The 69,806-nt window shown below is 59.2% G+C and overlaps 2 protein-coding genes and 2 pseudogenes across 2 annotated transcripts; 3 read left to right on the forward strand and 1 right to left on the reverse strand.

Annotated features, from left to right (window-relative positions):
* Nucleotides 1-814: 814 nt before the first annotated feature.
* On the reverse strand, nucleotides 815-13,360 carry LOC139604554 (Fc receptor-like protein 3; annotated as a pseudogene).
* A 2,712-nt stretch (nucleotides 13,361-16,072) lies between these two features.
* On the forward strand, nucleotides 16,073-27,706 carry LOC139604555 (Fc receptor-like protein 2; annotated as a pseudogene).
* Nucleotides 27,707-30,684: 2,978 nt separating this feature from the next.
* LOC139604556 (Fc receptor-like protein 3) lies at nucleotides 30,685-33,888 on the forward strand. The gene is made up of 8 exons (XM_071455682.1): nucleotides 30,685-30,715; nucleotides 31,259-31,489; nucleotides 31,729-31,983; nucleotides 32,485-32,754; nucleotides 32,844-33,146; nucleotides 33,230-33,313; nucleotides 33,673-33,694; nucleotides 33,783-33,888. The coding sequence occupies exons 1-8, from the start codon at nucleotides 30,685-30,687 to the stop codon at nucleotides 33,886-33,888; spliced, it is 1,302 nt and encodes a 433-aa protein (XP_071311783.1).
* Nucleotides 33,889-50,117: 16,229 nt separating this feature from the next.
* Nucleotides 50,118-54,673, forward strand: LOC139604557 (Fc receptor-like protein 2). The gene is given in 10 exon segments (XM_071455684.1): nucleotides 50,118-50,132; nucleotides 50,712-50,793; nucleotides 51,488-51,508; nucleotides 51,597-51,827; nucleotides 52,050-52,304; nucleotides 52,405-52,683; nucleotides 53,264-53,533; nucleotides 53,623-53,925; nucleotides 54,009-54,095; nucleotides 54,648-54,673. Coding segments are annotated over 10 exon segments (1,569 nt in total).
* The last annotated feature ends 15,133 nt before the right edge of the window (nucleotides 54,674-69,806 follow it).

Raw genomic sequence — 69,806 nt, forward strand, 5'->3', positions numbered from 1 at the left:
GGGGTGTGTGATCCAAAGTGCAGAAGGTTGTATTGCTGAGACCTGGGAAGTGAAAAGTTGTACAGAGAGGTTAATAACAGAAAAAGAACTTTGTTAGAGACTTCCTTCAGGAATGAGTGCTGAATTCTCTCAATGATTCCTGTACCATAAAGAGAATCACAAACAATGTTAATACAGCCCGGGGACATCGCAGGGACAGCCCAGGGCATTCCCGGTGTCTTCCTGGGAGTCATTCCCAGGGATATCCCTGGGACAGCCCGCGGACATTTTGGGGACATCCCTGGAACATCCCGAGGCGTTCCCGGGGACATTCCCATGACCATTCTTGGCAACATTCCCAGGGACATCCCGGGGCATTCCCTGGATCAGTAAAATCAGGATCAGGAACAACAGGATCCAGAAAATCAGGATCAGGAAAAGTGGGATTGGGAAAATCGGGATTGAGAAAATTGGGATCAGAAAGGTGGGATCAGGGAGAGTGGGGTCAGGAAAAGCAGGATCAGGAAAAGTGGGATTGGGAAAATAGGGATTGGGAGAAAGTTGGGATCAGAAAAGTGGGATCAGGGAAAATGGGGTCAGGAAAAGCAGGATCAGGAAAAGCGAAAAGCGGGATCAGAAAATTTATGATTGGGAAGATCGAGATTGGGAAATTTGGGATAGGGAAAATTGGGCTCAGGAAATTTGGGACCAGGAATAGCGGGATCGGGAAAATCAGGATCAGGAGAAGTGGGATTGGGAAATTTGGGATTGGGAAATTTGGGATAAGGAAAGGGGGATCAGGAAATTTAGGATTGGGAAATTGGGGCTCAGGGAATCAGGAGATGCCCTCAAAAGCCGTGTCCTGGTGGGATTTGAGGATCCACAGCCGATCCGCGAGCTGCCACGGAGGCTGAGCCTCCTCCTGGATCCGCTGAAATTCATCGTTGCCGATGATGAGCGAGGCCAGGGGTCGATCCCTGGGAATTCTGGGGGACATGGGCCAAGATCAGTGACAGGGGAAAAATATCCCAGATTTTGGGGGGAAAAAACACCAGATTTTCAGCCAAAAAAATCCGGGTTTTTTTAATATCCTGAATTTTGGAGGAAAAAACCCCTGACTTTTCAATGAAAAAATCCTGAATTTTGGGCAAAAAATTCCTAAATTTTGGGGCAAAATATCCTGAAATTTCAGTGAAAAAATCCTGACTTTTCAGTGAAAGAATCACGAATTTTGGGGCAAAAAATCCCAGATTTTGGCGGGGGAGGGGGGAAATAGCAGATGTTGGGGGGAAAATGTTGGATTTTGGGAGCCTCACATGAGCTCCTGGATCAGGTCCCTGATGATGACTCGGATACTTTTGGGTTTGTCCCAGAGCGAGGGCAGTGCTCTGGGGGCGGCGGTGACATTGGTGACATCATGGAGCAGCACGATGGGGCTGGAGCGGCCCTTGGGCTGCGGGAAAGGATGGGGTGAGACTCCAAAATCCCCCCCAAATTCTCCAAAATCCCACAAAAAACTCCCATAAAAATTGCCCCCAAAATACCATAAAAATCCCCTGAAAATCCACCAAAATCAACCCAAAATCACCCCCAAACTCCTCAAAATCCCTACAACCCAAATTGCCCCAAAATCCTCCAAATCACCCCAACATCCTCCAAATTCTGCACAAAATATCCAAATATCCCCTAAATCCCCCAAATCACCCCAAACTCTCCAAAATCTGCCCAAAAATCACCCCAAATCTCACCTGACTTCCCAAAAATCACCTCTGAATCACCCCCAAAATCCCTTAAAATCACCCCCAAACCCCTCCTAATCCCCCAAATGGCCCCCAAAATAATCCCAAATCACCTGAAAATGCCCTCCATATCCCCCAAATCACCCTAAAATCTGCCCAGATCCTCCCAAAATCGCTCCGGTGCCCAGATCCCCCCTCCCCAGCCCTGCCCGGTTCCCCTCCCGGTGCCCCCTCGGTGCCCGACCCCGCACCCGGCACTTCCCGGGTGGGCTCCGAGCCCCGGAGCTTCTGCGGAGCCTCCGCCGAGCCCGGGAGGGACCGAGGGGGGGAGGGGGGCCCGAGGTGTCCCCAGGAGGGTTTTGGGGGACCCGGGACCCCGGGGTGTCCTCGGCATGGAGGGAGGCGGATCCCAGGCAGGGGCGGCTGTCGCGTGTCGCCATTGGGGGATGCGGATGTCGCGATTGTCGCCAGGCCCGGCCGTGGGCAGCGGCAGCGGCTGTCGCGAGATGTCCCCAACGGCCCCCGGCACGAGCGGCGCTGTCCCCAACGTCCCCAACAGCCCCGGAGCCACGGGGGGATGGGGGATCGGGGGGTCCCGGAAAGGACGGGGTGAGACCCCAAAATCCCCCCTCGGGACACAGCGACACCGTCGGTCCCCGCAGCCCGGGACAGTCCCGGCTCCCGCAGTGCGATGGCAGCCGCGACCGGCGACAGTGACCCGAGGCCGGGACTCCGCTCCCGCAGCGCCGGGGGCTCCTCCCCGGGGTCCCCGGTCCCCTCCGCCCTCCCAGTGCCCCCGGCCGGGGCTCCGCAGCAGCTCCGGGGCTCAGACGCCGCTCGGGGAGCGCCGGGTGCGGGCTTTGGGCACCAGGCGGGGATGGGCTGAGCTGGGGTGGGCCCAAGGGGCTCGGCAGCTGCCGGATCGGTGCCCGAGGTAACGGGGCAGCACCGCCACAGCTGCCCGAGCCCTTGGTCGGTGTCACCCCGAGAGGGGACAAACAGGGAGCGGCAGCTCCTTCCCCGCTGCGGGGCAGGGGTGAGGGAACCAGTTCGGAAATGCAGCAATTGATCATTTTGTTCCTGTTCCCAATGGACTGAGGGAGCCCCAAAAATCCTACGAATCCTATAAGGATCTGCTCAACAACCTGACTGGGACCCTCCTCAATCCCGAGCTCGTCAGGCAGAGCTGAACAAACAAAAACCATTTCTCCCAGTATAATCAAAAAGCTGCATTTTGGGTCCAATAAGAGGGACAGGGGTGCTGTGCCCCCTGGCACTGCGGGAGGGAATGGGGAGCCCCTGGGGGTACTGGGAGCACTGGAACGAGGAGCTCTGGGCAGCCCCACATGGGAGCCCCCCACTTGTGGGCAACCCCTGAGTATGGGAACGCAGGATCTGCGGGGGAACACATGGGGAGTGCCCTGGGGCAGGGACCCGAGTGCCCCCAGTGCCCCCAGTGCGCCCAGTGTCACAGCACGCTCTCGTAGTCACAGGGGTCCCACTGTCCCTTGTGGGGTCCCGACAGCTCCGCGTTGGTCACTTGTGGATCCCAAGGTGGGGCAGGGCTGGGGGACACCTGTAGGGGCTGTGAGAGTGACTCCGGTTGTGGGGACCTGGGTGAGGGTGACACCCATGGGTGACGTGTCCCTGTCCCCCCCGAATTCGTCCCACTGCCCACTCGGTGCCCATGATGTGGGTGTTGAGCACAGCCCTCTCCTCCAGTGGGGGGTCCTGTGGGGATAAGGGGGGGTCTCAGTAGTCTGGGGAAGGGAAAAGGGGAGTCCCAGCCCAAGCCCCGACTCACCTGTCCTGGAGCTTCCTGGGTTCTGCAAGGGAAAGGGGAGGGGGTGACCGAGGGGACACCGGGACCCCTGAACCTTCCTGGGACCTTGCAGCTCCAACTACCCAGGGGTCCTCCAAATCCCCACTGCAGCCCTGATTCCCACCAGATCCCTGATTCTCCCCAGACACTCTGAGCACCACTGAACCCTCTGGAACTTCTGCACCACCACAGGGCCCCCAACACCCCCGGTGTCTGCAACCCTCTGAGCCCCCAGAACCCCAAGCCTAGCAGGGAGGAGCACCCCAAAACTCCCCCAGGACGCCAGAAAGATCCCCCAACATCCCTGCACAGACATCCAGGAGCTCCCCAAATCCTTCAGGAGCTCCCAGTGCCACCCCAATGTGCCACAAAGCCCACCCAGCGATGACCCTGGAGCCCAACCAAGACCCTCCAAATTGCTCCCACATCCCCCAGGATCCCCAGCCGAGGTCACTGCAGGCTCAGTGTCCCCCAGCTCAGGGGCCCTGGTGCTGCCGATCTCTGCCACCATTCCGGGGCTTCCCCTCACTCCAGGACCCCCATCCCCCCCCATTGTCACCAACCTGGCGGTGCCACCAGTGACAGCCCCCGATGACAGCCAGGAGCAGGAGCAGGAACAGGAGGGTCCTGCTTACATTCACAGCCACTGCTGGGGACAGAGGGGACACATTGGGGTCACCTGGAAGTCCGGGGGTCCTGAAAACCCTGGTGACCCCGTGTGACCCCACCTGTGACCCAGGGTGTCACTCCCAGGGCCAGCTCTGGGCTGAGTGCCCGGAACACGCGGTGCCCGTCCTGTCCCAGCTGGTTGGTGGCCATGCACTGGTAGGTGCCCGAATGTCCCACATCGAAGTCCCTGAGCTCCAGGAGGGGACCCTGGGCCACCTCCTGCCTGTTGTGCAGCCAGGTGAAGGTGACAGGGGCTGAGCCCACCTGCACCGAGCAGTGCAGGGTCACGTTGTCACCTGCATGCACCTGGTGTGACAGGGGACCAGGGGTGATGGTGGCATTGGCCACGGGCACTGTGGGGACAGAGACAGGGCTGGCACAAAGAAAGGTGGGATGGGGGTGCCGTGGGTTGGGTCATCTCCAGCCCAAAGGTCCTGCTCACCCAGGACAGTGACATTCATGGGGTCACTCTTGGCCTCTCTGTCCCTGTCACTGACCTGGCACTGGTACTGGCCGCTGTCATTGTCCCCAATATGGTGCAGCTCCAGGCAGGGGGCAGGAGCCCAGAGGTGCCCATGAGCCCTGCTTGTGCCCGGAGAAGGACGGGAGGGGCTGTGCTGACAGGGACACCCCCAAGAGCAGAACCACTATGGGGGGACACAGGAGGCATTGGGGACCCAGGGGAGGTAGGAAACACGGGAGGGGAAAGAGGGGGATTGGAGGGGAGCAGAGAGGATCCCAGTGAGCAGAAGGGGACCCTAGGAGGCACGTTGGGACCTGGGGACAATGGCAAGACCCCATGGAAAGGGGGAGAGACCCAGGCAGGGATGGGGAACCAGACGAGAGACTGAGGAGCCTCAGGGAATGATTTGGGGTTTAGAGATGGGCGGGAGGACCCAGGGAAGGCACAGAGACCAGAGGGTGGAGCAGGGACCTTGGAAGGGGTGGGGAATCCAGGGAGGGCTGGGGAGGACAAAGAGAGGGATGAGGGATCTGCAGGGGGAACTGGGCAGTCATGGGGGAAACCAAGAGGGACTTGGGAAATTTGGGGTGACCCAGGGAGGAGTAAAGGGAGGGATGAAGGATTCAGGCAGTGGTGGGGAAACCCTCAGAGGATGTTGGGCTTCCCTGTCCCCATCCTTGCACTCACTGTGCACTGTCACTGTCACCTGCTCTGACTCTCTCCACTGTGACACCACCCGGCCCCCGCAGAGGTAGCGGCCGCTGTGGTGCAGGCGCAGGGGGGACAGGGAGAGCTCAGTCCCATCATGGAGCCCCTCCAGCTTCTTCCCATCATGGTAGAAGTACACATCTGTGAGTGGTTTGTTCTGCCAGCTCCGGCAGTGCAGTGTCACCGTGTCCCCCTCCAGCAGCGCCCGTGCTGGCACCTGCAGCACCAGCCAGTCTGGGGGACAGAGGGGTCCTGTCACACCAGGGCCATCAGGAGGGTCATGATGGCACCAGGAGGCACCAGGAGCCACCCATTGTGAGAGAGAAGTCTCCTTGCACAGGGATGGTCTGGGATGTCCCCAGAGCAGAGGACGGGCTCTGGTAACACAGGAGGTGACCCATGGAGCAGAGCCCACCCAGAGCCCTTGGGGTCCCCATAGGAGCCGGGCTGGGGACAACCAAACCCCCCTTACCATGTAAGACTGTCACCGTAGGGCTGTGCCCGGTGCCAGGTCTGTCACACGTGTAGGTGCCACCTTCAGTGACAATGAGGTGGCCACGTCCCTGCTGTCCCCAGCGCTGCCCGTCCTTTTACCAGGTGGTGGCACCGGCGGTCCCCGAGCCCTGGCAGGTCAGTGTCACCCGGTCCTACAGCACCACCGGCCTCCAGGGGGGCTCCACCAGGAGCTGGGTGGTCTGGGCACCTGTGGGTGACAGGGGACACCAGCCTGCCAGGGCCAGTGTGGGGCTGGGGACAGTGGGGTGGGGCCATGGCATCCCCCGAGGACTCACCAGCGAGGCCGAGGGTCTGGGCTGGAAGGGAGAAGGGATAGGGCTGGGTGGGGGTGCCACCATGGGGACAGAGGCACAGGGGCATGGGGTGTGGGGGATGTGCCCAAAGTGTCCTTGTGTGACATGGACCCCTTGGGGACAGGGACACTGCGGCCACCCCTTGCTCAGGAAGGACATGGGGACACTGTGGACACCCCTGAACTGGGGATGTCACAGCCACCCCGTGCTGGCACAGGTCACCCCCACCTGCCCCATGTTGCCTCCCCAAATCCCTGACCCCCTGTTATTGTCCCCACATTCCTGTCTCCCTTCCCCTGTCCCCAAAGCCGCCCCACGACCCCAGTCACCTCATGCACTGGTTCTGATGGCCTTAGGGACCTCTGGGGACCCCACAGCCCCCCTGTGCCCCCTCCCCTCCCTATCCCTGGGGTGTCAGGCCCATGCCCAGGGCACTCACCCCACAGGAGCAGCGCCACCTTCCCGGCCATCCCAGTGTCCCCAGCCATGTGCACTGGCTGTCACTCACTGCCGGGGGTGGCTGTCCCCTGGGTGCTGGCTCTTTGGATGAAGGGGAATGAAGCAACGTCAGGTCTTGTCCTCATGTGTTGGTGGCTCCTGGTGGGGACAGGGTGGCCACAAGCACAGGATCATGGGGATGTGGCTGTGGGGACAGGCTGTGGGCAGGTTGGGAACGGGATGGGGACAAGGCTGGGTGGGACACAGCGGGACATGGGGTTCCCACGAGTGGGGGATTTGGTGGGTTTGGGGACCCAGGTATGGGTGTCCAAGGGAATGGGGGGGTCCCAGGGATGGGAGGGCACTCAGGGATGGGAGTCCCAGGGGAACGTGGGCTCCAGGGATTTGGGGCCATGGGATGGGGACGCTGGGGGAATGGGGGTCCCTGTGGGAATGGGGGTCCTGGGAGAATCAAGGTCCTGGGGGAAGGAGGGTTTCAGGGGATGGAATGAACAGGAGAGGGTTCCTTGGGAATGGGGTCCTGGGCCATGGAGATCCTGGGGAATGGCATTACTGGGATGGGGGGCCCAGGCAAGGTGGGACATAAGGAATGGTGCTTCCATGTTTGATTTCAAGGGGAATGAGGGTGCCAGGGATGGGCAGTGGCTGGGTGAGCCCATGGGTTGCAGCTCCTTCCCTGGGTGCTTCAGATTTTTGGGTGACCCAGAGCCAGCACAGGCCCCACAAGGTGCCAGCAGCCTGGGGATCACCCCAGAAAGATTTCGAGGGGCTCTGGGTCTGTGCCCCCACAGCTCCCAGTGACTTTTCCTCTCTTTATTTCCATTTCCATCATTTTATCCCTCAATTTCACAAGACCTCAGTTCATGCCTTGATGATCCTAGGGGACACCTGAGCAGGGAATGGGCTGGGGAAGCCCAGGGTGGGGGAAGCAGGGGTGAGGGCTCTGCAGGGAGGGCTGGGGAGGCTGTGGGGGATGGGGAGGTCCAGTTTTTACCCCCCCCCCCCCCTCAAACCACATTCACCTTCTCTCTCCTGCAGAAGGAAGAGGCCGTTTGACACCTTTCTCACACGGGGGTGGGTTCTCTCCTGGGGGGCACATCCAGGGGGCTCCTGTCCTGTGCTGGGGGGGATCCTGTCCCAGGGGGGACATGGGCTGGACATGGGTGTCCTGTCCTGGGGCATGGCAGCTCTGGGGGACTCCAGACTTCTCCATTCTTGATCCTCCCCTGCAGGATCTGAAGAAGCACAAAACACAAAGAGAGCCCAAGCAGTGGCTCTGAGAGTGTGGAAGGATAGAATGTAAGAAAATAAAGATACTGCAGAAAGTAGCCTCACACCTGAAGAGTTGCAGCTGTACTAATCACCAAAGATTAAGAACAAGCCTGCCCTTAACAGGCCACAGCTCTGTCTAATGAGAAGACGAGTGCTACAAAAGAGTGACTTAGCTGGGTAAAGAGAGTTGGTGTTTTTTAGCTGTGTTGTGAAGATGAAAGATTCAGTGCTGCTAGGAGCTGCCCATAAGAAATCACCAAGAAGGTATGGAAACCTTTGCAATAAGATGACAACATGAGAGGGCTTTTGATGGTTTTTCAGAGTGGGGCTAGCTGGAAACGCCCCCTGCAGGGGCCGCTCTGAGGCAACCAGTCCATAAGGTGATCATGTGTTCCTCTTGGTAAGGGAATGAGAGACCCAAGAACTACTGCAAAGACAACAACAATCTGCAAGTTTGCAAAAGGAGCGATTTCCCCTCCTCCCTCCCGCCCGAGGCCGCCATGGCCCCTGAGGGGATGGAGCTGGAGCGGGGCGCCCCCTGCTGGCCGGGAGTGCTCCCTGCAGCGCCCCCTGCTGGCCGCGGTTATAACTGCCACAAAAACCAACAGCGCTGAGCAGGAGGGAAAGTTCTGGGTTTGTGTTGTTGGTTCTGTCCTGCTTTATAAATTTCCCAGTAAAGAGCTGTTATTCCTTTTCCTACACTTTTGCCTGGAAGCCCCATCAGTTTTGAAATTAAAAAGATTTTTAGACATGGGTCTTCCTTCCATTCCAGGAATGCTCCCATTTACCTTGGCAGATATTTCTCATTTAAACGAGTTGCCAACTCCAGCCAGGATGGGAAAGACAACCCAAGAGGAGAAACGGTCAGGGACTTGGCCACCTCATGCTCTGCCTTTTAAGCCAGTTGGGCCAGCAAGGGCCCTCTCAGTAGATGGCACTTCCTTTCACCCGGCTACTCAGGAGCTGGTTTTGGCAGAGCGTCACACTGTCCCCAATGTGCCAAGTCTGACAGACTGATGGACAGACGGGGCCCTGTCTCACCATAAGCAAGGCCTGACCCACCCCTGCCACATGGAGCTGTTCCAAAATACCTCCAGACATCAAACTTTTCCTGTCTCTGACACCCACCCTGTGCCATGGCCTGATCCTGACTGCCCTGGAAAAGAGGGAGACTCTGGAACCCCCACAGGGCCTTTCTGACATCCTCGTGGGGGGAACAGGGCAGAGGAGGATTGGGGACAGGGGACAAGAGAATCCAGAGCCTCCTGAACGCCACTTTGGCCATCAGAGCAAGGATGGTCCAGGGCTCTGCAAGATTCCTGTGGTGGACGAAATGTGCTGGGGGAAATGTCTGGGCTTTGTTCCTTATTGGGGGCTTTCCCTGGAAATTGCTCCTTCTGTGATCCTTTGGACTCTCAACCTTGTTGCTGTTTGTTTTATTCTCTCTCGTTGCTGTTTCAGCAAATTGTTCATCTTTTAGCTCTTTTGGGATCTTTGTGCCCCCACGGGGAGCAAGTGGGGCAGTTTTTAGTGGCAGCACAGACACGAGTGGGTGCCCATGGGTGGGGACCCCCAGTGCCCCCAGTTCCCCCCAGTGTCACAGCACATTCCCGTAGATGTCACCGGGTTCCCGCGGTCGCCCCTGGGGTCCCCGCAGCTCCACGTTGGTCACCTGGGGATCCTGGAGGGTGGTGGCACGGGGGGACGCTGCGAGAGACACGGGCTGTGGGATCTGGGTGGGGTGACACTGGTGGGTGACGTGTCCCTCTGCGTGTGTCCCCCCCGTACTCACCCCCTGCCCTCTTGGTGACCACGACATGGGTGTACAGCACCTCCCCCTCCTCTGGGGGGGCTGGGGGATCCGGGGGGGCCCTGAGGCAATAAAGGGGATGTGGGGGAGGGAATGGAGAGCTGTGAGGTGGGGGTAAAAGGGGACTCATGTCGGGAGCCCTTCACCAACCTTTCCTGCTGCTTCCTGGCAGCTGCAGAGGAAAGAGGGGAGATGTGACTGTGGGATCGCAGGGCCCTGAACCCTCCCAGGATTCCTGACCCCCCACGGGACGCTCAATTTACAACAGAACCCTCAAGCATCCCTGAAGCCTCCCAGAATTCAGGAACCTCCCCAGTGTCCCCAGCCAACTCAGCCTCAAGAACCCAAAGCCCAGCAGGACAGAGACCTCCTAACTGCCCCAAGGGCCTCTGAGAGAACCCCCAGCATCCCTGCAGGACCCTCCAGCACCTCCCCAAACCCTAAAGGACCCCCAGACAATGCCACAATTTTGGGGCTGTGGGTGCTGCCCAATTATTGTCCAACACTGGGTGCCTCTACAGCTCCCTGGGACGCCTGTGCCCCCATTGTCACCCACCCACACGGTGCCACTGGTGCCAGGCCACAATGACACCCACGAGCAGGAGCAGGAACAAAAGGGCCCCACTGACCCCTGCGGCCACTGCAAGAAACAGAGGGGGACACATCAGGGTCACCCATGACCCCAGGGGTCCTGCACTCCCTGGTGACCCTGTGGGACCCCACCTTTGTTGCAGTGTCCCCGTGGTGTCACCTCCAGGGCCAGCTCAGGGCTGAGTGCCTGGAACACGCGGTGCCCGTCCTGTCCCAGCTGGTTGGTGGCCACGCACTGGTAGGTGCCTGAATGTCCCACATTGATGTCTCCAAGCTCCGGGAGGGGACCCTGAGGCACCTCCAGCCTGTTCTGCAGCCAGGTGAAGGTGACAGGGGCTGATCCCACCTGCACTGAGCAGTGCAGGGTCACAGGGTCACCTGCAAGCACCTGGTGTGACAGGGGACCAGGGGTGATGGTGGCATTGGCCACGGGCACTGTGGGGACAAAGACAGGGCTGGCACCTCGTGAAGTGGGATGGGAGTGCCATAGGTGGAGTCACTCCCAGCCCGAGGGTCCTGCTCACCCAGGACGGTGACATTCATGGGGTCACTCTTGGCCACGCTGTCCCCGTCACTGACCCGGCACCGGTACTGGCCGCTGTCATTTTCCCCAGTGTGGCGCAGCTCCAGGCCGGGGCCGGTGCCCGGTGGTGCCCCCGAGCCCTCCTGGTGCCAGGAAAAGGACAGGGGACCTGTCCCCACGGCCACCATGCAGCTCAGAACCAGGCTGTCTCTGAGTGCCATCTGTCCCCTGGGGGCTGTGCTGACAGGGACACCCCGGAAGCAGGACCCCTGCAGGAGGGGAGGATAGCAAGGGACAGTGAGAGACCCGGGGGGGTGGTAGGGGAGGGGCAGGGAGACCCCAGTGAGGGAGAGGGGGCGCAGAGATTGGTGGGGCTTGGAAAAGAACCCCAAGGGACACCTGGAGGGGTGGGGGGATGACACCAGGGTGGGTATGGGGACTCAGGGAGGGAATGATGTGACCTCATAGAGGGATGGGGGGGATTCTGGGAGGGGTGAGGGGATTCAGAGAGGAATGGGGAGACACAAGCCAGGAATGGGGGGACCAGGGGACAGACCCTGGCAGGGATGGCAGGCAGGGATGGCAGGACAGGGAAAATGTGTAGGGGTAGGATGGGGGCAGCCCTCTAGGGGTGGGGGACCCTGAGAGGGACATGAGAAGGGAGCAGGGGAGCAAGGGTAGGATATGGGAAAAGTTGGGCTGACAGGGCAGGTGTCTGGAAGGACTGGGCATCCCCTGAAGGCCTGGGAGAGCTGAGGAGGCTGTGGGGGCTCCCCGTGCCCATCCCCGCACTCACTGCGCACTGTGACGCGGAGACGGGCGCTGATCCTTTGCACAGCACCCCCCTCGGAGTGCAGCTGGCAGCTGTAATTCCCCAAGTGGGAGACCCCCACGGCGGGCACCAGCAGCTGCAGGGACCCCTGCAGGCCCCCCACCACCTGCCCGTCCCGGTAGAATACGTGCAGGAGGGGGTCTCGGGGCCTCAGGGGGCTGGGGGTGCTGAGGCCGCTAAAAGTCAGGGGGACCCCTGGGTGGGCTCGGGGGGACCCTCCAGCACCGGCAACAAGAAGAGCTCTGGGAAGGAGAGGGGAGGGGGATTTGTGAGCCTGAATCCCTGGGGAGGGGCTGTGGGGGTGTCAGGGTGGCAGCTGTGGGGTGCTCACCGTGCCCTGTCACTGTCACCGGTGCTGAATTTCATGACCTCCCTGACCACCAGGATTTCACCAGACCCTGCATCTGTAGTGACTGCTGAGGTGCAGCTGCAGAGGGGACAGGGACAGCTCGGTGCCATCATGGAGCCCCCCTGGACCCTTCTCCTCACGGTAGAAGGACACCAAGGTGACCGTGCAGTTCCACCAGCCCTGGCAGTGCAGTGTCACCGTGTCCCCTCCAGCAGCGCCTGTGCCGGCACCTGCAGCACCAGCGGGCCTGGGGGACAGAGGGGTCCTGTCACACCCGATGGCACCGGGACCCCATCTGTGTTACACCCAGTGCACCAGGGGTCCCCAATTCCCACATGGTTTCCCTGACACTAGGATACTCTGGGATGTCCCCATAGCAGGGCACAGGCTCTGATTACACCAGGAGGTGAACCATGGAGTGGAGCCCACTGAGAGCCCTCGGGGTCCGCTGGGTGCCAGGCTGGGGACACCCAAACCCCCCTCACTGTCTGAGACAGTCACAGGGGGACTGAGACTGATGCCAGGTCTGTCACATATGTAGGTGCCACTCTCGGTGACAGTGAGGTGTTCAGGTCCATCCTGCCCCCAGCGCTGCCCATCCTTGTACCAGGTGGTGACACCGGCAGTCCCCGAGCCCTGGCAGGTCAGTGTCACCCGGTCCCACAGCACCGCCGGCCTCCAGGGGGGCTCCACCAGGAGCTGGGTGGTCTGGGCACCTGTGGGTGACAGGGGACACCAGCCTGCCAGGGCCAGTGTGGGGCTGGGGACAGCGGGGTGGGGCCATGGCATCCCTGAGGACTCACCAGCGAGGCCGAGGGTCTGGGCTGGAAGGGAGAAGGGACAGGGCTGGGTGGGGGTCATGGGGACACTGTGGACACCCCATGTTTGCACACGTCACCTCCACCAGCCCAACAGCACCAGTCCCCACAGCCATAAATCCATGGCCCTGTGCCCATCATCCCATTCCAATGGCACCTGTTCTCCTGGCCCATCCCCATGCAATGTGGCCCTTGTCCCTGTCCCTGCATCCCTGTTCCCCTGCAGCCCTGTCCCCACAGCTACCCAAGCCCCAAGGCTCCTTCTGCCACATCCTTGTTCCCACATCTCTATCCCCCTGTTCCTATCCCCACATCCCAGTTCTCCAGTTCCTGTCCCTAAAGCCACCCCACAACTCTGGTCACACTGGGCTCCATGCCCTGCTCTGGCTCTGCTGGCCTTGGGGACCTCAGGGGACCCCACAGCCCCCCTGTGCCCCCTTCCCCTCCCTATCCCTGGGGTGTCAGGCCCGTGCCCGGGGCACTCACCCCACAGGAGCAGCGCCACCTTCCCGGCCATCCCAGTGTCCCCAGCCATGTGCACTGGCTCTCACTCGCTGCTGTGGCCACCGCTCCCCTGGCTGGCGGCTCTTGGGATGAAGGGGAAGGAAGCGAGGTCACGTCCGTCCCCATGTGTAGGTGGCCCTTGGTGGGGGCAGGGTGGGGAGGCTGTGGGACATGGGAGGCATGGTGGGACATGGTGGGGACATGGTCTTGCCAGAATCTCAGTCTAAGTCTGTGTTGGGAGCCAGGGATGGGTGTCCAGGGGAATTGGGTGCCCAGGGATGGGGTCCCAGGGAAATGGGCTTCCCAAGGGTTGGGTGGACTCAGGCTTGGGAATGAGGGTCCCAGAACAACGTGGCCTCCTGGGATTTGTGATCATGGGATGGGGGCCATGGCATGGGGATGCCAGGGGCAAGGGGGTCCGCGTGAGAATGGGGGCCCTGGGGAAATCAATGTCCCCAAGGGAAGGGGTGTCCCAGGGACTGGAATTACTGGGATGGGGTTCCTTGGGGTTGGAGATCCTGGGAAATTGCAGTCCACGGATGGGGGTCTCAGGGGAGGGAAGACAGAAGGAAATTGGGTCCCAAGGTTGGGGTCGCAGGGAAATGGGGGTGCCAGGGATGGGCGGTGGCTGGGGGGGCCTGGGGGTCACAGCTCCTTCCCTGGATGCCTCAGATTTTGGGGTGACCCAGGGCACTGCAAAATCACCCCTGGAATGCTTGTGTCCTGGTCAGGCATTGCATGGGGGTCTTGGGTAGTTCAGCCTCTGTGTCCTCCCCTGCCCCTGACTTCTTTCTCTCTTTATTTCTCTTTTTTTCCTTATTCTCCTTACTTTTTGCCATGTCCCTCACCCACGGTTCCTGGCTCAGCAATCCCAGGGAGCACCTGAGCAGGGAATGGGTTGGGGGGACCCAGGGGAGGGGGAAAATGGGGAGAAGGAGGTGCAGGGAATGGTGGGGAGGCTGTGGGGGATGGAGGGGTTGGGCTGTGCCCCCTCAACACTTTCACTTTCCTTTTCCTGGACAAGAAGGAAGAGGCCGTTTGTGCTGAGAGTCAGATGGGAAAGGGGGGGTTCTGTCCTGGGGTGGCACATCCAGAGGCTCCTGTCCTGGGGGGATCCTGTCCCAGGGGGTGACACATCCTGGCATGGGGGGTCCTGTCCCAGGTGTGGCAGTTCCAGAAATGTCCCTGCACATTCCTGGCCGGGTGCCTGTCCCAGGGGTGGCACATCCTGGGGACCCCTGTCAATGCAAGGCTGGGGCCCAGCCATGGCCCAGCCCCACTGCACAGGGATGGCCATTGCCCAGCCCTGCTCTGCCCAGCCCCAGGTGGCAGCCAGCACCTGAGGGTCACCCCTGCCCCCTTGGCTTTGATTCTGGCAGCTTTAGAGCTGCTGCAGAGGTGAGAATTCTGTGGGGGAAAAAGGCCCTGCCTGTGGTTTGCTCAGCCCTGCAAGAAGCACAGAACCAAAAGGGAGCTCAAGCAGTGGCTCTGAGAGGGCCTTTGATGGTTTTCAGAGCAGGGCTGGCTGGAAACTGCCCCTGCAGGTTCAGCTGTGGGGGAACCAGTCCGGAAATGCAGGAATTGATCATTTTGTCCCTCTCAACAAGGGACTGAGAGAGCCCCAGTACTGCTGCAAATCCAACACTGATTTTCTCAACAAGCTGACCTGGACCCTCCTTCTGGAACAAAACCTGCAGCCCTTTGGAACCTCATGGAAAGAATGTTTGGGTTCCGGATCTGCACAGCAGAAGAGAGGGAAAAGTGTGGAAATATTGAGCAGGGGCTGCACACGAGGGGCTCGGGAACAGGGGTGTCACAGCAGGAGCAGGGAGTGCCCAGGCAGGGGAATTCAGGGCAGGCTGGAGTGGATTTACCAGGGAATCAGACCCTGAGGCACACAGGGGCATTTCCACAGATTCCTGTGCACTGACCCAAGCATGGACAGAGCTTGATCCCTTCCTCCATGGGAAGTCAATCAAGTTTCAGGGTGGGAACGAGCAAAATGGGAAGAGTTCCTTAATATGGCCCAAGAAAAGGCTTCCTTAGGGCTGGGTTGCTGCCCAGCAGGCAGGGAACAATCCCACGGAGCTGTTGGACACTCAGGGAGATTCCACCCTCTCTGTTATCCACAAGCAAACGCTGCTGTGGGATGGAGCAAAAGGAACCAAAAAGTCTCATTTCACTGTGATTTGTTTGTGGTTTTCTTGTGGTTTTTATATCCACTTATTTGGGAATAATAATTTCCCACTCTTGTTGGGAAAGCAATGATTAAAAGGATTCTATAAACCAGAGCATTTTATACCTTGTCAGTTTGATTTTTGAGGAGTTTGTTTTTTATTGGGAAAATAATGGTATAGGAAAAGATGTATGCCTTTTTTCTATGGCTGTATAATTTTGTCACAGTCAATTGGGCATCAAGTGTTTCCTGAGATTGCTAAGACAGGAAATTTGAGTGACAGGAAAAAGCCCAGGGGTGTGTGGGGCAGAGACCCAGAGCCTCCCAGGACAAGCCTGGGGTGCCCCAGGGTGGGCTCTGTGCTGGGCTCTGAGTCATCTCAAAATCTGAGACCAAAATATGACCCCAAAATTGTCCAAAGCAATTGGGCATTGGGGAATTCAACCAGCTTGATCCTGGGATTTACCATCATCAGGGCAAGGTCATAAAAGATGCCTCCTTAAGTTTGGGCACCCCAGAGGTCACAGGGCCCCACTGGGGACAGCAGGAATGCTCAAGGCCCACCCAGGACAGAGGACCCCAGGATGTGCCACCTCTGGGAAAGGAATCCCCAAGGATGTGGTACCCCCAGAACGAGGAGGAGCTCCCAGGGACAAGAGGCTGGGAAAAGACCTGGGTGTCAGCACAGCAGAGCTGCCCTTTTCCCTAAAGGCTGGACCCCTCTGGATGTGCCCCCTGGACAGAATTCATGTCCTTGCCTCAGCACAAACCGCTGCAGGAAAGAGAAAGAGTTGAGGGGTCACAGACAGGGAGCCCCATCCCCCACAGCCCTGAAACCACTGCCTGCACCCCCCAACCCCTTTTTTCCCTTCCTGGGATTCTCCCAGCTGTTCCCTGGGATGGTTCAACCAGGAAATGTGGGGAGACAGGAAGAAGCCCAGGGCTGTGTGGGGCAGGGACACAGAACCTCCCAGGAGAGCCATGGGGTGCCCAAGGGTGGGGAATGTGCTGGGCTCTGAGTCACCCCAAAATCTGAGGCACCCCATGAAGGAGCTGTGACCCCTGTTGCCACCCAGTCACTGCCCATCCCTGGCACTCCCATTCCCCTGTGGACCCAACCATAGGACCCCCATTGCCTTGGTCTCTCCTCCCTGGGGACCCCCATCCCAGGATTGACATTGCCCAGTACCACCAGTGCCTTGATCCCATCCCATGGGCTGCTTCTTCCCCCAGAACCCCTATTCCCAAGGGTCCCCTTCTTCCCCCTGCACCCCCAGCCCTGGCACCCACTTGCCATGACCCCAAATCCCTGGGGACCATGTTCCCACAGCACCCCCATCCCTGAATCCCCCCAGGCATGGAAACCCCAATTGCAGTGGACTCCCATTCTCCTGGACACCCATCCTTGGTTCCCCACATCCCTTGAGCCCCCCCACTCCTGGCAACAGCATCCCCCACCATGTCCCCAGGCTGTCCCCACCCTGCCCACAGCCTGTGCCCAGCTTGTGGCCACCCTGCCCCCACCAAGGGCCACCTACACATGGGGACGGACGTGACCTCGCTTGCTTCCCCTTCATCCAAAGAGCCGCCAACCAGGGGAGCGGTGGCCACAGCAGCGAGTGACAGCCAGTGCACATGGCTGGGGACACCGGGATGGCCGGGAAGGTGGCGCTGCTCCTGTGGGGTGAGTGCCCCGGGCTCAGGCCTGACACCCTGGGAATGGGGAGGGGAGGGGGCACAGGGGGGCTGTGAGGTCTCCTGGGGTCCTCAAGGCCAGCAGGACATGGAGCCCAGTGTGACCAGAGTTGTTGGGTGGCCATGGGGACAGGAACACGGGACACACACAGGGGAACTGGGATGTGGGGACAGGGACAGGAGGATGGAGTTGTGGGGACAAGGATGCTACAGAAGGAAACTTGGGGCTTGGGCAGCCGTGGGTACAGAGACGGGGGAAGAGGGACACAGGGATGCAGGGACAGGAACAAGGGGACAAGCACCATGTGCTTGAGCCATGGGGACAGGTGCCACCAAAATGGGACCATGGGCACAGGGTCATGGGAATGTGGCTATGGGTCTGGCAGGGATGACCTGTGCCAGCACAGGGGTCCCCATGCCTGACCATGAGTTGGCTGCTGTGTCCCTGTCCTCGAGACATCTGTGCCACACCAATGCCCCCACTGAGACCTTTTTCAGGGCAGCCCCCTCCCACCCTACCCCTGTGCCTCTGTCCCCACGGTGCCACCCCCACCCAGCCCTGTCCCTTCTCCCTTCCAGCCCAGACCCTTGGCCTCGCTGGTGAGTCCTCAGGGGATGCCATGGCCCCACCCCGCTGTCCCCAGCCCCACACTGGCCCTGGCAGGCTGGTGTCCCCTGTCACCCACAGGTGCCCAGACCACCCAGCTCCTGGTGGAGCCCCCCTGGAGGCCGGCGGTGCTGTGGGACCGGGTGACACTGACCTGCCAGGGCTTGGGGACTGCCGGTGCCACCACCTGGTACAGAAACGGGCAGCGCTGGGGGCAGCAGGGACGCACCAATGTCACTGTCACTATGAAAGGCATTTACCGCTGTGACAGACCTGGCACTGGGCTCAGCCCCCCTGTGATTGTCTCAGAAGGTGAGGGGGGTTTCGGTGTCCCCAGCCTTGCACCCACAGGCACCCCAAAGACTCTGGGTGGGCTCTGCTCCATGGGTCACCTCCTGTGTGACCAGAGCCCATCCCCTGCCCTGGGGACATCCAGAGCACCCCAGAGCGAGAGGACCCTGTTTGTGGAATTGATGACCTCCGGTGCACTGGGTGTGACTCAGTGAGGGTCCCAATGTCAGCGGGACCCTTGACATCCCTGTGATGTGATGAATCCCCTCTGTCCCCCAGATGATCTGGTGCTGCAGGTGCCGGCGCGGGCGCTGCTGGAGGGGGACACGGTGACACTGCGCTGCCGGGGCTGGCGGAACAGCACGGTCACCTCGGTGTCCTTCTACCAGGAGGGGAAGGAACTGGGGGTGTTCCCCAATGTCACTGAGCTGTCCCTGTCCCCTCTGCAGCTGAGCCACAGTGGCCACTACAGCTGCAGGGGCAAGGTGGGATCCTGGGGGTGGAGGGAGTCACCACCAGTGACAGTGACAGTGCACGGTGAGCACCACAAAGTCCCCACCCCAACACCCCCACAGCCCCTCCCCAGGGACTCGGGGCCAAAATTCCCTCTCCCCTCTCCTTCCCAGAGCTCTTCTCAGTGCCAGTGCTGGAGGGTCCCCCCGAGCCCATCCTGGGGGCCCCCCTGACTCTCAGCTGCCTCAGCACCCCCAGCCCCCTGCAGCCCCGAGCCCCCCTCCTGCACGTGTTCTACCGGGATGGGAAGATGGTGGGAGACCCGCAGGGGTCCCCACAGCTGCTGGTGCCTGCCCTGGGGGTCTCCCACTCGGGGAATTACAGCTGCTAGCTGCACCCTGAGGTGGGGGGATGTGGGGAAAAGCAGCACCAGGCTCCATGTCATGGTGCACAGGGAGTGCGGGATGGGCACAGGGAGCCCCCACAGACACCTCGGGTCCCCTGTTTGGGCATCTTCAAGTCCCCAACAAAAATTTCCTTGCTCCTTCTATTACTTCCCTTGTGCCCACACCCTTCTGTGTTATGACCCCATTCCTGACATCCCCCATCACACCAGTCCCCCATCCCTGTCCCCCCACACCGGCTGCCAGCCCCACCCTGTGCCCTCAGCCCTGTCTCTGTCCCCGCAGTGCCCGTGGCCAATGCCACCATCACCCCCGGTGTCCTGGACGTGACACAGCAGGACACAGGGACACACAGTGACACAGGTGGGGTCCCACAGGGTAACCAGGGAGTGCAGAACCCCTGGGGTGATGGGTGACCCTGATGTGTCCCCCTCTTTTTCTTGCAGTGGCCGCAGGGGTTGGTGGGGCCCTTTTGTTCCTGCTCCTGCTCGTGGGTGTCATTGTGGCCTGGAACTGGTGGCACCGTGTGGGTGGGTGACAATGGGGGGACGGGGGTCCCAGGCGACTGTAGAGGCCCCCATAATTGGGAAGCAAGAGAGTGGCATTCACAATCCCAGTGTTGTGACATTGGCTGGGGGTGCTGTAGAGCTTGGGGAGGTGCAGGAGGGTTGTTCAGGGATGTTGAGGGTTCTTTCAGGGGCCTTGGGGGTGTTTGGGGGGTCTCTGTCCCTCTTGGGCTTTGGGTACTTAAGCCTGAGTTGATTTGGGGTACGGAGGATGTTCATGAATTCTGGGGGGCTCCAGGAATGCATGGGGGTCCTGTTGAAGATTGAGGGTCCCATGGGAGTTCAGGAATCCTGAGAGCAGTCAGGGCCCTGGGGACCCCACAGTCACCCCTCCCCTCTTTCCTCTGCAGCTGCCAGGAAGAACCAGGAAAGGTGAGTGGGGAGCTCAAACCACGCGCTCCCTATTTTCCACAACCCCCAAGACCTCCCATTCCCTCCCTCAAAACCCCTTTGTTCCCTCAGGGCCCCCCCGGATCCCCCGGCCCCCCCAGAGGAGGGGGAGGTGCTGTACACACACGTCGTGGTCACCAAGAGGGCAGGGGGTGAGTACGGGGGGGACACACGCAGAGGGACACGTCACCCACCAGTGTCACCCCACCCAGATCCCACAGCCCGTGTCTCTCGCAGCGTCCCCCCGTGCCACCACCCTCCAGCATCCCCAGGTGACCAACGCGGAGCTGCGGGGACCCCAGGGGCGACCGCGGGAACCCGGTGACATCTATGGGAATGTGCTGTGACACTGGGGGGAACTGGGGGCACTGGGGGTCCCCACCCATGGGCACCCACTCGTGTCTGTGCTGCCACTAAAAAACTGCCCCAATCCCTCCCTGTGGGGGCACAAAGATGCCAAAGGGCTGAGAGAAGAACAATTTCCTGCAACAGCAATGAGAGAGAATAAAACCAACAGCAACAGCAACAAGGTTCAGTGTCCAAATTGTCACACAAGGAACAATTTCCAGGGAAAGCCCCCAAAAAGGAACAAATGCCAGACAGTTCCTGCCAGCACGTTTCCTCCACCAGAGGAACCTGGCAGGGCTCTGGACCTTCCTTGCTCTGATGGCCAAAGTGGCCTTCAGGAGGCTCTGGATTCTCTTGTTCCCTGTCCAAAACTGTCCTCTGCCCTGTTCCCCACACGAGGATGTCACCAAGGCCCTGTGGGAATTCCAGAACCCCCTCCATTCCCAGGGCAGTCGGGATCAGGCCATGGCACAGGGCGGGGTGTCAGAGACAGGAAAAGTTTGATGTCTGGAGATATTTTGGAACACCTGTGTGTACCAGGGGTGGGTCAGGCCTTGCTTTTGGTGAGATGGGGCCCCGTCTGTCCCTCAGTCTGTCAGCCATGTCACACTGGGGACAGTGGGATGCTCTGGCAAAGCCACCTCCTGAGTGGCCGTGTGACCAGGAGTGCCAGCTATGGAGAGGGCCCTTGGTGGCCCAGCTGCCTTAAAGGACAAAGCATGAGGTGGCCAAGTCCCTGACCGTGTCTTCTCTTGGGGTGTCTGTCCCAACCACACTGGAACCCAGCAGCTGGCAACTCATTTAAATGAGAAATATCTACCAAGGAAAGTGAGGATGTTCCTGGAATGGTAGGAAGACCCATGTCTAAAAATCTTTTTAATTTGAAAAATGATGGGTCTTCCAGGCAAAAGTTTTGGAAAAGGAATAACAGCTCTTTACTGGGAAATTTATAAACCAGAAGAGAACAAACAACACAAACCCAGAACTTTCGCTCCCGCTCAGCGCTGTTGGTTTTTGTGGCAGTTATAACCGCGGCCAGCAGGGGGCGCTGCAGGGAGCACTCCCGGCCAGCAGAGGGCGCCCCGCTCCAGCTCCATCCCCTCAGGGGCCATGGCGGCCTCGGGCGGGAGGCAGGAGGGCAAATCGCTCCTTTTGCAAACTCACGGCCACCAATCGGTCCCGGCACCACCACCGGCAGCGGGCAGAAGCCGCCAAGGCAGCAGGTTGGATCCCAGTGCCCACTGGCAGCATAGCAGTGTCCCAGGGCCAGGCACACGCCGTGCACAACACCCGCGACCGCTCTCCATGATCTCGAATGGAAGGAAGGCAGCGCCTGACCCCAGGCAGGTCTCGGGTCCACAACAGCACCTCTGGTGGCTTTACACCACAATTCCTGCAAACCTTCAGCCTTTCACTCAGGTGAGGAGGGCAGGGATGGAGCAGCTTTGGGGACACCTGGAATCCAGGCAAGGGACACTCCCCACAGCCTTTCCATGACCACAGGCAGATCCACTGACTGATATTTCCATACATTTCTCTCTTATCTGCCCACTACAATCCAAATCCAAGCATTCTTTCCATGCGGATCCTGAGGGCTGCAGGTTTGGTTCAAGGACAATGGTCAAGCTCCAGTTCTTGAGCAGATTGTTGTAGGATTTGCAGTTGTTCTGGGGCTCTGTCAGTCCCTTCCCAAGAGGAAGAAATGATCAATTGCTGGACTGGTTCCCTCTCAGCTGCCCCTGCAGGGGCGGTTTCTAGCCAGCCCTTCTATGAAAAATATCAAAGGCCCTAGCAGAGCCACTGCTTGTACTCTCTTTGGGTTCTGTGCTTCTTGCAGGGCTGAACAAACCCCAGGCAGGGCCTTTTTCCCCCCACAGAATTCTCACCTCTGCAGCAGCTCTAAAGCTGCCAGAATCAAAGCCAAGGGGGCAGGGGGGACCCTCAGGTGCTGGCTGCCACCTGGGGCTGGGCAGAGCAGGGCTGGGCAATGGCCATCCCTGTGCAGTGGGGCTGGGCCATGGTTGGGCCCCACCCTTGGGTGGCCTCTGGCTTCAAGGAGCAGGAGTCTGGGAGTTCCTTCCTGCCCAGGGGCTCCATTCCCCAGCTGCTTTTGCTGGCTCAGATCCTGCAGGGGACGAGCAAGAATGGACAAGTCTGGACCCCTCCGAATCTGCCATGCTCCAGGACAGGAGCCCCTTGTCCAGCATGTGTCCCCCTGGGACAGGATCCCCCCAGGACAGGAGCCCCCTGGATGTGCCCCCCCCAGGACAGAACCCCCCCTCCATGTGACAAACGTGTCAAACAGCCTCTTCCTTCTGCCGCAGTACAGAGAAAGTGAAAGCGTTGGGGCGGTAAAAGCTGCACTCCCCCATCTCCCAAAGCCTCCCCAGCCCATTCCCTGCTCAGGTGCCCCCCAGGATCATCAAGGCACAAACTGGGGGTTTCTGAAATTGAGGGGTAAAATGGTGAAAATGGAATAAATAGAGGGAAAAGTCACTGGGGTCTGGAGGGGCACAGACCCAGAGCCCCTCGGGATCTGTCTGTGGTAATCCCCACGCCGCCGGCACCTTGTGGGGGCTATGTTGAGCTCTGGATCACCCCAAAATCTGAAGCACCCAGGGAAGGAGCTGCAACCCATGGGCTCACCCAGCCGCTGCCCATCCCTGGCACCCCCATTCTCTGGGAACCGAAACATGGGACCCCCATTCCTTATGTTCCACCTTCTCTGCAACCCCCATCCCAATACTGACATTCCCCAGGATCTCCATGGCCCGGGACCCCATTTCCAAGGAAACCCCTCCCATTCATTCCATCCCCTGAAATCCTCCTAGAACCCACCATTCCCCCATCCCATGAACTCAATTCCCTGGAGCCCATATTCTCCTGGGACTCCCATCCCTGAGTCCCCCCAGCTATGGGGACGCTCATTCCCATGGCAGACCCATCGCCGGACATTCCCCCTCCTCACCACCCCATTTCCCAGTGACCCCATTCCTACCTCCCTAAACCCACCGAGCCCCCCACTCCTGGGAACCCCATGTCCTACTTTGTCCCACCCACCTGTGTCCCCAGCCTGTCCCCACTCTCCCCACCCCTCCAGGTACCACCTACGCATGAGGGCGAGACCTGACCTCGCTTCCTTCCCCTTCATCCGAAGAGCCGCCAGCCAGGGGAGCGGTGGCCACAGCAGCGAGTGACAGCCAGTGCACATGGCTGGGGACACCGGGATGGCCGGGAAAGTGGCGCTGCTCCTGTGGGGTGAGTGTCCCGGGCATGGGCCTGACACCCCGGGGATGGGAAGGGGAGGGGGCACAGGGGGGCTGCAGGGTACTCTGGGGTCCCCAATGGCAGCAGTGCCAGTCCATGTTACCCACAGTGGACCTTGGTGGCACTGGGGATGTAGGGCAGCTTTGGGGACAGGAATAGGGGGGCAGGAATTTGGGAATGGGGATGTGGGCACATGAATGAGGGGACTGGCACCTTTGGGTTTGGGTAGCTCTGGGGATAGGGACAAGGGAACTGGGATGCAGGGACAGAAAGCGACAAGCACCGCGAGGATGTGGCCATGGGGATGGGATCATGGGGATGGGATCATGAGCTGGTGGGGGTGACCTGAGCCAGCATGGGCTGTTTCTGTGGTGTCCTCGTGCCAGGGGTGTCCACAGTGTCCCCATGTTCTGCCTCAGCCCAGGGTGGCCTCAGTGTCCCTGTTCCCAAGGTGTCTGTGCCACAGGGATTTGGTGCACCGGTGGCTGTGACACAGACATGTCCCCCTGCCTCTCCAAATCTTTTTGAGACCACCCACACACACTTTCCCACAAGAAATGCTGTCCCAACAGGGACAGTTTTTGGGGACAGCCACCACACCCTGTACCCTGGTGCCTCCTTCCCTGCAGTGCCACCCCCACCCAGCCCTGTCCCTTCTCCCTTCCAGCCCAGACCCTCGGCCTCTCTGGTGAGTCCTTAGGGGATGCCATGGCCCCACCCCACTGTCCCCAGCCCCACGCTGGCCCTGGCAGGCTGGTGTCCCCTGTCACCCACAGGGGCCCAGACCACCCAGCTCCTGGTGGAGCCCCCCTGGAGGCCGGCGGTGCTGTGGGACCGGGTGACACTGACCTGCCAGGGCTCGGGAAGCGCCGGTGCCACCACCTGGTACAAGGATGGGCACCGCTGGGGGCAGCAGGGACGTGACCGCCTCAGTGTTACCGAGAGTGGCATCTACACATGTGACAGACCCAGCATCAGGTGCAGCCCCCCCGTGACAGTCTTAGATGGTGAGGGTGGATCTTTAATGATCAGGGTGGCCCCTGAGAGGTCAGGGTGGGCTCCACTCCATGGGAGGCCTCACACCCCTCATGTGGCGAGAGCCTGTGCCCTGCACACAGGGACATCCCAGTGCAGCCCAGTGCACTCCAGAGCACCCAGATGTCCCTGGTGCTATGGGCACCCACCTCAGAATGGCCTCATCAGTAAAATGTGACCTTCCTGTCCCACAGACCCACTGCTGCTGCAGGTGCCAGCACGGGCACTGCTGGAGGGGGACACAGTGACACTGTGCTGCCGGGGCCGGCAGGAAAACCATCTCAGCAGGGTGCGATTTTACCGGGATGAGAAGGATCTCGGGGGGTCCCTCAGGGGAACTGAGCTGTCCCTGTCCCCCCTGCAGCTGCACCACAGCGGCCGCTACCGATGTGAGGGCTTGGTGGGGTCTTGGCTGTCCCGGTCAGCAGCAGTGCCAGTGACAGTGCATGGTGAGCAACCCCATGGCTGGAACTCCAGTATCTTGACAACCCCAAAGCCACTTCCCAGTGGATTCAGAGCCACAGTCCTCACCTCCCCTCTCCTTCCCAGAGCTCTTCTCGGTGCTGGTGCTGCGGGGTTCCCCCAAGCCCACCCAGGGGTCCCCTCTGACTCTCAGCTGCCTCAGCACCCCCAGCCCCCTGCGGCCCCAAGCCCCCCTCCTGCACGTGTTCTGCCAGGACAGGCAGGTGGTGGGGGACCCGCAGGGGTCCCCGCAGCTGCTGGTGCCCGCCCTGGGGGTCTCCCACTCGGGGAATTATGGCTGTGAGGTGCACTTCCAGGGTGGGGCTGTGTGGAAGAGCAGCGCCCGCCTCCGCGTCACGGTGCACAGTGAGTGCGGGGATGGGCACGGGGAGCCCCCACAGCCTCCTTGGGTCCCCCACACTGCCTGGCATCGCCCAGCCCTCCCTGATGCCTGCTCTGGGCTACCCAACTTTTCCCGGATCCCTCCCTGGCTCCCACCATCCTTTCTTGGGTCCCTCACCAGGTTCACTGCACGTACATGGGTACCCCCATCCTTCCCTGGCACCGTTTCCATGTCCTGCCATTGCTGCCCTGGATCCTTCCCCCAATCCCCCCATTCCTGGCTCGTGTTTCCCTCCATCCCACATTGGGTCCCCTCACCCCTCCCTGGGTCCCATCACCCCTCTCTGAGTTCTCCGCACATTCCCCAGATCACACCCTCCCCTCCCAGGGTCCCCTTACCTGCCCTGGTGTTGCCCACCTCCCTCTCCTGGTGTTCCCTCCCGGACCCCCCCCATCCCTCAGGGTTCTTTTCTAAGCACTGCCCCCCCCCCCCCCCCGGCCCCCCATGTCTGCGCCCGCTCTCCATCACTGGAGTTCCCCTGCCCCTCCCTGAACCCCCTGGGTCCCTCACTGTTCCCTGGTGTCCCCCTCTCCTGCAGGGGTCCCGCTCTCGGGGGTGTCCCTGTCAGTGCAGCCCCCTGGGGCACAGGTGGCACTCGGGGACAGCCTGGTGCTGAACTGCTCAGTGACCATGGGGACAGGTGCCCTGTCCTTCTCCTGGCACCGGGAGGGCTCGGGGGCACTGCCTGGCACCAGCCCCCACCTGGAGCTGCGCCACATTAGGGACAATGACAGCAGCCAGTACCGGTGCCGGGTCAGCGACGGGGACAGCACGGCTGAGAGTGACCCCCTGAATGTCACCGTCCTGGGTGAGCGGGACACTCGAACTGGGGATGACCGCACCCAGAACACTCCCATCCCACCCTGCCATTTGTCAGCCCTGTCTGTGTCCCCACTATGCCCGTGGCCAATGCCAGCATCACCCCCAGTCCCCTGTCACACCAGGTGCATGCAGGTGACAACGTGACCCAGCACTGCTCGGTGCAGGTGGGCTCAGCCCCTGTCATCTTCACCTGGCTGCACAATGGACAGGAGGTGTCCTGGGGTCCCCTCCTGGAGCTCAGGGACATCAATGTGGGACATTCGGGCACCTACCAGTGCATGGCCACCAACCAGCTGGGACAGGACGGGCACCGCATGTTCCGGGCACTCAGCCCTGAGCTGGCCCTGGAGGTGACACCTGGCTCACCCTGGGTCACAGGTGGGGTCACATAGGGTCACCAGTATGTTCAAGACCCCCTGGGTTCAGGGTGACCCCAATGTGTCCCCTCTGTCCCCAGCAGTGGCTGTGAATGTCGGCAGGACCCTCCTGTTCCTGCTCCTGCTCCTGGCTGTCATCGGGGGCTGTCACTGCTGGCACCGCCAGGTTGGTGACAATGGGGGGGATGGGGGTCCTGGAGTGAGGGGAAGCCCCAGAATGGTGGCAGAGATCGGCAGCACCCAGGGCCCCTGAGCTGGGGGACACTGAGCCTGCAGTGACCTCGGCTGGGGATCCTGGGGGATGTGGGAGCAATTTGGAGGGTCTTGGTTGGGCTCCAGGGTCATTGCTGGGTGGGCTTTGTGGCACATTGGGGTGGCACTGGGAGCTCCTGAAGGATTTGGGGAGCTCCTGGATGTCTGTGCAGGGATGTTGGGGGATCTTTCTGGGGTCCTATGGGAGTTTGGGGGTGCCCATCCCTGCCAGGCTTGGGGTTCTGGGGGCTCAGAGGGTTGGGGGCACCAGGAGGACTGGAGGCACTGCAGTGATGCAGAAGTTCTGGGGTGTTCAGTGGTGCTCAGAGTCTCCGGAGGGAGTCAGGGATCCATCGGGAATTGGGGCTGCAGTGGGGATTTGCGGGTCCCGTGGGTGGTTGGAGCTGCAAGGTCTCAGGAAGGTCACCCCCTCCCCTTTCCCTTGCAGCTGCCAGGAAGCTCCAGGACAGGTGAGTGGGGGGCTCAGGCTGGAACTCCCCTTTCCCCCTCCCCAGACACCACCCAGGCCCCCCCTTATCCCCACAGGACGCCCCTGTGGAGGAGGGGGCTGTGCTCAACACCCACATCAGGGGCACCGAGTGGGCAGAGGGTGAGTACAGGGGGGGACAGGGACACATCACCCACAGGTGTCACCCCCCCAACCAGATCCCCACAACCGGTGTCTCTCTCAGGGCCCTCACGGGTGTCCCCCAGCCCTGCCCCACCTCAGGATCCACAAGTGACCAACACGGAGCTGTCGGGACCCCACGAGGGACAGTGGGACCCCTGTGACTACGATGATGTGCTGTGACACTGGGGGCACTGGGGGCATCGATTCCCCTCAGGGGTCTCTTCTTCCTCTTCACAGCACCCCACAGGGCTCCTCATTCCCCCTCCCAGAGCCAGGGGGGCACACAATGTTTTTCCCTCTTATTGTACACAAAGTGACACGTTTGATTAAACTGTGTGAGAAACAAGGCTCACTCTTTAAAATTTGTAAATGTTTAATAAGGGATAAAAGGGACAGTAAACAGTGGGCTGGGTGCTTGGCAACTGCCAGAGGCCTACAGTTAACTACAACAATGCTCCTTACATACCTTTTCATTGTATTGGATAAATACATACTCAGGAGGGTTATACATATTTAAACACTCTTTCCAGTTTACATGTTCTGGGAATTCTTTTCCTTAGTTTGACCCTTGATTAATTTTCATAAAGTACACACCATACTGTAGATTAAATTTAAATATTTTCTATTCTCACAAGTCCCCCCTGTTCTGTGGTTTGACAGTTCTTGATAAATGAAGGGTCACTGGTAAATTCCTCTTTGCATTCTCTTTTTTGATGTTTATTTACTCACTACTTTTCAATGTGTTCTTCTCATACAGATAAGATAATCCACTAGTACATTAAATTAACATTAGTTATTTCACAAAATTATCTGAGTTATTCTCACCATTGTCAGTTACACAAAGAAAGGTATTAGCTACTTCTGCAACAGTTAATGTTGTAAAACACAGCCCATTGTCTTTACCTTGATACTTTGTGAGTGCCTAAACTAGAATATATTTATTACACTATAAATATATATTTTACACAGGGATTAGGGTAAAAGGCTGACAAAAATTGTAGTGTATCAAAAGCAGTTAAAAAGTGATTACAAACTGTATTATACCAAAATAATTTGGAAAAACCAATATAGTAGTGAAAACCAATGACTACATAGTTATTCATAACAGGGAGAAGGTGTATGGAAGGGTTTATTTGATTTCTTCTTATCCTGTTCTGATTTTGTCAGCAATAAATTCAATTCATATCTCTAATTCCGAGGCAGTTTTGCCCATGACAGGATTTGATGAGTGATCTCTCCTGGTCCTTGTCTCAACCCAGGAACCTTTCATTCAATTTTCTCTCCCCATCCAGGTGTGGAGGGCAGTGAGAGAGCGGCTGTGGTGGGTGCGGGGCATCCGGGCACTGTCCATCCATGGCAAGGCAGGGAGGAGGAGGAGGGTCCAGGCCAGGTTGTTGAGCAGCTTGGTGTGGGATTGGCAGTAGTTCTGGGGCTCTCCCAGACCCTTGGGGACAGGGACAAAGTGATCAATTGCTGCATTTCCAGACTGGTTCCCTCTCAGCTGCCCCTGCAGGGGCAGTTTCCATCCAACCCTGCTCTGGAAACCATCAAAGGCCCTCGCAGAGCCACTGCTTGGGCTCCCTTTGGGTTCTGTGCTTCTTGCAGGGCTGAACAAACCCCAGGTAGGGCCTTTTTCCCCCACAGAATTCTCACCTCTGCAGCAGCTCTAAAGCTGCCAGAATCAAAGCCAAGAGGGCGGAGGGGACCCTCATGTCCTGGCTGCCACCTGGGGCTGGGCAGAGCAGGGCTGGGCAATGGCCATCCCTGTGCAGTGGGGCTGGGCCATGGCTGGGCCCCACCCTTGGGTGGCCACTGGCTTCAAGGAGCAGGAGTCTGGGAGCTCCTTCCTGCCTGGGGCTCCATTCCCCAGCTGCTCTTGCTGGCTCAGATTCAGCAGGGGACGAGCAAGAAAGGAGAAGTCTGGACCCCTCCAGAGCTGTCATCCCCCAGGACAGGAGCCCCTTGCCCAGCATGTGTCCCCTGGGACAGGATCCCCCCAGGACAGGAGCCCCCTGGATGTGCCCCCCAGGACAGAACCTGCCCCCCCTCTCCCCCCCGTGTGACACTCAGCACAAACGGCCTCTTCCTTTTTCTGCAGCAGAGAGAAAGTGAAAGTGTTGGGGAGGGCACAGTTGGACACCCCCATCCCCCACAGCCTCCCCAGCCCTCCCTGCAGACCCCTCACCCCTGCTTCCCCCACCCTGGGCTTTCCCAGCCCATTCCCTGCTCAGGTACCCACCAGGATCATCAGGGCACAAACTGGGGACTTGTGAAATTGAGGGGTAAAATGATGGAAATGGAAAAAAAGAGAGGGAAAAGTCCCTGGGGGCTGGGGGGACACAGACCCAGAGCACCTCAGAGTCTGTCTGGAGTGACCCCCGGGCTGCCAGCACCTTGTGGGGGCAGGAGGGGGCCCTGGGTCACCCCAAAATCTGAGGCACCCAGGGAAGGAGCTGTGAACCACGGGCTCACCAAGCCACTGCCCATCCCCGTGACCTCCATTCCCCTGGAAATCAAATCATGGGACCCCCATTTCTTGTGTCCCTCCCCTCTGCAACCCCCATCCCAGTACTGACATTCCCCAGGATCTCCATGGCCCAGCACCCTACTCCCAAGGAACCCTCTCCAGTTCATTCCATCCCCTGAAATCCTCCTTTCCCCAGGACCTTGATTCTTCCAGGACCTCCATTCCCACAGGATCCACTATTCCCCCAGCATCCCCATCCCATGACCCAAAATCCCTGGAGCCCACGTCCCCCTGGGACTCCCATCCCTGACTCCCCCCAGCTCTGGGCACCCCCATTCCCATGGCACCCCCATTCCCAGTAACTCCCCCAGTTCAGGACCGCCATTCCCTGGCACCCCATCCCTGGCTCCCCAAACCCCTGAGCTCCCCACTCGTGAGAAACCCATGTCCCACTTTGTCCACCCAGCCTTGTACCCAGACTGTTTGCACCCTTCCCACAGCTGTCCCCATGGCCACATCCCCATGATCCTGTGCTTGTGGCCACCCAGCCCCCACCAGAGGCCACCAACACATGAGGACAAGACCTGACCTCACTTGCTTCCCCTTTGGCCAAAGAGCCACCACCGGGGGGACAGGGACAGCCACCCCTGGCAGCGAGTGACAGCCAGTGCACATGGCTGGGGACACCGGGATGGCTGGGAAGGTGGCGCTGCTCCTGTGGGGTGAGTGCCCCAGGCACGGGCCAGACACCCCAGGGATAGGGAGGGGAGGGGGCACAGGGGGGCTGTGGTGTCCTCTGAGGTCCCCAAGGCCAGCAGAGCCAGAGCATGAGGTCACTGGAGCCATGGGGTGGCTGGGGGACAGGGGAAGGGGGACAGGACTGTGGGGACAATAACAGGGGGTCAGGGATTCGGGGAGGCAACATGGGGCAGGTGGGGGTGACCTGTGCCAGCACGGGGTGGCTGTGACATCCCCAGTTCAGGGGTGCCCACAGTGCCCCATGTCCTGCCTGAGCAAGGGGTGCCCGCAGTGTCCCTGTCCCCAAGGGGTCCATGTCACACAAGGACACTTTGGGCACATCCCCCACGCCCCCTATCCCTGTGCCTCTGTCCCCATGGTTCCACCCCCACCCAGCCCTGTCCCTTCTCCCTTCCAGCCCAGACCCTCGGCCTCGCTGGTGAGTCCTCAGGGGATGCCATGGCCCCACCCCACTGTCCCCAGATCCACACTGGCCCTGGCAGGCTGGTGTCCCCTGTCACCCACAGGTGCCCAGACCACCCAGCTCCTCGTGGTGCCCCCCTGGAGACCAGCATTGCTGTGGGAACGGGTGACACTGATCTGTCAGGGCTTGGGGACCGCTGGTGCCACCACCTGGTACAAGGACGGGCAGCGCTGGTGGCAGCAGGGACGTGACCACCTCATTGTCACCGAAGGTGGCACCTACACGTGTGACAGACCTGGCACCGGGCACAGCCCTACGGTGACAGTCTTACATGGTGAGGGGGGTTTGGATGTCCCCAGCCTGGCACCCACAGGGACCCCGACAGTTCTGGTTGGACTCCGCTCCATGGGTCACCTCCTGGTGTGACCAGAGCCCATCCCCTCCTCTGGGGACAACCCAGACCATCCCTGTGCAAGGAGACTTCTCTCTCACAATGGGCGGCTCCTGGTGCCTCCTGGTACATTCATGACCCTCCTGATGGCCCTGGTGTGACAGGACCCCTCTGTCCCTCAGGCTGGCTGGTGCTGCAGGTGCCAGCACGGACGCTGCTGGAGGGGGACACGGTGACACTGCGCTGCCGGAGCTGGCAGAACAAACCACTCACGGATGTGTACTTCTACCATGATGGGAAGAAGCTGGAGGGGCTCCATGATGGGACTGAGCTCTCCCTGTCCCCTCTGCGGCTGCACCACAGCGGCCGCTACCACTGCACGGGCTGGGTGGCGTCACAGAGGAGAGATTCAGAGACGGTGACAGTGACAGTGCACAGTGAGTGCAAGGATGGGGACAGGGAAGCCCAACATCCTCTGAGGGTTTCCCCAGCACTGCCTGAATCCTTCATCCCTCCCTTTACTCCTCTCTGGGTCACCCCAAATTTCCCAAGTCCCTCTTGGTTTCCCCCATGACTGCCCAGTTCCCCCTGCACATCCCTCATCCCTCTCTTTGTCCTCCCCAGCCCTCCCTGGATTCCCCACTGCTTCCAAGGTCCCTGCTCTACCCTCTGGTCTCTGTGCCTTCCCTGGGTCCTCCCGCCCATCTCTAAACCCCAAATCATTCTCTGAGGCTCCTCAGTCTCTCGTCTGGTTCCCCATCCCTGCCTGGGTCTCTCCCCCTTTCCACAGGGTCTCGCCATTGTCCCCAGGTCCCAACGTGCCTCCCAGGGTCCCCTTCTGCTCACTGGGATCCTCCCTGCTCCCCTCCAATCCCCTTCTTTCCCCTCCATGTCCTCCACCCCTCCGGGGTCCCCAGTCCCTCACTGTCCTCCTGCAGGGGTCCTGCTCTCGGGGGTGTCCCTGTCAGCACAGCCCCCCGGGGGACAGGTGGCACTTGGGGACAGCCTGGTGCTGAGCTGCACGGTGGCCACGGGGACAGGTGCCCTGTCCTTCTCCTGGCACCGGGAGGGCTCGGGGGCACCGCTGGGCATTTCACCCCGCCTGGAGCTGCACCACATTGGGGACAATGACAGCGGCCAGTACCGGTGCCGGGTCAGCGACGGGGACAGCATGGCCGAGAGTGACCCCATGAATGTCACCGTCCTTGGTGAGCGGGACCCTCGGGCTGGGGATCACCACACCCATGGCACCCTCATCCCACCTTTCTTTGTGCCAGCCCATTCTCTGTCCCCACAGTGCCTGTGGCCAATGCCACCATCACCCCTGGTCCCCTGTCACACCAGGTGCATGCAGGTGACAACGTGACCCTGCACTGCTCGGTGCAGGTGGGCTCAGCCCCTGTCACCTTCACCTGGCTGCACAATGGGCAGGAGGTGGCCCAGGGTCCCCTGCTGGAGCTCAGGAACATCGATGTGGGACATTCGGGCACCTACCAGTGCATGGCCACCAACCAGCTGGGACAGGACAGGCACCGCGTGTTCCGGGCACTCAGCCCAGAGGTGGCCCTGGAGGTGACACCTGGCTCACCCTGGGTCACAGGTGGGGTCCCACAGGGTCACCAGGGAGTGCAGGACCCCTGGGGGGATTGGTGACCCTGATGTGTCCCCCTCTGTTTCTTGCAGTGGCTGCAGGGGTCGGTGGGGCCCTTTTGTTCCTGCTCCTGCTCGTGGGTGTCATTGTGGCCTGGCACCGCTGGCACTGTGTGGGTGGGTGACAATGGGGGCGACGGGGGTCATGTAGAGAGGTGGGAAGGGCCCCACAGAAGGGGGGCCATAGGGCGGCACCCACAGCCCCTGACTTGGGAGGGGCTGAGCCCCCAGTGTCCATGGCTCAGATCCCTGGGAGCTGTTGGAGGGTCCTGCAGGGATGTTGGGGGTTCTATCAGGGGTTCCCCTCCCTGCCAGGCTCGGGGTTCTGGGGGCTCAGGCTGCTGGTGCAAGTGGGGGCGCATCAGGGATACTGGGGGGCCTGGGGAGGATTGTGTGTCTGGTTGTGGTTCAGCATTCCCAGGGGCGGATGGGAGCCCCTGGGTCTCCAAAGTCACCTCTCCAGTTTTCCTTTGCAGATACCAGGAAGCACCAGGAAAGGTGAGTGGCAGGCTCCAGCCATGATACACCTTTTACCCAAACCCCCAGCACCTCCCATCCCCTTCCACACATCCCCTTATTCCCACAGGGCCCCCCAAGACCCGCTGGAGGATCCTCAGGCAACATACATGGAGCTGCAAAGGCAACCATGGGAGCCCAGTGACATCTATGACAATCTACACCAAAAGTTGTGATGCTCTGGGAAGCAGGAGGCACTGGGTGACACTGGGGGTGCTCCCTCCATGGCTCCTGTGGTTGCCCATCCTTCCAAGGGAGGTGGTCATGGGTCAGGGGGAGGCTACACAGGGCACCCTGTGCTCCCCATTCCCCCTCCCACTACCCTTCTCCCATCCCACTGTAAAAGGTGGAGTCGGGGAGGATTCTTGCTGAAAGGTTTCTCAGATGAAAATGAAGCACAAACACGGCAATATTATATCTGAGAACTGTTTATTGATAAAGGAGGGTAAGGGTTCTTACCAAAGGGGAAGAGAAGGGAGTAGAAAGGGAAAAGGACAGAGAGAGAAACAGAAGACAGGGACAGCGTTACCGCAAGAAGCCCGGGCGCTCTGTGGGCATCAGCTCGGCAGATGGAGTGTGTGTGCTGCAAGCCAGGGCGAGCCCACATGGCTTTTGTGAGTGGCTGGGCGTGATTTCCAAGGACGGCACCTGCGTGTCTCTGGCATTGCGAGCGATGGCTGCAGGTGCTGCTGCGGGCTGGCTGCGGGCTGGTGCTGGGCACTGGTGGCTCTGGGCTGGCTGCCGCGGGCTGGGGCTGCCGTGGGCAGGTGCAGCAGGCTCGGGGCTGTGGGCAGTGTGGGAAACGCGGCAGAGGCGGCGGGTGGGTGCAGGCAGCATCCGCTCCATCGGGGAAGCAATGAAGGAACGTCCAGGAGGAGCAGGAATGAGCTGCCTCGGGGAAGCAGCGAAGCAGGGAAGAACGGGTGCGGACAGGGAAGAAGGACCACCGGGAGGAAAAGGTGAGGAGGAGGAGTATCGGTGATATTTTTGCCTGACAACTGGGAGGAGTGATGCATCTGACTCCATCTTTTCAGAAGGCTAATTGTTTACTATATTATACTCTATTATTCTATGCCATATTACATTACATCTAAACTGAATCTGCCAAGCACTCAACTGCACTCCACTGCACACAATCTCATGACTGTCAGCCAACAGTCCCCACACACACACACCTGGATTCAATTGGTCAGTGAATCAAAACACTCACACCAGAATCCAATTACCAATTCCCTTCAGGTAAACAATCTTCCACAATGCATTCCACTTGTGAAAATCACAGGAGCAGTAAATGAGATAAGAACTCTTTGGATCATTCTTTGCTTCTCTCACTGCTTCTCCCAGGTTCCGAGAATGTGATCCCACAGGGGAGGAGGGCCAAGCTGACCCTCTGAGCAAGCCCCTGATCCCTCCAAGAAACCCAAAGCAAAACGCTCCTTTTGTGTCACAGTTTGCTGCTTTGATTTGCAAAGGCTCCTCCCACAGCCGGATTTCCTGGGCATTTTTTCACAGACATTTTTCCCGGGCATCTGTCCCACCAGCCAGTGTGGGTCACTCACAGCCAGATCACTGAAGCTTTCTCTCCCCTGATTCTCTTTTGTGTGATGCCTCGCCAGGGACAGGGTTCCCAGCACATGGACAACCACAGAGTAATTATTCAGTCATGTGTAGCATATGTTAAGACATAAATCAAATTCAGATTTGTTCCTCTTAACCCCAGTGTGCTTAGTGGCTCTGCAATCCCCCTCCCAGTGCTCCCACTAAGGTGGCTTACTGGTGGCCGTCCCAGTTCCAAAGGGGTGCAGGACCTGGTTCCCTGCTCCTGGGATAAAAATGCAACTCTTTTGTTAAACAGGCAGAAATGGTGTTTCTTTGTTCTGCTCTGTCAAGGAAGCTGAACAAGGTGGGAACCTCCATTGGAATGGAAAATACAACCCCCCTCACTCTGAATTATTGTAACATTGAAATTACAGGGCTTTTAGGCAAAGATGTGGGAACAGGAAGAGGAGTTCTTTACTGGTATGTACTGTGAGAAACAAGTTAATGGAAGCTGACTTATGCTGGGTATTATATGAATTGATATTACATTATTGATGATATTGTTGATTAAATATTGTGATGTTTTTAGTGTTGGGACAGTGATGTGTATTGTGGAGTGGCTGATGTTGTTGGGGTGTCCATTTAATACTGGGGCCCAGCCGGGGCCCAGCCATGGCCCAGCCCCACTGCACAGGGATGGCCATTGCCCAGCCCTGCTCTGCCCAGCCCCAGGTGGCAGCCAGCACCTGAGGGTCCCCCCTGCCCCCTTGGCTTTTATTCTGGCAGCTTTAGAGCTGCTGCAGAGGTGAGAATTCTGTGGGTGGAAAAAGGCCCTGCCTGTGGTTTGCTCAGACCTGCAAGAAGCACAAAGCCCAAAGGGAGCCCAAGCAGTGGCTCTGCGAGGACCTTTGATGGTTTTCAGAGCAGGGCTGGCTGGAAACTGCCCCTGCAGGTTCAGCTGTGGGGGAACCAGTCCGGAAATGCAGCAATTGATCATTTTGTCCCTCTCAGCAAGGGACTGGGGGAGCCCCAGTACTGCTGCAAAGACAACAACTCTCTGCTTAACAAGCTGAAGTGGGCTTTCATTTTGAACAAAACCTGCGGCCTTCTGAAACCTGATGGAAAGAATGTTTGGCCTCAGGCTGTGGTCATCAGATAAGAGAGAAAAGTGTGGAAATATCGAGCAGGAACTCTGGCCATTGTGGGGAGTGACCCTGTCTGGATTCCAGGTGTCCCCAAAGCTGCTCCATCCCTGCCCTCCTCACCTGTGTGAAAGGCTGAGGGTTTGCAGGAATTGTGGTACAAAGCCACCAGAGGTGCTGTTGTGGACCCGAGACCTGCCTGGGGTCAGGCTCTGCCTTCCTTCCATTCGGGATCATGGAGAGCAGTCGCGGGTGTTTCACAGGGCGTCTGCCTGCCCCGGGACACTGCTACGCTGCCAGTGGGCACTGGGATCCAACCTGCTGCCTTGGCGGCTCCTGCCCGCTGCCGGTGGTGGTGCCGGGACCGATTGGTGGCCGTGAGTTTGCAAAAGGAGCGATTTGCCCTCCTCCCTCCCGCCCGAGGCCGCCATGGCCCCTGAGGGGATTGAGCTGGAGCGGGGCGCCCCCTGCTGGCCGGGAGTGCTCCGTGCAGCGCCCCCTGCTGGCCGCGGTTATAACTGCCACAAAAACCAACAGCGCTGAGCGGGAGGGAAAGTTCTGGGCTTGTGTTGTTGGTTCTGTTCTGCTTTACAAATTTCCCGGTAAAGAGCTATTATTCCTTTTCCCACATTTTGGCCTGCAAGCCTCATCATTTTTCAAATTTAAAAAATTTTAGACATGGGTCTTCTTTCCATTCCGAGAAAATTCCCTCTTTCCGTGACAGAGATTTCTCATTTAAATGAAAGCCTTGACCCACCCCTGCCAAACACAGCTGTTCCAAAATGTCTCCAGTCATCAAATTTTCCTGTCTCTGACAATCCGCCCTGTACCATGGCTTGATCCCGACTACCCTGGCAATAGGGGAGACTCCAGAACGCCCACAGGGCCTTTGTGAGATCATCGTGAGGGGAACACAGCAGAGGAGAGGTTAGGGACCGGGAACAAGAGAATCCAGAGCCTCCTGAAGGCCGCTTTGGCCACCAGAGCAAGCAAGGTCCAGGGCCCTACCAGTTCCTCTGGTGGAGAAACGTGCTGAGGGAAACATCTGGGGTTTGTTCCTCGTTGTGGCTTTCCCTGGAAATCGGTCCTTGCGTGACCATTTGGACTCTCAGCCTTGTTGCGGTTGCTGTTGGTTTCATTCTCTCTCATTGCTCTTTCAGCAAATTGTTCTTCTCTCAGCTCTTTGGCATCTTTGTGCCCCCACGGGGAGCAGGAGGGGCAGCTTTTAGTGGCAGCACAGACACGAGAGGGTGCCCATGGGTGGGGACCCACAGTGCCCCCAGTTCCCCCCAGTGTCACAGCACATTCCCATAGATGTCACCGGGTTCCCGCGGTCGCCCCTGGGGTCCCCGTAGCTCCGCGTTGGTCACCTGGGGATGCTGGAGGGTGATGGCACAGTGGGATGCTGCGAGAGACACGGGCTGTGGGATCTGGGTGGGGTGACACTGGTGGGTGACGTGTCCCTCTGCGTGTGTCCCCCCCATACTCACCCCCTGCCCTCTTGGTGACCACGACGTGGGTGTACAGCACCTCCCCCTGCTCTGGTGGGGCCGGGTGATCCGGGGGGGGCCCTGAGACAATAAAAGGGATGTGGGGGAGGGAATGGAGGTCTTGGGGGTTGTGGTAAAAGGGGAGAGTGTGGTTTGAGCCCCCCACTCACCGTTCTTGCTGCTTCCTGGCAGCTTCAAAGCAAAGAGGGGAGGGGTGACTGTGGGGGTGACTGTGGGGGTTCCCAGGGCTCTGACCCCTCTCAGGATTGCTGAACCCCCACAGGACCCTCAATTTTCCTCAGGACCCCCAAACATCTCTGGAGCTCCCAGAATCCATGAACCTCCCCAGTGCCCCCTACCAACTCAGCCTCAATATCCAAAGCCCAGCAGGGATAGAGACCCCCCCAATTACCCCCAGGGCCCCTGAAAGAACCCCCAACATCCCCACAGGACCCTCCAGCACCTCCCCAAACCCCATCAGCACCCCCAGCAAAGGTCACAAATATGGGGCTGTGCGTGCTGCCCTATTGCTCCCCAACTTTGGGGGTCTCTACAGCTCCCTGGGACCCCTGTCCCCCCATTGTCACCCACCCAGGTGGTGCCACAGGCGCCAGGCTACAATGACACCCATGAGCAGGACTAGGAACAAAAGGGCCCCACCGACCCTTGTGGCCACTGCAAGTAACAGAAGGGGACACATCAGGGTTACCCTGAACCCTGGGTGTCCTGCACTCCCTGATGACCCCGTGTGGCCCCACCTTTGTTGCAGTGTCACAGCCACGAGCAGCTCAGTGCTGGGTGCCTGGAACACGCAGTGCAGGTCCAGCTGGTTGGTGGCCACACACCAGTAGGTGCCCAAATGTCCCACATTGATGTCCCTGAGCTCCAGGAGGGGACCCCGGGCCACCTCCTGGCCATTGTGCAACCAGGTGAAGGTGAGAAGGGCTGAGCCCACCTGCACCGAGCAGCGCAGGGTCACCGTGTCCCCCTCCAGCAGCGCCTGCGCAGGCACCTGCAGCACCAGCCCGTCTGGGGGACAGAGGGATCCTGTCACATCCCATGGCACCAAGACCTCCCCACTGGGTCACACCCAGTGCACCAGGGGTTCCCAATGCCAACACTGGGATCCCCCCGGTCTGGGATGCTCTGGAATGTCCCCAGAGCAGGGGATGGGCTCTGGTCACACAGGAGGTGACCCATGGAGCAGAGCACACCCAGAGCCCTTGGAGTCACTGTGGGTGCCAGGCTGGGGACACCCAAACTTCCATCACCATTTAAGACAGTCACAGGGGGGCTGAACCTGGTGCCAGGTCTGTCACACTCACAGGTGCCACTCTCGGTGAAAGTGAAATGGTCAGGTCCCTGATGCCCCCATCGCTTCCTGTCCTTGTACCAGGTCGTGGCACCAGCGGTCTCCAAACCCTGGCAGGTCAGTGTCACCCGGTCCCACAGCATCACAGGTCTCCAAGGCGGCTCCACCAGGAGCTGGGTGGTCTGGGCACCTGTGGGTGACAGGGGACACCAGCCTGCCAGGGCCAGTGTGGGGCTGGGGACAGCGGGGTGGGGCCATGGCATCCCCCGAGGACTCACCAGCGAGGCTGAGGGTCTGGGCTGGAAGGGAGAAGGGACAGGGCTGGGTGGGGGTGGCACCATGGGGACAGAGGCACCGGGGCATGGGGTGTGGGGGATGTGCCCAAAGTGTCCTTGTGTGACATGGACCCCTTGGGGACAGGGACACTGCGGCCACCCCTTGCTCAGGCAGGACATGGGGACACTGTGGGCACCCCTGAACTGGGGATGTCACAGCCACCCCGTGCTGGCACAGGTCACCCCCACCTGCCCCATGTTGCCTCCCCAAATCCCTGAACCCCTGTTATTGTCCCCACATTCCTGTCTCCCTTCCCCTGTCCCCAAAGCCACCCCACGACCCCAGTCACCTCATGCGCTGGTTCTGATGGCCTTGGGGACCTCTGGGGACCCCACAGCCCCCCTGTGCCCCCTCCCCTTCCTATCCCTGGGGTGTCAAGCCCATGCCCGGGGCACTCACCCCACAGGAGCAGCGCCACCTTCCCGGCCATCCCGGTGTCCCCAGCCATGTGCACTGGCTGTCACTCACTGCCGGGGGTGGCTGTCCCCTGGGTGAAGGCTCTTTGGATGAAGGGGAATGAAGCAAGGTCAGGTCTTGTCCTCATGTGTTGGTGGCTCCTGGTGGGGACAGGGTGGCCACAAGCACAGGATCATGGGGATGTGGCTGTGGGGACAGGCTGTGGGCAGGTTGGGAACGGGATGGGGACAAGGCTGGGTGGGACACAGCGGGACATGGGGTTCCCACGAGTGGGGGATTTGGTGGGTTTGGGGACCCAGGTATGGGTGTCCAAGGGAATGGGGGGTTCCCAGGGATGGGAGGGCACTCAAGGATGGGAGTCCCAGGGGAAAGTGGGCTCCAGGGATTTGGGGTCATGGGATGGGGACGCTGGGGGAATGGGGGGCCCTGTGGGAATGGGGGTCCTGGGAGAATCAAGGTCCTGGGGGAAGGAGGGTTTCAGGGGATGGAATGAACTGGAGAGGGTTCCTTGGGAATGGGGTCCTGGGCCATGGAGATCCTGGGGAATGCCATTACTGGGATGGGGGGCCCAGGCAAGGTGGGACATAAGGAATGGTGCTTCCATGTTTGATTTCAAGGGGAATGAGGGTGCCAGGGATGGGCAGTGGCTGGGTGAGCCCATGGGTTGCAGCTCCTTCCCTGGGTGCTTCAGATTTTTGGGTGACCCAGAGCCAGCACAGCCCCCACAAGGTGCCAGCAGCCTGGGGATCACCCCAGAAAGATTTTGAGGGGCTCTGGGTCTGTGCCCCCACAGCTCCCAGTGACTTTTCCTCTCTTTATTTCCATTTCCATCATTTTATCCCTCAATTTCACAAGACCTCAGTTCATGCCTTGATGATCCTAGGGGACACCTGAGCAGGGAATGGGCTGGGAAAGCCCAGGGTGGGGGAAGCAGGGGTGAGGGGTCTGCAGGGAGGGCTGGGGAGGCTGTGGGGGATGGGGAGGTCCAGCTTTTACCCCCCCCCCCAAACACATTCACTTTCTCTCTCCTGCAGAAGGAAGAGGCCGTTTGACACCTTTCTCACACGGGGGTGGGTTCTCTCCTGGGGGGCACATCCAGGGGGCTCCTGTCCTGTGCTGGGGGGGATCCTGTCCCAGGGGGGACATGGGCTGGACATGGGTGTCCTGTCCTGGGGCATGGCAGCTCTGGGGGACTCCAGACTTCTCCATTCTTGACCCTCCCCTGCAGGATCTGAGCCAGCAAGACCAGCTGGGGAAAGGAGCCCAGGACAGGAAGGAGCTCCCAAACTCCTGCTCCTTGAAGCCAGTGGCCATCCAAGGGTGGGGCCCAGCCATGGTCCAGCCCCACTGCACAGGGATCGCCATTGCCCAGCCCTGCTCTGCCCAGCCCCAGGTGGCAGCCAGGACATGAGGGACCCCCCTGCCCCCTTGGCTTTGATTCTTGCAGCTTTAGAGCTGCTGCAGAGGTGAGAATTCTGTGGGTGGAGAAAGGCCTGGCTGTGGTTTGCTCAGCCCTGCAAGAAGCACAAAACACAAAGAGAGCCCAAGCAGTGGCTCTGAGAGTGTGGAAGGAAAGAATGTAAGAAAGTAAAGATACTGCAGAAAGTAGCCTCACACCTGAAGAGTTGCAGCTGTACTAATCACCAAAGATTAAGAACAAGCCTGCCCTTAACAGGCCACAGCTGTTTCCAATGAGAAGACGAGTGCTACAAAAGAGTAAGTTAGCTGGGTAAAGTGAGTTGGTGTTTTTAGCTCTGCTGTGAAGATGAAAGATTCAGTACTGCCAAGAGCTGCCCATAAGAAATCATGAAGAAAGTATGGGAACCTTTGCAATAAGATGACAACATGGAGGGCTTTTGATGGTTTTTCAGAGTGGGGCTAGCTGGAAACCCCCCCCTGCAGGGGCTGCTCTGAGGCAACCAGTCCATAAGGTGATCATGTGTTCCTCTTGGTAAGGGAATGAGAGACCCAAGAACTACTGCAAAGACAACAACAATCTGCAAGTTTGCAAAAGGAGCGATTTGCCCTCCTCCCTCCCGCCCGAGGCCGCCATGGCCCCTGAGGGGATGGAGCTGGAGCGGGGCGCCCCCTGCTGGCCGGGAGTGCTCCCTGCAGCGCCCCCTGCTGGCCGCGGTTATAACTGCCACAAAAACCAACAGCGCTGAGCGGGAGGGAAAGTTCTGGGTTTGTGTTGTTTGTTCTGTTCTGCTTTATAAATTTCCCAGTAAAGAGCTGGTATTCCTTTTCCTACACTTTTGCCTGGAAGCCCCATCAGTTTTGAAATTAAAAAGATTTTTAGACATGGGTCTTCCTTCCATTCCAGGAACGCTCCCATTTACCTTGGCAGATATTTCTCATTTAAACGAGTTGCCAACTCCAGCCAGGATTCCAGCCTGGATGTTAAAGACAACCCAAGAGCAGACATGGTCAGGGACTTGGCCACCTCATGCTCTGCCTTTTAAGCCAGTTGGACCAGAAGGGCCCTCTCCATAGCTGGCACTTCTGGTCACCCGGCCACTCAGGAGCTGGCTTTGCCAGAGCATCACACTGTCCCCAATGTGCCAAGGCTGACAGACTGATTGACAGACGGGGCCCTGTCTCACCATAAGCAAGGCCTGACCCACCCCTGCCACATGGAGCTGTTCCAAAATACCTCCAGACATCAAACTTTTTCTGTCTCTGACACCCACCCTGTGCCATGGCCTGATCCCGACTGCCCTGGAAAAGAGGGAGACTCTGGAACCCCCAGAGGGCCTTTCTGACATCCTCATGTGGGGAACATGGCAGAGGAGGGTTTGGGACAGGGTACAAGAGAATCCAGAGCCTCCTGAAGGCCAGGATGGTCCAGGGCTCTGCAAGATTCCTGTGGTGGAGGAAACCTGCTGGGGGAAATGTCTGGGCTTTGTTCCTTTTTGGGGACTTTCCCTGGAAATTGCTCCTTCTGTGATCCTTTGGACTCTGAACCTTGTTGCTGTTGGTTTCATTCTCTCTCATTGCTGTTTCAGGAAATTGTTCATCTTTTAGCTCTTTTGGGATCTTTGTGCCCCCACGGGGAGCAAGTGGGGCAGTTTTTAGTGGCAGCACAGACACAGGAGTTGGTGCCCATGGGTGGGGACCCCCAGTGTCCCCAGTTCCCCCCAGTGTCACAGCACATTCCCGTAGATGTCACCGGGTTCCCGGGGTCGCCCCTGGGGTCCCCGCAGCTCCGCGTTGGTCACCTGGGGATGCTGGAGGGTGGTGGCACGGGGGGACACTGCGAGAGACACGGGCTGTGGGATCTGGGTGGGGTGACACTGGTGGGTGACGTGTCCCTCTGCGTGTGTCCCCCCCGTACTCACCCCCTGCCCTCTTGGTGACCACGACGTGGGTGTACAGCACCTCCCCCTCCTCTGGGGGGGCCGGGGGATCCGGGGGGGCCCTGAGGGAATAAAGGGGATGTGGGGGAGAGAATGGAGAGCTGTGAGGTGGGGGTAAAAGGGGACTCATGTTGGGAGCCCTTCACCAACCTTACCTGGTGCTTCCTGGCAGCTGCAGAGGAAAGAGGGGAGATGTGACTGTGGGATCGCAGGGCCCTGAACCCTCCCAGGATTCCTGACCCCCCACGGGACGCTCAATTTACAACAGAACCCTCAAGCATCCCTGAAGCCTCCCAGAATTCAGGAACCTCCCCAGTGTCCCCAGCCAACTCAGTCTCAAGAACCCAAAGCCCAGCAGGGACAGAGACCTCCTAACTCCAACAGCCTCTGAGAGAACCCCCAGCATCCCTGCAGGACCCTCCAGCACCTCCCCAAACCCTAAAGGACCCCCAGACAATGCCACAGTTTTGGGGCTGTGGGTGCTGCCCAATTATTGTCCAACACTGGGGCCCTCTACAGCTCCCTGGGACGCCTGTGCCCCCATTGTCACCCACCCACACGGTGCCACTGGTGCCAGGCCACAATGACACCCACGAGAAGGAGCAGGAACAAAAGGGCTCCACTGACCCCTGCGGCCACTGCAAGAAACAGAGGGGGACACATCAGGGTCACCCATCACCCCAGGGGTCCTTCACTCCCTGCTGACCCTGTGGGACCCCACCTTTGTTGCAGTGTCCCCGTGGTGTCACCTCCAGGGCCAGCTCAGGGCTGAGTGCCTGGAACACGCGGTGCCCGTCCTGTCCCAGCTGGTTGGTGGCCACGCACTTGTAGGTGCCTGAATGTCCCACATTGATGTCTCCAAGCTCCGGGAGGGGACCCTGGGGCACCTCCAGCCTGTTCTGCAGCCAGGTGAAGGTGACAGGGGCTGAGCCCACCTGCACTGAGCAGTGCAGGGTCATGGAGTCACCTGCAAGCACCTGGTGTGACAGGGGACCAGGGATGATGGTGGCATTGGCCACGGGCACTTTGGGGACAAAGACAGGGCTGGCACCTCGTGAAGTCGGATGGGAGTGCCATAGGTAGGGTCACTCCCAGCCCGAGGGTCCTGCTCACCCAGGACGGTGACATTCAGGGGGTCACTCTTGGCCACGCTGTCCCCGTCGCTGGCCCCGCACCGGTACTGGCCGCTATCATTGTCCCCAGTGTGGCACAGCTCCAGGCAGGGGCCGGTGCCCGGTGGTGCCCCCAAGCCCTCCTGGTGCCAGGAACAGGACAGGGGACCTGTCCCCACGGCCACCATGCAGCTCAGAACCAGGCCGTCTCTGAGTGCCATCTGTCCCCTGGGGGGCTGTGCTGACAGGGACACCCCGGAAGCAGAACCCCTGCGGGAGGGGAGGATAGCAAGGGACAGTGAGGGACCCGGGGGGGTGGTAGGGGAGGGGCAGGGAGACCCCAGTGAGGGAGAGGGGGCGCAGAGATTGGTGGGGCTTGGAAAAGAACCCCAAGCGACACCTGGAGGGGTGGGGGGATGACACCAGGGTGGGTATGGGGACTCAGGGAGGGAATGATGTGACCTGGGGAATGTGTGGTGACCTCAGAGTGAGATGGGGGGGATGCTGGGAGGGGTGAGGGGACTCAGAGAGGGATGGGGAGACACAAGCCAGGAATGGGGGGACCTAGGGACGGACCTGGGGCAGGGATGGCAGGACATGGAAAATGTGTAGGGGTAGGATGGGGGCATCCCTCTAGGGGTGGGGGACCCTGAGAGGGACATGAGAAGGGAGCAGGGGAGCAAGGGTAGGACATGGGAAATGTTGGGGCCACAGGGCAGGTGTCTGGAAGGACTGGGCATCCCCTGAAGGCCTGGGAGAGCTGAGGAGGCTGTGGGGGCTCCCCGTGCCCATCCCCGCACTCACTGCACACCGTGACACGGAGCCGGGCGCTGCTCTTTTGCACAGCACCCCCCTCGGACTGCAGCTGGCAGCTGTAATTCCCCAATTGGGAGACCCCCATGGCAGGCACCAGCAGCTGCAGGGACCCCTGCAGGCCCCCCACCACCTGCCCGTCCCGGTAGAACACGTGCAGGAGGGGGGCTCGGGGCCGCAGAGGGCTAGGGGTGCTGAGGCAGCTGAGAGTCAGGGGGGACCCCTCAGAGTGCTCGAGGGGACCCTCCAGCACTGGCACTGAGAAAAGCTCTGGGAAGGAGAGGGGAGGGGGATTTGTGTGCCTGAATCCCTGGCGAGGGGCTGTGGGGGTGTCAGGGTGGCAGCTGTGGGGTGCTCACCGTGCCCTGTCACTGCCACCAGTGCCGAATTTCATGACCTCCCTGACCACCAGGATTTCACCAGACCCTGCAGCTGTAGTGACTGCTGAGGTGCAGCTGCAGAGGGGACAGGGACAGCTCGGTGCCATCATGGAGCCCCCCCGGACGCTTCTCCTCACGGTAGAAGGACACCGAGGTGACCGTGCAGTTCCACCAGCCCTGGCAGTGCAGTGTCACCGTGTCCCCTCCAGCAGCGCCTGTGCCAACACCTGCAGCACCAGCGGGCCTGGGGGACAGAGGGGTCCTGTCACACCCGATGGCACCGGGACCCCATCTGTGTTACACCCAGTGCACCAGGGGTCCCCAATTCCCACATGGTTTCCCCAACACTAGGGTGCTCTGGGATGTCCCCATAGCAGGGGACAGGCTCTGATTACACCAGGAGGTGAACCATGGAGTGGAGCCCACTGAGAGCCCTCGGGGTCCCCTGGGTGCCAGGCTGGGGACACCCAAACCCCTCTCAATGTCTGAGACAGTCACAGGGGGACTGAGACTGATGCCAGGTCTGTCACACGTGTAGGTGCCACTCTCGGTGATAGTGAGGTGTTCAGGTCCCTCCTGCCCCCAGCGCTGCCCATCCTTGTACCAGGTGGTGGCACTGGCGGTCCCCGAGCCCTGGCAGGTCAGTGTCACCCGGTCCCACAGCACCGCCGGCCTCCAGGGGGGCTCCACCAGGAGCTGGGTGGTCTGGGCACCTGTGGGTGACAGGGGACACCAGCCTGCCAGGGCCAGTGTGGGGCTGGGGACAGTGGGGTGGGGCCATGGCATCCCCTGAGGACTCACCAGCGAGGCCGAGGGTCTGGGCTGGAAGGGAGAAGGGACAGGGCTGGGTGGGGGTCATGGGGACACTGTGGACACCCCATGTTTGCACACGTCACCTCCACCAGCCCTGCAGCACCTGTCCCCACAGCCATAAATCCATGGCCCTGTGCCCATCATCCCATTCCAATGGCACCTGTTCTCCCGGCCCATCCCCATGCAACGTGCCCCTTGTCCCTGTCCCTGCATCCCTGTTCCCCTGTCCCTGTCCCCACAGCTACCCAAGCCCCAAGGCTCCTTCTGCCACATCCTTGTTCCCATATCTCTATCCCCCTGTTCCTGTCCCCACATCCCAGTTCCCCTGTTCCTGTCCCTAAAGCCACCCCACAAATCTGGTCACACTGGGCTCCATGCCCTGCTCTGGCTCTGCTGGCCTTGGGGACCTCAGGGGACCCCGCAGCCCCACTGTGCCCCCTCCCCTCCCCATCCCCAGGGTGTCAGGCCCGTGCCCGGGGCACTCACCCCACAGGAGCAGCGCCACCTTCCCGGCCATCCCGGTGTCCCCAGCCATCCCGGTGTCCCCAGCCATGTGCACTGGCTGTCACTCGCTGCTGTGGCCACCGCTCCCCTGGCTGGCGGCTCTTGGGATGAAGGGGAAGGAAGCGAGGTCACGTCCGTCCCCATGTGTAGGTGGCCCTTGGTGGGGGCAGGGTGGGGACGCTGTGGGACATGGGAGGCAGGGTGGGACATGGTGGGGACATGGTGTTGCCAGAATCTGGGGTCTAAGGCTGTGTAGGGAGCCAGGGATGGGTGTCCAGGGGAATGGGGTGCCCAGGGATGGGGTCCCAGGGAAATGGGGGTCCCAAGGGTTGGGTGGACTCAGGCTTGGGAATGAGGGTCCCAGAACAACGTGGCCTCCAGGGATTTGTGATCATGGGATGGGGGCCACGGCATGGGGATTCCAGGGGCAAGGGGGTCCCTGTGAGAATGGGGGCCCTGGGGAAATCAAGGTCCCCAAGGGAAGGGGTGTCCCAGGGACTGGAATTACTGGGATGGGGTTCCTTGGGGTTGGCAATCCTGGGGAATTGCAGTCCAGGGATGGGGGTCTCAGGGAAGGGGGGACAGAAGGAAATTGGGTCCCAAGGTTGGGGTCGCAGGGGAATGGGGGTGCCAGGGATGGGCGGTGGCTGGGGGGGCCTGGGGGTCACAGCTCCTTCCCTGGATGCCTCAGATTTTGGAGTGACCCAGAGACCTGCAAAATCACCCCTGGGGTGCTCATTTCCTGGCCAGGCATTGCATGGGGGTCCTGGGTAGCTCAGCCTCTGTGTCCTCCCCTGCCCCTGACTTTTTCCTCTCTATATTTCTCTTTTTTCCTTATTCTCCTTACTTTTTGCCATGTCCCTCACCCCCAGTTCCTGGCTCAGCAATCCCGGGGAGCACCTGAGCAGTGAATGGGTTGGGGGGACCCAGGGGAGGGGGAAAATGGGGAGAAGGAGGTGCAGGGAATGGTGGGGAGGCTGGGGGGGATGGAGGGGTTGGGCGGTGCCCCCTCAACACTTTCACTTTCTTTTTCCTGGACAAGAAGGAAGAGGCCGTTTGTGCTGAGAGTCAGATGGGAAAGGGGCAGGTTCTTTCCTGGGGGGGCACATCCAGAGGCTCCTGTCCTGGGGGGATCCTGTCCCAGGGGGTGACACATCCTGGCATGGGGGGTCCTGTCCCAGGTGTGGCAGTTCCAGAAATGTCCCTGCACATTCCTGGCCGGGTGCCTGTCCCAGGGGTGGCACATCCTGGGGACCCCTGTCAATGCAAGGCTGGGGCCCAGCCATGGCCCAGCCCCACTGCACAGGGATGGCCATTGCCCAGCCCTGCTCTGCCCAGCCCCAGGTGGCTGCCAGGACATGAGGGTCCCCCCTGCCCCCTTGGCTTTGATTCTGGCAGCTTTAGAGCTGCTGCAGAGGTGAGAATTCTGTGGGTGGAAAAAGGCCCTGCCTGTGGTTTGCTCAGCCCTGCAAGAAGCACAAACACAAAGGGAGCCCAAGCAGCGGCTCTGGGAGGGCCTTTGATGGTTTTCAGAGCAGGGCTGGCTGGAAACTGCCCCTACAGGGGCAGCTGTGGGGGACCCAGTCTGGAAATGCAGGAATTGATCATTTTGTCCCTCTCACCAAGGGACTGAGAGAGCCCCAGAACTGCTGCAAATCCCACACCGATTTTCTCAACAACCTGACCTGCGCCGTGCTTCTTGAACAAAACCTCCTGCCCTTTGGAACTTCCTAGAAAGAATGTTTGTGTTCTGGGTGTGCACACCAGAAGAGAGGGAAAAGTGTGGAAATATTGAGCAGGGGCTGCACACGAGGGGCTGGGGAACAGGGGTGTCACAGCAGGAGCAGGGAGTGCCCAGGCAGGGGAATTCAGGGCAGGCTGGAGTGGATTTACCAGGGAATCAGACCCTGAGGCACACAGGGGCATTTCCACAGATTCCTGTGCACTGTCCCAAGCATGGACAGAGCTTCTCCCCTTCCTCCATGGGAAGTCAAACAAGTTTCAGGGTGGGAACGAGAAAAATGGGGAGAGTTCCTTAATACGGCCCAAGAAAAGGTTCCTTTAGAGGCTGGGTTGCTGCCCAGTAGGCAGGGAACAATCCCATGGAGCTGTTGGACACTCAGGGAGATTCCACCCTCTGTGTTATCCACAAGCAAACGCTGCTGTGGGATGCAGCAGGGGGCTGCTAAAGGGAACCAAAAAGTCTCATTTCACTGTGATTTGTTTGTGGTTTTATTGTGGTTTTTATATCCACTTATTTCTGTTTATATTGTGTTTTGATTTTCTCTTGTTGGGAAAGCAATGATTAAAAGGATTCTATAAACCAGAGCATTTTATTCCTTGTCAGTTTGATTTTTGAGGAGTTTGTTTTTTATTGGGAAAATAATGGTATAGGAAAAGATTTATGCCTTTTTTCTATGGATGTATAATTTTGTCACAGTCAATCGGGCATCAAGTGTTTCCTGAGATTGCTAAGACAGGAAATTTGGGTGACAGGAAAAAGCCCAGGGATTTGTGGGGCAGAGACCCAGAGCCTCCCAGGACAAGCCTGGGGTGCCCCAGGGTGGGCTCTGTGCTGGGCTCTGAGTCATCTCAAAATCTGAGACCAAAATATGACCCCAAAATTGTCCAAAGCAATTGGGCATCAGGGAATTCAACCAACTTGATCCTGGGATTTACCATCATCAGGGCAAGGTCATAAAAGATGCCTCCTTAAGTTTGGGCACCCCAGAGGTCACAGGGCCCCACTGGGGACAGCAGGAATGCTCAAGGCCCAGCCAGGACAGAGGACCCCAGGATGTGCCACCTCTGGGAAAGGAATCCCCAAGGATGCGGCACCCCCAGAACGAGGAGGAGCTCCCAGGGACAAGAGGCTGGGACAAGAGCCGGGTGTCAGCACAGCAGAGCTGCCCTTTTCCCTAAAGGCTGGACCCCTCTGGATGTGCCCCCTGGACAGAATTCATGTCCTTGCCTCAGCACAAACCGCTGCAGGAAAGAGAAAAAGTTGGGGGGTCACAGACAGGGAGCCCCATTCCCCACAGCCCTGAAACCACTACCTGCACCCCCCAACCCCTTTTTTCCCTTCCAGCTCTCCCAGCTGTTCCCTGGGATGGTTCAGCCAGGAAATGCGGGGAGACAGTAAAAAGCCCAGGGGTGAGTGGGGCAGAGACACAGGACCTCCCAGGAGAGCCATGGGGTGCCCCAGGGTGGGGACTGTGCTGGGCTCTGAGTCACCCCAAAATCTGAGGCACCCCATGAAGGAGCTGTGACCCCCGTGCCCACCCAGCCACTGCCCATCCCTGGCACTCCCATTCCCCTGGGAACCCAACCATGGGACCCCCATTGCCTTGGTCTTTCCACCCTGGGGACCCCCATCCCAGGACTGACATTGCCCAGTACCACCAGTGCCTTGATCCCATCCCATGGGCTGCTTCTTCCCCCAGAACCCCTATTCCCGAGGGTCCCCTTTTTCCCCCTGCACCCCCAGCCCTGGCACCCACTTGCCATGACCCCAAATCCCTGGGGACCACAGCACCCCCATCCCTGAATTTCCCCCAGGCATGGAAACCCCAATTGCAGTGGACCCCAATTCTGCTGGACACCCATCCTTGGTTCCCCACATCCTCTGAGCCCCCCACTCCTGGCAACAGCATCCCCCACCATGTCCCCAGGCTGTCCCCACCCTGCCCACAGCCTGTGCCCTGCTTGTGGCCACCCTGCCCCCACCAAGGGCCACCTACGCATGGGGACGGACGTGACCTCGCTTCCTTCCCCTTCATCCAAAGAGCCGCCAGCCAGGGGAGCAGTGGCCACAGCAGCGAGTGACAGCCAGTGCACATGGCTGGGGACACCGGGATGGCCGGGAAGGTGGCGCTGCTCCTGTGGGGTGAGTGCTCCAGGCACGGGCCTGACACCCTGGGGATGGGGAGGGGAGGGGGCACAGGGGAGCTGTGGGGACCCCTGAGGTCCCCAATGCCGACAGAGCCAGTCCATGTTAACCACAGTGGACCTTGGTGTGACTGGGGATGTAGGGTGGCTTTGGGGACAGGATAGGGGGGCAGGAATTTGGGGATGGGGATGTGGGGACAGGAATGTGGGGACTGGCACCTTTGGGCTCAGGTAGCTCTGGGGATAAGGACAAGGGAACTGGGATGCAGGGACAGAAAGCGACAAGAACCATGAGGATGTGGCCATGGGGATGGGATCATGGGGATGGGATCATGAGCTGGTGGGGATGACCTGGGACAGCATGGCTTGTGTCCGTGGTGTCCTTGTGCCTGGGGTATCCACAGTGTCCCCATGTTCTGCCTCAGCCCGGGGTGGCCTCGGTGTCCCTGTTCCCAAGGTGTTTGTGTCACAGGGATGTGGTGCACAGGTGGCTGTGACACAGACATGTCCCCCTACCTCTCCAAATCTTTTTGAGACCACACACACACACTTTCCCACAAGAAATGCTGCCCCCATGGGGACAGTTTTTGGGGACAGCCACCACACCCTGTACCCTGGTGCTTCCTTCCCTGCAGTGCCACCCCCACCCAGCCCTGTCCCTTCTTCCTTGCAGCCCAGACCCTCAGCCTTCCTGGTGAGTCCTCAAGGGATGCCATGGCCCCACTCCGCTGTCCCCAGCCCCTCGCTGGCCCTGGCAGGCTGGTGTCCCCTGTCACCCACAGGTGCCCAGACCACCCAGCTCCTGGTGGAGCCCCCCTGGAGGCCGGCGGTGCTGTGGGACCGGGTGACACTGACCTGCCAGGGCTCAGGGACCGCTGGTGCCGCCACCTGGTACAAGGACAGGCAGCGCTGGTGGCAGCAGGGACGTGACCGCCTCAGTGTCACCAGGAGTGGCACCTACACATGTGGCAGACCCGGCACCAGGCGCAGCCCCTCCGTGACAGTCTTAGATGGTGAGGGTGGATCTTTAATGATCAGGGTGGCCCCTGAGAGGTCAGGGTGGGCTCCACTCCATGGGTGGCCTCACACCCCTCATGTGGTGAGAGCCTGTGCCCTGCACACAGGGACATCCCAGTGCAGCCCAGTGCACTCCAGAGCACCCAGATGTCCCTGGTGCTATGGGCACCCACCTCAGAATGGTCTCATCAGTAAAATGTGACCTTCCTGTTCCACAGACCCACTGGTGCTGCAGGTGCCAGCGCGGGCACTGCTGGAGGGGGACACAGTGACACTGCGCTGCCGGGGCCGGCAGGAAACCCATCTCAGCAGGGTGCGATTTTACCAGGATGAGAAGGAGCTCAGGGGGTCCCTCAGGGGAACTGAGATGTCCCTGCCCCCCCTGCAGCTGCACCACAGCGGCCGCTACAGCTGTGCAGGCTTGGTGGGGTCCTGGCAGTCCCGGTCAGCACCAGTGACAGTGACAGTGCAGGGTGAGCACCCCCAGGGCTGGAACTCCAATATCTTGACAACCCCAAAGCCACTTCCCAGTGGATTCAGAGCCACATTCCTCACCTCCCCTCTCCTTCCCAGAGCTCTTCTCGGTGCCAGTGCTGGAGGGTCCCCCCACACCCACTGAGGGGTCCCCTCTGACTCTCAGCTGCCTCAGCACCCCCAGCCCCCTGCAGGCCCAAGCCCCCCTCCTGCACGTGTTCTACCGGGACGGACAGGTGTTGGGGGGCCCGCAGGGGTCCCCGCAGCTGCTGGTGCCCACCGTGGGGATCTCCCACTCGGGGAATTATGGCTGTGAGGTGCACTCCCAGGGTGGGGCCGTGCGGAAGAGCAGCGCCCGGCTCCGCGTCACGGTGCGCAGTGAGTGTGGGGATGGGCACGGGGAGCCCCCACAGCCTCCTTGGGTCCCCCACACTGCCTGGCATCGCCCAGCCCTCCCTGATGCCTGCTCTTGGGTACCCAACCTTTCCCAGATCCCTCCCTGGCTCCCATCATCCTTTCTTGGGTCCCTCCCTGGGACCCCCCCAGCCCCTACATGGGTACCCCCATCCTTCCCTGGCACCGTTTCCATGTCCTGTCATTGCTGCCCTGGTCCCTCCCCAGGTCCCCCCATTCCTGGCTTGTGTTTCCCTCCATCCCACATTGGGTCCCCTCACACCTCCCTGGCTCCCATCACCCTTCTCTGAGTTCTCCACACATTCCCCAGATCACACCATCCCCTCCCTGGGTCCCCGTACCTGCCATGGTGTTGCCCACATCCCTCTCCAGGTGTTCCCTCCCTGACTCCCCCAGCATCCCTCAGGGTTCCTTTTGAAGCTCTCCCCCCCCCCCCCCCCCCCCCCCGCCATCTCTGCGCCCGCTTTCCATCACTGGAGTTCCCCTGCCCCTCCCTGAACCCCCTGGGTCCCTCACTGTCCCCTGGTGTCCCCCTCTCCTGCAGGGGTCCCGCCCTCGGGGGTGTCCCTGTCAGCGCAGCCCCCTGGGGCACAGGTGGCACTCGGGGACAGCCTAGTGCTGAACTGCTCAGTGACCATGGGGACAGGTGCCCTGTCCTTCTCCTGGCACTGAGAGGGCTCCGGGGCACTGCCTGGCACCAGCCCCCACCTGGAGCTGCGCCACGTTGGGGACAATGACAGCGGCCAGTACCGGTGCCGGGTCAGCGACGGGGACAACGTGGCCGAGAGTGACCCCCTGAATGTCACCGTCCTGGGTGAGCGGGACCCTCGGGCTGGGGATGAGCCCACCCAGAGCACTCCCATCCCACCCTTCCAGGTGTCAGCCCTGTCTGTGTCCCCACAGTGCCCGTGGCCAATGCCACCATCACCCCCAGTCCCCTGTCACACCAGGTGCATGCAGGTGACCCCGTGATCCTGCACTGCTCAGTGCAGGTGGGGTCCCCCCCTGTCACCTTCATCTGGCTGCACAACAGGCAGGAGGTGGCCCAAGGTCCCCTCCTGGAGCTCAGGGACATTGATGTGGGACATTCGGGCACCTACCAGTGCATGGCCACCAACCAGCTGGGACAGGACGGGCACCGCGTGTTCCGGGCACTCAGCCCAGAGCTGGCCCTGGAGGTGACACCTGGCTCACCCTGGGTCACAGGTGGGGTCACATAGGGTCACCAGGATGTTCATGACCCCCGTGATGTGTGATGTGTGACCCCAATGTGTCCCCTCTGTCCCCAGCAGTGGCTGTGAATGTCTGCAGGGCCCTCCTGTTCCTGCTCCTGCTCCTGGCTGTCATCGGGGGCTGTCACTGGTGGCACCACCGGGGTGGGTGACAATGGGGGGGATGGGGGGTCCTGGAGTGAGGGGGAGCCCCCAGAGCTGAGGCAGAGATTGGCAGCACCCAGGGCCCCTGTGCTGGGGGACACTGAGCCTGCAGTGACCTCAGCTGGGGGTCCTGAGTGATTTGGGGGGAATTTGGAGGGTCTTGCTTGGGCTCCAGGGCCTTCCCTGGGTGGGCTTTTAGGAACATTGGTGTGGCACTGGGAGCTTGTGGAGCATTTGTGGAGGTCCTGGAGGGATGTGCAGGGATGTTGGGGGATCTTTCTGGTGTCCTATGGGAGTTTGGGGATGCCCATCCCTGCCAGGCTTGGGGTTCTGGGGGCTCAGAGGGTTGGAGGACTGGAGGCACTGCAGTGATGCAGAAATTCCGGGGGGTTCAGTGGTGCTCAGAGTCTCCGGAGGGAGTCAGGGATCCATCAGGAATTGGGGCTGCAGTGGGGATTTGGGGGGTCCCATGGGTGGTTGGAGCTGCAAGGTCCCAGGAAAGTTCAGGGGTCCCAGTGTCCCCACCGTCACCCCCTCCTCTTTCGCTTGCAGCTGCCAGGAAGCTCCAGGACAGGTGAGTGGGGGGCTCAGGCTGGGACTCCCCTTTCCCCCTCCCCAGACACCATCCAGACCCCCTCTTATCCCCACAGGATGCCCCCGTGGAGGAGGGGGCTGTGCTCAACACCCACATCAGGGGCACCAAGTGGGCAGAGGGTGAGTACAGGGGGGGACAGGGACACGTCACCCACAGGTGTCACCCCCCCAACCACATCCCCACAACCGGTGTCTCTCTCAGGGCCCCCACGGGTGTCCCCCAGCCCTGCCCCACCTCAGGATCCACAAGTGACCAACACGGAGCTGTCGGGACCCCACGAGGGACAGTGGGACCCCTGTGACTACGATGATGTGCTGTGACACTGGGGGCACTGGGGGCATCGATTCCCCTCAGGGGTCTCTTCTTCCTCTTCACAGCACCCCACAGGGCTCCTCATTCCCCCTCCCAGAGCCAGGGGGGCACACAATGTTTTTCCCTCTTACTGTACACAAAATGACACATTTGATTAAACTGTGTGGGACGCAAGGCTCACTCTTTAAAATTTGTAAATGTTTAATAAGGGATAAAAGGGACAGTAAACAGTGGGCTGGGTGCTTGGCAACTGCCAGAGGCCTACAGTTAACTACAACAATTCTCCTTACATACCTTTTCATTGTATTGGATAAATACATACTCAGGAGGGTTATACATATTTAAACACTCTTTCCAGTTTACATGTTCTGGGAATTCTTTTCCTTAGTTTGACCCTTGATTAATTTTCATAAAGTACACACCATACTGTAGATTAAATTTAAATATTTTCTATTCTCACAAGTCCCCCCTGTTCTGTGGTTTGACAGTTCTTGATAAATGAAGGGTCAGTGGTAAATTCCTCTTTGCATTCTCTTTTTTGATGTTTATTTACTCACTACTTTTCAATGTGTTCTTCTCATACAGATAAGATAATCCACTAGTACATTAAATTAACATTAGTTATTTCACAAAATTATCTGAGTTATTCTCACCATTGTCAGTTACACAAAGAAAGGTATTAGCTACTTCTGCAACAGTTAATGTTGTAAAACACAGCCCATTGTCTTTACCTTGATACTTTGTGAGTGCCTAAACTAGAATATATTTATTACACTATAAATATATATTTTACACAGGGATTAGGGTAAAAGGCTGACAAAAATTGTAGTGTATCAAAAGCAGTTAAAAAGTGATTACAAACTGTATTATACCAAAATAATTTGGAAAAACCAATATAATAGTGAAAACCAATGACTACATAGTTATTCATAACAGGGAGAAGGTGTATGGAAGGGTTTATTTGATTTCTCCTTATCCTGTTCTGATTTTGTCAGCAATAAATTCAATTCATATCTCTAATTCCGAGGCAGTTTTGCCCATGACAGGATTTGATGAGTGATCTCTCCTGGTCCTTGTCTCAACCCAGGAACCTTTCATTCAATTTTCTCTCCCCATCCAGGTGTGGAGGGCAGTGAGAGAGCGGCTGTGGTGGGTGCGGGGCATCCGGGCACTGTCCATCCATGGCAAGGCAGGGAGGAGGAGGAGGGTCCAGGCCAGGTTGTTGAGCAGCTTGGTGTGGGATTGGCAGTAGTTCTGGGGCTCTCCCAGACCCTTGGGGACAGGGACAAAGTGATCAATTGCTGCATTTCCAGACTGGTTCCCTCTCAGCTGCCCCTGCAGGGGCGGTTTCCAGCCAGCCCTGCTCTGAAAACCATCAAAGGCCCTCGCAGAGCCACTGCTTGGGCTCTCTTTGGGTTCTGTGCTTCTTGCAGGGCTGAACAAACCCCAGGCAGGGCCTTTTTCCACCCACAGAATTCTCACCTCTGCAGCAGCTCTAAAGCTGCCAGAATCAAAGCCAAGAGGGCGGAGGGGACCCTCAGGTGCTGGCTGCCACCTGGGGCTGGGCAGAGCAGGGCTGGGCAATGGCCATCCCTGTGCAGTGGGGCTGGGCCATGGTTGGGCCCCACCCTTGGATGGCCAGTGCCTTCAAGGAGCAGGAGTCTGGGAGCTCCTTCCTGCCTGGGGCTCCACTCCCCAGCTGCTCTTGCTGGCTCAGATTCAGCAGAGGACGAGCAAGAAAGGAGAAGTCTGGACCCCTCCAGAGCTGTCATCCCCCAGGACAGGAGCCCCTTGCCCAGCATGTGTCCCCTGGGACAGGATCCCCCCAGGACAGGAGCCCCCTGGATGTGCCCCCCCAGGCAGAACCTGCCCCCCCTCTCCCCCCCGTGTGACACTCAGCACAAACGGCCTCTTCCTTTTTCTGCAGCAGAGAGAAAGTGAAAGTGTTGGGGAGGGCACAGTTGGACACCCCCATCCCCCACAGCCTCCCCAGCCCTCCCTGCAGACCCCTCACCCCTGCTTCCCCCACCCTGGGCTTTCCCCAACACCTTCCCTGCTCAGGTACCCACCAGGATCATCAGGGCACAAACTGGGGACTTGTGAAATTGAGGGGTAAAATGATGGAAATGGAAAAAAAGAGAGGGAAAAGTCCCTGGGGGCTGGGGGGACACAGACCCAGAGCACCTCAGAGTCTGTCTGGAGTGACCCCCGGGCTGCCAGCACCTTGTGGGGGCAGGAGGGGGCCCTGGGTCACCCCAAAATCTGAGGCACCCAGGGAAGGAGCTGTGAACCACAGGCTCACCAAGCCACTGCCCATCCCCGTGACCTCCATTCACCTGGAAATCAAATCATGGGACCCCCATTTCTTGTGTCTCTCCCCTCTGCCACCCCCATCCCAGTACTGACATTCCCCAGGATCTCCATGGCCCAGCACCCTACTCCCAAGGAGCCCTCTCCAGTTCATTCCATCCCCTGAAATCCTCCTTTCCCCAGGACCTTGATTCTTCCAGGACCTCCATTCCCACGGGATCCACTATTCCCCCAGCATCCCCATCCCATGACCCAAATTCCCTGGAGCCCACGTCCCCCTGGGACTCCCATCCCTGAGTCCCCCCAGCTCTGGGAACCCCCATTCCCATGGCACCCCCATTCCCAGTAACTCCCCCACTTCAGGACCGCCATTCCCTGGCACCCCATCCCTGGCTCCCCAAAACCCTGAGGCCCACACTCCTGGGAAAACCATGTCCCACTTTGTCCACCCAGCCTTGTCCTCAGACTGTTTGCACCATTCCCACAGCTGTCCCCATGGCCACATCCCCATGATCCTGTGCTTGTGGCCACCCTGCCCCCACCAAGGGCCACCAACATGTGAGGACAAGACCTGACCTCGCTTCCTTCCCCTTTGGCCAAAGAGCCACCACCAGGGGGACAGGGACAGCCACCCCCTGCAGCGAGTGACAGCCAGTGCACATGGCTGGGGACACCAGGATGGCCGGGAAGGTGGCGCTGCTCCTGTGGGGTGAGTGCCCCGGGCACGGGCCTGACACCCTAGGGATAGGGAGGGGAGGGGGCACAGTGGGGCTGTGGGGTCCCCAGAGGTCCCCAAGGCCATCAGAACCGGTGCATGAGGTCACCGGAGCCATGGGGTGGCTGGGGGGGCAGGGGAAGGGGGACAGGACTGTGGGGACAATAACAGGGGGTCAGGGATTCGGGGAGGCAACATGGGGCAGGTGGGGGTGACCTGTGCCAGCACGGGGTGGCTGTGACATCCCCAGTTCAGGGGTGCCCACAGTGTCCCCATGTCCTGCCTGAGCAAGGGGTGGCTGCAGTGTCCCTGACCCCGAGGGGTCCAGGTCACACAAGGACACTTTGGGCACATCCCCTACACCCCATGCCCCTGTGCCTCTGTCCCCATGGTGGCACCCCCACCCAGCCCTGTCCCTTCTCCCTTCCAGCCCAGACCCTTGGCCTCGCTGGTGAGTCCTCGGGGGATGCCATGGCCCCACCCTGCTGTCCCCAGCCCCACACTGGCCCTGGCAGGCTGGTGTCCCCTGTCACCCACAGGTGCCCAGACCACCCAGCTCCTGGTGGAGCCCCCCTGGAGGCCGGCGGTGCTGTGGGAACGGGTGACATTGATCTGCCAGGGCTCGGGGACCGCCGGTGCCACCACCTGGTACAAGGACGGGCAGCGCTGGGGGCAGCAGGGATGTGACCACCTCATTGTCACCGAAGGTGGCACCTACACGTGTGACAGACCTGGCACCGGGCACAGCCCTACAGTGACAGTCTTACATGGTATGGGGGGTTTGGATGTCCCCAGCCTGGCTCCTATGGCGACCCCAAGGGCTCTGGTTGGGCTCCCCTCCATGGGTCACCTCCTGGTGTGACCAGAGCCCATCCCCTCCTCTGGGGACATCCCAGACCATCCCTGTGCAAGGAGACTTCTCTCTCACAATGGGCGGCTCCTGGTGCCTCCTGGTGCCATCATGACCCTCCTGATGGCCCTGGTGTGACAGGACCCCTCTGTCCCTCAGGCTGGCTGGTGCTGCAGGTGCCAGCACGGGCGCTGCTGGAGGGGGACACGGTGACACTGCGCTGCCGGAGCTGGCAGAACAAACCACTCATGGATGTGTACTTCTACCATGATGGGAAGATACTGGAGGGGCTCCATGATGGGACTGAGCTCTCCCTGTCCCCTCTGCGGCTGCACCACAGTGGCCTCTACCACTGCACGCGCTGGGTGGTGTCACAGTGGAGAGAGTCAGAGCAGGTGACAGTGACAGTGCACAGTGAGTGCAAGGATGGGGACAGGGAAGCCCAACATCCTCTGAGGGTTTCCCCACCACTGCCTGAATCCTTCATCCCTCCCTTTACTCCTCCCTGGCTCACCCCAAATTTCCCAAGTCCCTCTTGGTTTCCCCCATGACTGCCCAGTTCCCCCTGCACATCCCTCATCCCTCTCTTTGTCCTCCCCAGCCCTCCCTGGATTCCCCACCCCTTCCAAGTTCTCTGCTCCACCCTCTGGTCTCTGTGTCTTCCCTGGGCCCTCCCGGCCATCTCTAAACCCCAAATCATTCCCTGAGGCTCCTCTGTCTCTCATCTGGTTCCCCATCCCTGCCTGGGTCTCTCCCCCTTTCTATGGGGTCTTGCCATTGTCCCTAGGTCCCAACGTGCCTCCTGGGATCCTCTCTGCTCCCCTCCAAACCCCTTCTTTACCCTCCCATGTCCCCTACCCCCCCTGGGTCCCCAATCCCTCCTGTGTCCCTCTGCAGGGGTCCCGCTCTCGGGGGTGTCCCTGTCAGCACAGCCCCCCTGGGGGACAGGTGACACTTGGGGACAGCCTGGGGCTGAGCTGCACAATGGACATGGGGACAGGTGCCCTGTCCTTCTCCTGGCTCGAGCAGGGCTCATGGGCACCTCTGGGCTCCAGCCCCTGCCTGGAGCTGTGCTGCGTTGGGGACAATGACAGCGGCCAGTACCAGTGCCGGGTCAGCGATGTGGACAGCATGGCCAAGAGTGACCCCATGAATGTCACTGTCCTGGGTGAGCGGGACCCTCGGGCTGCGGGTGACCCCCCTACAGCACCCCCATCCCACCTTTCTTTGTGCCAGCGCTGTCTCTGTCCCCACAGTGCCCGTGGCCAATGCCACCATCATCCCCGGTCCCGTGACACACCAGGTGCGCACAGGTGACAACGTGACCCTGCACTGCTCAGTGCAGGTGGGCTCAGTCCCTGTCACCTTCACCTGGCTGCACAATGGGCAGGAGGTGGCCCGGAGTCCCCTCCCTGAGCTCAGGGACTTCGATGTGGGACATTAAGGCACCTACCAGTGCTTGGCCACCAACCAGCTGGGACAGGACGGGCACCGCGTGTTCCAGGCACTCAGCCCTGAGCTGGCCCTGGAGGTGACACCTGGCTCACCCTGGGTCACAGGTGGGGTCACACGGGGTCACCGGGGTGTTCAGGAGCCCCGGGGTTCCGGGTGACCCCAATGTGTCCCCTCTGTCCCCAGCAGTGGCTGTGAATGTAAGCAGGACCCTCCTGTTCCTGCTCCTGCTCCTGGCTGTCATCGGGGGCTGTCACCGCTGGCACCGCTGGCATGGGTGACAATGGGGGGGCCCGAGGTCCTACAGGAACTGGGGGGAAGCCCCACACACTGGGGGGGCACTTGGGGCATCACCCAAAGCTCCTGACCTGGAGGAAGCTGAGCCCCCAGTGACCTTTGCTTGGGGTGCTCACAGGTTTGGGGCATTTTGGAGGGTCCTGGGCTGTCCCAGGAAGGGCCTTGAGGAATATTGGGGTGACTCTGGGATCTCCTGGGGGCTTTTAGGGAGGTGTTGGAGAGTTGTGCAGGGATGTTGAGAGCTCTTGAGGGATCCCGGAGCTGTTTGGAGGCTTCTCTGCATTCCATTCTTGGGGTTTTTGGGGGCTTGAGGGGTGCACAGGGGCTGTGTGAAGAATCAGGGTCCCAAGGCAGTTCAGGGGTCCTGGGGAGGGGGTTGGAGTACCTGGGTGGCTCAGGTGTTCTGGGGCTCCTCAGGGGTGGTTTGGGGTGCAGGGGCCTGGGAGTCCAGTAGAAATCAGTGTCTGGTGGGGGCTCAGGGGTCCAGTGGGCATTTAAAGGTCCCAGGTGGGTTTGGGGCCCTGGGCACCCAATGATCACCCCATCCTCTTTTTCTTGCAGCTCTCAGGAAATCCCACTCTCAGGAAATCCCAGGACAGGTGAGTGGGGAGCTCCAGCCATGGCTCTCTTTGGCCCCCTCCCCAGACACCCCTCAGACCCCCCCTTATCCCCACAGGGCCCCCCCAGAACCCCCTTGTCCCCTGGAGGAGGGGGAGGGGCTGGACACCGAGGGGGCAGGGGGTGAGTATGGGGGATGGGTGGGGACACGGACATGTCACCCATGGGTGTCACCCCCAGCCAGGTGTCCCTTACTGTCCCCCCCCAGGTACCCCCAGGGGACCCAAGCAGAGCTGCCAGGACCACACGGGTGACTGCAGGACACCAGTGACATCCACGGGAATGTGTTGTGACACTGGGGGACACTGGGAGTCCCCATCCCATGGCTCCCGTTGTGGCCCTGCCTGGGGTGATATTCACGAGTCAGGGGGGCAGCACAGGGCCCCCAGTGCTCTCCTTTCCCTATCCCAGTTCCCCCAGTACACCCATGGCCCCCCAGGCTCCTCCCAGTGCCAGGGGGCACAGGAGCCATTTCCTTCTTATTTGGTCCAAAATGCAGCTTTTTTGGTTAAACTGGCAGAGATGGTGTTTGTTCAGCGTTGTCGGGCTTTGGGAATGGGATTCTCCAGTTCTGGGCTGCCACTGAAACCCAGGGGCTGATGCCCCTCACCCTCCCAGTGGAGGCACAAAGATCCAAAACAGCTGAGAGAAGAACAATTTGCTGAATCACCAACGAGAGAACAAAACCAACAGAAACAGCAACAAGGTTCAGAGTCCAAATAGTCAGACAAGGAACGATTTCCAGGGAAAGCCCCCAATAAGGAACAAACCCCAGACGCTGTCCCCAGCACGTATCCTCCACCAGACGAACCTGGCAGGGCCTCAAACTTTTTTGCTCTGATGGCCAACACAGCCTTTAGGAGGCTCTGGATCCTCTTCTCCACTGTCCCAAACACCTCCTCTGCCGTGTTCCCCACACGAGGATGTCACAAAGGCCCCGTGGGGGTTCCGGAGCCTCCCCCTTTTCCAGGGCAGTCAGGATCAGGCCATGGCACAGGGTGGGTGTCAGAGACAGGAAAAGTTTGATGTCTGGAGACATTTTGGAACACCTCCATGTGGCAGGGGTGGGTCAGGCCTTGCTTTTGGTGAGACAGGGCCCCGTCTGTCCATCAGTCTGTCAGCCTTGGCACACTGGGGACAGTGTGATGCTCTGCCAAAGCCAGCCCCTGAGTGGCCGGGTGACCAGAAGTGCCATTTGGGGAGAGGGTCCTTGGTGGCCCCACTGCCTTAAAAGGCAGAGCATGAGGTGACCAAGTCCCTGACTGTGTCTCCTCTTGAGAGTGTCTGTCCCAACCAGGCTGGAACTCAGGATTCAGAAACTCGTTTAAATGAGAAATATCTGCCAAGGAAAGTGGGAACGTTCCTGGAATGGAAAGAAGACCCATGTCTAAAACTCTTTTTTCATTTCAAAATGATTTGGCTTTCAGACCAAAATGTAGGAAAAGGAATAACAGCTGTTTCCTAGGAAATTTATAAAGCAGAACAGAACCAACAACACAAACGCAGAACTTTCCCTCCCGCTCAACGCTGTTGGTTTTTGTGGCAGTTATAACCGCGGCCAGCAGGGGGCGCTGCAGGGAGCACTCCCGGCCAGCAGGGGGCGCCCCGCTCCAGCTCCATCCCCTCAGGGGCCATGGCGGCCTCGGCCGGGAGGGAGGAGGGCAAATCGCTCCTTTTGCAAACTCACGGCCACCAATCGGTCCCGGCACCACCACCGGCAGCGGGCAGAAGCCACCAAGGCAGCAGGTTGGATCCCAGTGCCCACTGGCAGCGTAGCAGTGTCCCGGGGCCAGGCACACGCCCTGCCCCACACCCGCGACCGCTCTCCGTGATCCCGAATGGAAGGAAGGCAGCGCCTGACCCCAGGGAGGTCTCGGGTCCACAGCAGCATCTGTGGTGCTTTACACCACAATTCCTGCAAACCCTCAGCCTTTCACTGAGGTGAGGAGGGCAGGGATGGAGCAGCTTTGGGGCCACCTGGAATCCAGACAGGGTCACTCCCCACAATGGCCAAAGTTCCTGCTCGATATTTCCACACTTTTCTCTCTTTTCTGATGACCACAGCCTGAGGCCAAACATTCTTTCCATGAGGTTTCAGAAGGCCGCAGGTTTTCTTTAAGGATGAAGGCCCACTTCAGCTTGTTAAGCAGAGAGTTGTTTTCTTTGCAGTAGTTCTGGGTCTCCCTCAGTCCCTTGCCAAAAGGGACAAAATGATCAATTGCCGCATTTCTGGACTGGTTCCCTCTCAGCTGCCCCTGCAGGGGCAGTTTCCTGCTCTGAAAACCATCAAAGGTCCTCGCAGAGCCACTGCTTGGGCTCCGTTTGGGTTTTGTGCTTCTTGCAGGGCTGAGCAAAACACAGGCAGGCCTTCTCCCTCATAGAATTCTCACCTCTGCAGCAGCTCTAAAGCTGCCAGAATCAAAGCCAAGGGGGCAGGGGAGATCCTCAGGTGCTGGCTGCCACCTGGGGCTGGGCAGAGCAGGGCTGGGCAATGGCCATCCCTGTGCAGTGGGGCTGGGCCATGGCTGGGCCATGGCTGGGCCCGAGTCTTAAATGGACACCCCAACAACATCAGCCACTCCACAATACACATCACTGTCCCAACACTAACAACATCACAATATTTAATCAACAATATCATCAATAATGTAATATCAATTCATATAATATCCAGCAAACGTCAACTCCATTAACTTGTTTCTCACAGTACATACCAGTAAAGAACTCTTATTCCTGTTCCCACATCTTTGCCTAAAAGCCCCGTAATTTCAATGTTACAATAGTTCAGAGTGATGGGGGTTGTATTTTCCATTCCAAGGGAGGTTCCCACCTTGTTCAGCTTCCTTGACAGTGCAGAACATAGTAACACCATTTCTGCCTGTTTAACAAAAGAGTTGCATTTTTGTCCCAGGAGCAGGGAACCAGGTCCTGTACCCCTTTGGAACTGGGACGGGTACCAGTAAGCCACCTTAGTGGGAGCACTGGGAGGGGGATTGCAGAGCCACTAAGCACACTGGGGTTAAGAGGAACAAAACCAAATTTTATTTATGTCTTAACATATGCTACACATGACTGAATAATTACTCTGTGGTTGTCCATGTGCTGGGAACCCTGTCCCTGGCGAGGCATCACACAACAGAGAATCAGGGGAGAGAAAGCTTCAGTGATCAGGCTGTGAGTGACCCTCACTGGCTGATGGGACAGATGCCTGGGAAAAACGTCTGTGAAAAAATGCCCAGGAAATCCGGCTGTGGGAGGAGCCTTTGCAAATCAAAGCAGCAAACTGTGACACAACAGGAGCGTTTTGCTTTGGGTTTCTTGGAGGGATCAGGGGCTTGCTCGGAGGGTCAGCTTGGCCCTCCTCCCCTGTGGGATTCACATTCTCTGAACCTGGGAGAAGCAGTGAGAAAAACAAAGAATGATCCAAAGAGTTCTTATCTGAGTTACTGCTCCTGTGTTTTTCACAAGTGGAATGCATTGTGGAAGATTGTTTACCTGAAGGGAATTAGTAACTGGATTCTGGTGTGAGTGTTTTGATTCACTGACCAATTGAATCCAGGTGTTTGTGTGTGGGGACTGTTGGCTGACAGTCATGAGATTGTGTGCAGTGGAGTGCAGTTGAGTGCTTGGCAGATTCAGTTTAGATGTAATGTAATATGGCATAGAATAATATAGTATAATAAAGTAATTAATTAGCCTTCTGAAAAGATGGAGTCAGATGCATCATTCCTCCCAGTCGTCAGACAAAAATATCACCGATACTCCTCCTCCTCACCTTTTCCTCCCAGTGGTCCTTCTTCCCTGTCCGCACCCATTCTTCCCTGCTTCGCTGCTTCCCCGAGGCAGCTCATTCCTGCTCCTCCTGGACGTTCCTTCATTGCTTCCCCGATGGAGCGGATGCTGCCTGCGCCCACCCGCCCCCTCTGCCGCGTTTCCCACACTGCCCACAGCCCCGAGCCTGCTGCACCTGCCCACGGCAGCCCCAGCCTGCGGCAGCCAGCCCAGAGCCACCAGTGCCCAGCACCAGCCCGCAGCCAGCCCGCAGCAGCCCCTGCAGCCATCGCTCGCAATGCCAGAGACACGCAGGGGCCGTCCTTGGAAATCACGCCCAGCCACTCACAAAAGCCATGTGGGCTCGCCCTGGCTTGCAGCACACACACTCCATCTGCCGAGCTGATGCCCACAGAGCGCCCGGGCTTCTTGTGCTAACGCTGTCCCTGTCTTCTGTTTCTCTCTCTGTCCTTTTCCCTTTCTACTCCCTTCTCTCCCCCTTTGGTAAGAACCCTTACCCTCCTTTATCAATAAACAATTCTCAGATATAATATTGCCGTGTTTGTGCTTCATTTTCATCTGAGAAACCTTTCAGCAAGAATCCTCCCCGACTCCCCCTTTTACAGTGGGATGGGACAGGGGTAGTGGGAGGGGGAATGGGGTAGTCCTGGGTGTACAGCAAGCACTGTGGGGAGAGAATGGGGCAGTCCCTGAGGGTACTTGGAGCACTTGGATGGGGCTGGGGAGCCCCTGCAGGTACAAGCAAAGGGATGGGGGAGCCCCTGGGGGTACTGGGAGAGGAAATGGGGAGCAGAGGGTGCCCTGTGTAGCCTCCCCCTGACCCATGACCACCTCCCTTGGAAGGATGGGCAACCACAGGAGCCATGGAGGGAGCACCCCCAGTGTCACCCAGTGCCTCCCGCTTCCCAGAGCATCACAACTTTTGGTGTAGATTGTCATAGATGTCGCTGGGCTCCCATGGTTGCCTTTGCAGCTCCATGTACGTCGCCTGAGGATCCTCCAGCGGGGGTGCCAGGGGGTCTTGGGGGGCCCTGTGGGAATAAGGGGGTGTGTGGAAGGGGATGGGAGGTGCTGGGGGTTTGGGTAAAAGGTGTATCATGGCTGGAGGGGGCACCCACCTTTCCTGGTGCTTCCTGGCATCTGCAAAGGAAAACTGGAGGGGTGACTTTGGAGACCCAGGGACCCCCATCCACCCTTGGGAATGCTGAACCAGACACACAATCCTCCCCAGGCCCCCCCCGTATCCCTGATGTGCCCCCACTTTCACCAACAGCCTGAGCCCCCAGAACCCCAAGCCTGGCAGGGAGGGGAACCCCTGACAGAACCCCCAACATCCCTGCAGGACCCTCCAACAGCTCCCAGGGCTCTGAGCCATGGACACTGGGGGCTCAGTCCCTCCCAAGTCAGGGGTTGTTAGTGCCACCCTATGGCCCCCCTTCTGTGGGGCCCTTCCCACCTCACTCCATGACCCATGTCCCCCCATTGTCACCCACCAACATGGTGCCAGCGGTGCCAGGCCACAACGACACCCACGAGCAGGAGCAGGAACAAAAGGGCCCCGCTGATGCCTGCAGCCACTGCAAGAAACAGAGGGGGACACATCTGGGTCACCCATCACCCCAGGGGTCCTGCACTCCCTGGTGACCCTGTGTAAACCCACCTGTGACCCAGGGTGAGCCAGGTGTCACCTCCAGGGCCAGCTCAGAGCTGAGTGCCTGGAACACGCGGTGCCCGTCCTGTCCCAGCTGGTTGGTGGCCATGCACTGGTAGGTGCCCGAATGTCCCACTTCAACATCACTGAGCTCCAGGAGGGGACCCTGGGCCACCTCCTGCCCATTGTGCAGCCAGGTGAAGGTGACAGGGGCTGAGCCCACCTGCACCGAGCAGTGCAGGGTCACGTTGTCACCTGCATGCACCTGGTGTGACAGGGGACCAGGGGTGATGGTGGCATTGGCCACGGGCACTGTGGGGACAGAGACAGGGCTGGCACAAAGAAAGGAGGGAAGGGAGTGCCATGGGTGGGGTCATCCCCACCCCGAGGGTCCCGCTCACCCAGGACGGTGACATTCATGGGGTCACTCTTGGCCATGCTGTCCCCGTCGCTGACCCGGCACCGGTACTGGCCGCTGTCATTGTCCCCAATGTGGTGCAGCTCCAGGCGGGGTGAAATGCCCAGCGGTGCCCTCGAGCCCTCCCGGTGCCAGGAGAAGGACAGGGGACCTGTCCCCACGGCCACTGTGCAGCTCAGCACCAGGATGTCCCCGAGTGCCACCTGTCCCCCAGGGGGCTGTGCTGACAGGGACACGCCCGAGAGCGGGACCCCTGCAGGGTGACACAGGAGGGATTGGGGACCCAGGAGGGGTGCACATGGAGGGGAGCACATGGAGGGGAAAGAAGGGGTTTGGAGGGGAGCAGAGAGCATCCCAGTGAGCAGAAGGGGACCCTGGGAGGCACGTTGGGACCTGGGGACAATGGTGAGACCCCGTGGAAAGGGGGAGAGACCCAGGCAGGGATGGGGAACCAGATGAGAGACTGAGGAGCCTCAGGGAATGATTTGGGGTTCAGAGACGGGCGGGAGGACCCAGGGAAGGCAGAGAGATTAGAGGGTGGAGCAGGGACCTTGGAAGCAGTGGGGAATCCAGGGAGGGCTGGGGAGGACAAAGAGAGGGATGAGGGATGTGCAGGGGGAACTGGGCAGTCATGGGGGAAACCAAGAGGGACTTGGGAAATTTGGGGTGAGCCAGGGAGGAGTAAAGGGAGGGATGAAGGATTCAGGCAGTGGTGGGGAAACCCTCAGAGGATGTTGGGCTTCCCTGTCCCCATCCCTGCACTCACTGTGCACTGTCACTGTCACCTGCTCTGACTCTCTCCACTGTGACACCACCCGGCCCGCGCAGTGGTAGAGGCCACTGTGATGCAGCCGCAGAGGGGACAGGGAGAGCTCAGTCCCATCATGGAGCCCCTCCAGTTTCTTCCCATCATGGTAGAAGTCCACATCCGTGAGTGGTTTGTTCTGCCAGCTCCAGCAGCGCAGTGTCACCGTGTCCCCCTCCAGCAGCGCCCGTGCTGGCACCTGCAGCACCAGCCAGTCTGGGGGACAGAGGGGTCCTGTCACACCAGAGGGTCATGATGGCACCAGGAGGCACCAGGAGCCGCCCATTGTGAGAGAGAAGTCTCCTTGCACAGGGATGGTCTGGGATGTCCCCAGAGGAGGGGACGGGCTCTGGTCACACAGGAGGTGACCCATGTTATAAAATTGACTCAAAACGAGCAATTTCCAATCAAAGAATTTATTAATTATTGAAGCAGTTATACTACGTAAGCAAAGGCTCAGCGCTGGGCGACAGGGGAGTCTCAGCTCCACCTATTGCCGCACCAACTAGTTTCTGATTCAGTCCTTTTATCCTCTCCATCCTTCAGGAGTCCATGTTATCTCGGAGTTCTCTGCGCCTGCGCTGGTTGTTGCTAGAGGGTCATCCTTCTGTCTCCTGGTGGTCGGTGATAAAAGGCTGCGGAGTCTTCCTCAGCTGCGTCTTCTTCACCCTATGTCTTTATTTGGTGACTTCTCCGTGGAAAATTACCAAAATCTTATGATTAACGCAATATGTGCCCTATCAAGTTTCAGCAAGCAAATATCCTGCCTTGCAGACTGTTTATCTGCCCCTGCCCCTTCCCCAGGTTTTCCCTGGTCGTTATCTCTGTGAGTTATCTGCTTGTACCATTTGTCAGCGGGAAAGGTTTCCCTGCTGGGTGTTAATCTGCCCCTGCCCTTTCCCCAGCCTTTCCCTGGTCGTTATTTCTGTTAGTTATCTGTTTGTACCATTTTCTGGGTGAGACTATGTGTGGGCTCCTGCAACCCCTTCCCTGGTATCCTTGTAGCTCATATCTCATGAAGTAGTACAGAAATAGTCAGCAGACAACTCTTGTAACACACTGGTCTCTTTTTCGTGATGAACAAAATGTAGTCCTTCATCTCAATCCCCCCTTTGTTTTGATACTCAATTTTGTTCATCAAAACGCTCTAATTCTCTTTTGCTAAGCTCCAGAGATTCTTCTGGATCATCCATCTTCAAGGTTTCGTATTTTGCTCGTATGAGCATAAGGTGAGCAGCTTCTAATCTGCCTTTTACAATGCTAATCAATTTATTAAAAATACAAGGGCCAAACGTGAGTCCCAATAGTAAGAGAAGTAGTGGACCCGCTATCGTTGATAATAAAGTTGTAAGCCAAGGAGAATAGTTAAACCAAGATTCATACCAGCTTTGGTGTTTTTCCCTTTGTCTTTTTTTCTAGCCCCTCCCTTAGTTTTGCCATTGAGTCTCGTATAATTCCGCTCTTGTTTACACATGTGCAGCATTCTTCTCTTAAAGCAGCACATAGTCCTCCTTGTTGCAGGAATAATAGATTTAACCCCCTTCGATTTTGTAAGGCTACTTCTGCTAGGGAATCTAATGATTCTGTGAGGTCTTTGATGGAGGTTTCGATCCTCCTGAGGTCTTCATCTACAGAGGCTCTTACTTCTTGGAATCCTCGGTGTTGCTGTATGAGTGAGGCTATTCCTGTTCCTGTCCTGGCTGCACCTATTCCTAGTAACATTGCTACAGTGAAGGTTGTGAATATTTCCCGTTTCACTATGTGGGGTCCTATATTTTGATATTGTTCATAAACGTACTCTACAGGGTGGTAAAGGACTCTGGGTACTATCAATACTTGAATACAAAAGTCACTGGATTCATTAAATCGGTCTATATTTATACATGGGGTGACTCC

Source organism: Agelaius tricolor, unplaced genomic scaffold (genome assembly GCF_023055355.1).
Source record: "Agelaius tricolor isolate 1412-34295 unplaced genomic scaffold, bAgeTri1.0.p SCAF_52, whole genome shotgun sequence".
Classification (NCBI taxonomy): Eukaryota; Metazoa; Chordata; class Aves; order Passeriformes; family Icteridae; genus Agelaius; species Agelaius tricolor.

What these genes read in the sequence shown, in the direction of transcription:
- LOC139604556 (XM_071455682.1), top strand. Translation starts at nt 30,685, where the DNA reads ATGGCTGGGAAGGTGGCGCTGCTCCTGTGGG. An exon ending in CATGAATGTCACCGTCCTTG is followed by an intron (nt 32,755 to 32,843) that starts GTGAGCGGGACC and finishes CTGTCCCCACAG; the next exon opens with TGCCTGTGGCCAATGCCACC. An exon ending in TGGCTCACCCTGGGTCACAG is followed by an intron (nt 33,147 to 33,229) that starts GTGGGGTCCCAC and finishes TGTTTCTTGCAG; the next exon opens with TGGCTGCAGGGGTCGGTGGG.